Source organism: Lissotriton vulgaris, chromosome 3_1 (genome assembly GCF_964263255.1).
Source record: "Lissotriton vulgaris chromosome 3_1, aLisVul1.2, whole genome shotgun sequence".
NCBI lineage: Eukaryota > Metazoa > Chordata > Amphibia > Caudata > Salamandridae > Lissotriton > Lissotriton vulgaris.
This window is the reverse complement of record NC_141689.1, coordinates 2,061,266,810-2,061,338,898: the sequence shown is the minus strand read 5'-3', so window position 1 is coordinate 2,061,338,898 and position 72,089 is coordinate 2,061,266,810.

Sequence of the window (72,089 nt, the reverse complement as noted above, 5' to 3'; positions counted from 1 at the left end):
GTGATGTCATGAGTGATGTCACTGACCATGTCATGAGTGATGTAATATGTGATGTCATCAGCAGTGCATTACACGCGCAAGAGTATAGTGAGTCCAACTAACTATAACGTGGGAATTTCAATGGTTTTATGTCAGTAAAATTTCCAGCTAACTATAACTGGTGTGAAACCTCTGTTTTTTTCTGTGAATTTAATAGGTTTTTTAAATGCTAATTCCTAACTATAACTGGTGTGAAACCTATGGTTTTTTCAGTGAATTTCAAAGGTTTTTTAAATGCTAATTCCTAACTATAAGTCTCAGTTTATATGTAAGACTGTTAGCGCTCTAGTTGTTCTTTAGAACACTCTGGGACATTCTGTCATTGGGCTATATTTGGGCTACATCTGGCTGATATTTGGGCTACATTTGTTTTTTTTTGTCTCTGGAGGCCATCTTTGGGCTACATTGGGCTACATTTGGGCTCTAACATATATATAGCCCAATGTAGGCCAATATATATTTTTTTCAAAGTTAATTTTTGTAAAAACCACTTGTGCATATATCTTGAGACATAGCAAAGGCAGATCAAGCTACCAGTCCCTACAATTTTGCCCCAAATTTTTTTTGTATATATGTTTTTTTTTCATTTTTTTTTTGCCTTGGAGCCCTCCCGGTGCGCGCCCCGGGGAGCGTCCGTAAGCGCCAATCTCATGATCGTGACGTATCGCGGAGCCGCGTCCGCGTGATACGCACAGCGTAAGCGCACCCGGAAGCACTAGAGCGAATACAATCGCACAACACGCTTACGCGACGCGCCCCGGGGCGCGTAGCGTAAGCGCGTCGGGTCATGTGACCTGAAAATAACACTTTTCATTGGTTAATAACAGTTTTTTTTCACAACTAGGGAAACACCGAACCCATTTTACTCACAACCTGTTTGCTTTTGCTGAGACAACACCTCTTGTCTGTTCCTGCAAAAAAACCAGTTCTTTTTAGAACTACCTCCAATTTATAAAAAAATGCTAAATTTTTTGAAAACTCTGTCATTCTTTTTTTCCCATGGTACGCTCCCCGGTCCGCTCCCCGGTGCGCGTACCGGGCGATCCCCCCGCGCAAATTGAAAAAAAAAATGTATTTCCCCGTGGGGCCCTTTTATGGCCCCCACATCAAACTTAGGGGGTCAGGGGGGTCTACCCTGCCCCCTTATGGTCAATTCCCCCCTTTATTTTTGCCACCTCTTGTGTCTCGACTTTACCGAGAGACAAGATGGCGGCCTCTCCGGACTGTTTAGAATGTTTACAGACACCCGAGAGCCAATCAGCTTTCCGCGCGCAAGTCGCGTGTCGCGCCCGGTGTACTCCCCGGTGCGCGCACCGGGGCGCGCTTATAGATATATATATTTTTTTGAACCTAAATTACTCAAAATCCACTGAAGCACATATCTTGAGACATAGCAAAGGCACATCGGGCTACCAGTCCCTACAATTTTGCCAAGTTTGGTGGAAACCCATTCAGCCGTTCGGGCTAAAAGTGAGGTCAACCGCCCTATGGAAATTAACATGGAGAAAACACGTTTTGAGACCCCCCTTTTATCTTGGCCCCCGCTTGACGAATTCCCCCAAACTTTCAGGGAAGGACCGGGGCGCCGTAAGGCCATTTTGAGGAAATTTTCAGGCAGATTCGTCAACCGGCGCCAAAGTTATTCCAAATAAAATTTTGAGATTTAACCTTGAAAAAAATCCGTAACTATAACTACCTACTGGCAACTGCCAGTAGGTTATATATATATAGATGAATCTCCGCAAATTTCTCAAAGAAGATGGCTCGCTCCGCTCCGCTCCTTCCCTGAAAGTTTGGGGGGATTCGTCAAGTGGGGGCTGTGAAAAAAGGGGCGTCCCAAAACGTGTTTTCCCCATGTTAATTTCCATAGGACCTTTAGACACGGCTACAGCTTGAACCGCTGAAGGGAATTACACCAAACTTGTCAAAATGGTAGTGTCTGGTACGCAGATCACGCTTTTGGTAAAATAGTGTAAATCCCTGCAGTGGTTCCTGAGAAAAGTAAAAGAGAAACAAATTATATATCTATAAGCGTGCACCCGTGCTCGCACCCCGCAAATTTTCGGATTTATTATTTGGGGGGGGGGGAGCCTGGGGGGCTTCTCTCTTTTATTTTCATCTGTTTTATTTTAATTTCGAGGGTGCTCACCCCTCGTTTTACCCCCGAGATCACCGCCGCGGCCCGAGCCGCCTCAAGATGGCCGCCGCCTGGTTGTGGGCTGGGCCGGGACGAGGTGGTTTCCACTTCCCCCTGCCTGGGGGAAGCCTTTCATGTGCCCGCCATTCTCCCGTGCCGAGGGGGAGACCGGGTAATGATCAGCTGGTGCGGGGCTCCCGTGTGCTGAGGGAGCCCCGGGAAAAGAGGAGACGCCGTCCGCTTCCCCCTGCCTGGGGGAAGCCTTCACTATGTGACTACATCGTAAATACCAAGTCTCGTTGCAACAATCACACGTTTGCTTGGTTAAGTTAGTCCGTCTTCGGATATCGCTAGATGTAGCGAGTCCGTCATTTAGGATCGTTTGTTTACTTTCGTTCACGACCCGGAAGCACTTTCATTTCCCGGATGCTGAACGGGCTGCACAATTATGAATGCGCTTTAGTTTTGCGCGTAAATTGGGGGTATAAACAGAGGTCCTTACTCGCTTCATTGTCAGCGGAGTGAACAGGACACAGGAACCCACGTCGTAATCAAAGTCCGAACGAGCAGGTATGCGCTTTGGCTGAGGGGGTGGGTTGTACGGGAGGTCTTGGACTGATTAGCCTTTCCTGACCCCTTGCTCTCATGTATCCCTGTAGACTGCGGGCGGTCTGACTCAGAGGCGACCATTTGACTGGCTCTTCATTTGCCCAGTCCTTGTAGTATCCTTCTCACCTTCAATGGAAGGCATCCGAGAACTGGGTGCTAATTAGTTGCTAGGTGTCGTTAGTTGAATTTTTTGCTACGTGAGCTGGGTGACTTTGAAGCGTGCGACCTCAATTACCAGTTCTCAGGTGGAGAATTTCAAACCTACTCTTTAGGCAGAGACTGGGATGGGCGAAGAATCGTGGGAGCACGTAGATCTTCTTGTAGTGGGGGTGCCGCAAATTAAGGAGAGACAAAACTAAATAAAGGGGAGAAGACGGTAACTTTGAAATAATCTGACCGGCGATATTAGGGAGACCAGCATCCGTCGGGGTACGCGCCGACCTACGCCACCCATCGGGAAAACAATTTACGTAAACCAATAAACTTTGGGCCATACTTACTAAGTTGCATTTAGTTATCGTATAGTCAACTCCGAGTGCGGGACAAAACTGGTCTAGTGAACTCAGCGAAACAGGGACTGGGCGTGCTCCAACACTGCTCACCCCCATCCCTATGCACACCCCGCACCCAGTTCGCTTCCGCCTCATCCCCGCGTGAAGCCTGCCCGCATGCCCTGCCATTTGGAGTCTGGCACCTTACTTCAGGGCCCCCCGCCCTTTCCACTACAACCAATTCGCCCGCTTCAATGGCAGCCATTCCGAACGCCATCCCTTTCCTCCTGCGCCCCCCCTCCCCTTTCCTCCTGCGTTGTCCTCCTCCTGCACCAGCATAGGCGTCCCCACCTCTAGTTACGCCACACCCTCTGCCCCTGCGCTCCCCCTCCCGTATCCGCAACTCTCCACGAGCATCTAGCCATTCGTCATCTCCCCCCTACCCCCTCCTTGCCCCCCACCACAGGATTGCCGCGCATCTAGTGGTGTACCGTGCAACACATCCCGCCCATCCCACGCAATGAAGCACTTCATCCTACTCCCTATGACGCTCAGCCAGGTGCAGAAGCATTACCTAAGGCAGGCTCAGGCTCAGTGGCTCATTGCCGTTCTCATTTGACGGATAGTATGGAAGGAGGGAAGGATAGGATGAGCGGGAGTGACGATCTTTGCCCAAAGCACGAGAAAAGAGGGGGGGGGTCGACACTCTGCTTTCTCCTGACTTTTCTTAATGTTGTCTTCCTTGGCGCACTTCTGCAGAGACGTCCTCATCCAAAAACGCCACAAGCCACACTAATAACCTCAGCTCCACTCTCGGATCCAGCCTCCCCCTGCCGCCCCTATTTGTGCTGCTCCAGACACCCTAGCAGCTCTTCTCCATCTTGCGCAACGTCCTTTCCTGAGCCCTCCTTACGCATCATCCTATATCTATTTATTTATTTATCCACGTGCCTCTACACAGCGCGGACTCCACCTGAAGTCACCAGAGCGCCCCACCAACGAACAGAACTGTCACCCAAGGAGAACACCACCGGGAACAAACCACAAAAGCAGGCGCCAAGCCACCCGAGTCAAAAGCGACAAACCGCGAGCAAACAAACACACGAAGCAGCAAAGGTGCCATGAGGAAAAAATGACAAGTGTGCCCGTCACACGAGAAAACAAAGTACCAAAGAGGTATAAATACTTGCAAAATTAAGGTAGCCACTCAGGAACTCTGCCTGGACCCATCCCCCCTTTAGGCCTCCGAGGCCCCCATTCCCACCGTCATCCGTCTTTCACCCCTTATCCATTACTTTGTACCGTGGATGCCCGGAGCCTCGGCCTGTAAACCCACGTGTTGCCAGCCGCCCGCTCCCGCCCATTCCTACGACCAGACCAGGCAGCTCTTCACCCTGAGCCCCAATCCTCACTTGTGTGCCGCACAGGACCCTAGGGGAGCAATGGAGCGTTGATGCCGCCAACGGTGTGCCATGCTCGCCTATCCTCTCTCTACCCCCTCTTGTGTTCCCTTCAACTGCCGATCTGTGCACCCCTCCCCCCCGCACATTGCTCGTGCCATTGTCCTCGATGCCCTGACACCCTCTTCCTGGCAACAATGCTTTCGAGTTCAACTTTCGCTTATTGCGCTCACCCGGCAGATGCCAGGAGTGGGATCTTCACTCTATTGCGCGGCCGAGGTCTGTCCCTAACAATTCCCACATGAACCTCCTAACTATCCCCTTGTTCTGTAGCCATACGTATCCCTGCTGCGCTGACCCATGCCTTCTTACCGGGGGGGGGCAAACTCCTTGCCGACACTTCTCCCGCTCCCTGCACCATTCCCCCCCGCCTCCCTTCTCTGCCGCTCCCAGCCATGCCTGGTGGGGCAGGCTCCGCCCCCTCCTCCCCAATTTGCCTGCCCTTAGCACCATCGGCGGCCCTCCATGTTCTCATCTTACACATTCCTTTCCTTTGCTGATTCCCTCCCTCCTGTCACTACCCGCTACGCTGTGTCTTCCCTGGCTGCCTGCGTTAGTGCCCCACTACGCCCCCTACCTTTGGCGCCCTTACCGTCTCCCATCCCCCCTGTTCCGTTATTTGTGCCCTGCCACCCCCCTTCCCCCTTCCTCCCACCCAGCCCAAACCCACGTGAATTTCACAGGGACCGCGCCTGACATTCTAAGCATCCGTCATTCAATTTATCGTTCCCCCTTCATGGCAAAGTGACACTTGTTCTTGTTAGCTCCGCTAGGAGCCCCCTAATGGCCAGCAAGAGGCGACATCGCCCTCTTACTCGAATGACGCTACCTCTCCGTGTAGCCGCACTACGCCCTCTGCCAGCAGCACTTGCATACCCATCCGATCCCTTGAGACTGCACTCACCGTCTAGCCGTAGAGCCTTCGAGCCTTTTTCTCCTGTAAGCGTACACCCGCCACCCACTCCCCCCGTGCACCCCTTACCACCTAATGCACTTTTGGCCGCTCACAATTTTTACTACCTCACGTATTCCGTCCGCCCACAATTGTCACCATTACCTTTACTACCTCATGTATTTATTGCTTGCTCACAATTTCTACCACCTCCTGTGTTTTGCTTGCTCACAATTGTCACCACTACCTTACGTAACGTAACATATGCCTTCGCAATCTGCTCTTTTGCAATGTTTCTCACTATATTTCACCCCTGCCCCCTTTCGTGAAGCGCCCTGACACCCCGAGCAAAGTCCGCGCCACACAAAAATGCACAAACAAACACACAAATAAACCCCTGACTTTCGTCCATGCTCCGTCATTCCCTTCAGCCCTCCCGCATATCTTTCTTTTGACCCCCGCAGTCCCTGCCACCGCCCGCCCTGCGCCCATCCACCTTTTGTCATCTCCCGAGCCCTCCCTTCGAAAACAGAGCCCCCACTGCTTCGAGAGCTGCCCAGCCTGTCCCCGCCCCCCACCGACGAATGCGCACTTCATTTATTCATATATCCATCTATGCGACCCTATATAGCGCGAATCCCCACCCGAAGGTGCCAGAGCGCCCCACACAGGACCCACTTTCAGCCATAAGGACTGAAGGTTACAAGCGGAAAACAAATTTGTAAATTTTGACTTGCATAAGAACCAGTTGAAAACATACGGACTTGCAAACACCCTCCGTGTCTCGCATGCCCATCCGGCATTTACATTTTGCCCACCTGGCCTGCATCCCCAACCACCCCTTTCTTGTCCTTGAGCCCCAGCCCCGGGCGCAACCGTACTCACCCGCCTCGTGGCAGAGCACACTCCTACTCCTGCCCCCCCCTGACAACGAACCCTCCGCGCCGTTAATTATTTCCTTCCCCTTATTGTTGAGGGCCACAGTCTGCGCGGCACCCCGCGACCTCACCCCGTGTCGGCAGTTCTGCCCACAAGCCCCCGCCCGCCCCCCACCGAACACCCAACTCCCCTGCCCACTGTCCGGCCAAGCCACCTCCAGCACCCGACCCCAACCACGCACCCACGACGCGCCTCTGCGCCCCTAACGCTTACATGCAGGCGCTCCTCCGGCGCGCCCCTCACTGGCACCGGTCCCGAGGGCTCGCCTATCCCAAGGGTCACACCTACCCACATGTGCTCGGCCTCACCCCCTCTGCTGTCCTTGTTGTTGCCTGAGCACCATGGCAACCCTGCCCCATTCCGACGCGCGCCACTGCCCCGCCGGACACCACTTAGACCTTCTCTATGCGCGATGCCTTTGTTACTATTATTTGGAAACTCAGCGATGCCCTTGCCCGCGCGCGCCCCGAGCCCCTCAGACAGCCCGTATTCCAGCCGCCAACAGCCTTGCATTTACCCGACCAGAAACCAATCCCCATAATAGCCCCAGGTCTGCCCCACGCCGACCCGAGCCAGTAGGGTCAGCAAACCCATAACCCCGCTGGTGTTCAGTCCCCCCTGCGCCGTCGATGGTCAGCTAATTGCGGGACGTCTAACCGCTGTGCTCTACCTTCTGCCATAAGTATTTGCTATCTCACCCACTTCTAACCTTCACTTGCATTGCACCATCTACCCCCTCTCTTTCCGCCTCGCTCTCCTCCGCACTCCCAGCCCCCAGCCACCCACCGCCCCTGCTGCCCGTGCACGTCACCCCCCCATTCTCTCCTATGCCCACCATGCTGCTGCACCCCCTCCCCCCAAGCCCACCCCTCCTCCCCACCTCACCTCGCACTATGTCGACGCTGCAGCTCTTCTCCTGCCAAAATTCTCCGGAGAAAGAGGGCCTTGTGCCCGGTGCCCACCCTTAAATAGCCCTTATCTCCCTACCACATTCCTACCTTAAATTTATGGCTGAGCTGGCCCAGCCCCAATGCTTGGGGGGCCCGCTCTTTCTCTTTCCCTGTCTTTGCTCCCCTTATCTCCCGCCAATCATTGGGTGCTCGGGCTCTGCCTCCCGGGGGTGGCCTCCACTGAGACCCCCGGTCCAGCCACTGTCCCCCTCCCCCTGGGGAGTGGGGGGGCCGAACCAAGGGGCATTGGCTGAGGGGGTGGGTTGTATGGGAGGTCTTGGGCTGATTAGCCTTTCCTGACCCCTTGCTCTCATGTATCCCTGTAGACTGCGGGCGGTCTGACTCAGAGGCGACCAGAAGTATCTTTTCGGCGTTTCTTACTGAGGGACGCGACTGAGCCGTTACTTAAAGACTTAGTGCAGTATATTTCTATACGCACCTTGGATACTAATCTTTGAGGTACATTTTAATTTTTTTAACTTATGGCCTCTAGTAACATGAGTATTTTATTGTACTATCCGGCAAGGAAAAAATGTTTACTTAAGTGATTGCCATATTGGCCATTATTTTACCGCGTATACATTCTATCTCACCGTGTATGCTACTTGTTAAAATACGTGTTGGACAATGTGCTACTACGGGCGATTTTTACCTATGTAAGAAGCAGAACATTGCTGTTAATTATTACCAGGACAATACCTGTTAACAACCCTTAGTATAGTTACATCTTTTAGTTGTCTGTACATGTCACAACCTTTGTTGTGAAGACCCTGCATTGACTAGCAGCATATCAATGAATAACATTTCTGCTATAACCGAGATTCAATGCCCTATATTTTCATGGGTCTGTGTATATATTAGAATCCTCTCTACAAATAAGATCAATGAGGGTAATACTAATTACATTCGACCTTTGTAGGTACCTGCTGCAGGTAGATGAACCTAGCAGTACCGCTGAGAATATCAGATTGCTGATATGAGGTAAATACTGTATTGTATGTATACCTTCATGCTAAAATGTCTAAGGCTAATCTCGTATTTTGACCCATTAGCTCTTTTTAACTTCCAACTGACACAAGTTATGTCATAGGTTAGTTATACTTGGTACATTTAAATATGACCAACTTCAAATCTGACTCATATTACTAATGAGGAGTTGACTAATTTGCAACAAGGTTCTATTGATGTAATTGTTACTTACTTAAGTAAACAATGGAATTTAATTTGTTAATATCCACAGATTAAATGGAGTAAATGTTGTGTATATGTAGGAGCAGTATTGAATAACATGGTTTTATGGTCGTATTCCTTTCAGTCATGCTATGTATGTCTTATATTGTGTATATTTATTTGAGATATTATGTATTGTGGGATACTATTATTTTAATCCTGAAGAAGGTTTTTGGCTCTGAACATATATTTGCCTGAACCGAAACGCGTCGATGCAATTGTTTGGGTGGAGAAACACTAAGCTATTGAGATAAGATACTCCGAAAATTGTGAAATCGAATGTAGAATTTAGAGTAGTGATCAGCAATCAATTTATACTAGTGATTTCTTCCCCTTTTTAATTGGAATTATTTTCCTAAATGTGTTGTCCCATGCTTTGTATAATGAATTTTTGATGTATTACATTGTTTTTGTTTTTAATTTGCTGTTTTTAAATTTACCAAAATAAAATGTACATTTTTGTATGACTGTTTCATGTTGCTCATTAGCTGCTCTTAATTTATATGAGTGTATGTATTTTATGTATGCTTAGTGTTAAACTGTGGTTCATTTATAAGTTCACCCAAAGGGGAAAACTTTTTTTGACAGGAAGCCTTCATTGTGCCCGCTGGTCTCCTGTGCCGAGGGGGAGACCGGGTTATGCTGACGGCTGGTGCGGGGCTCCCGTTTGCTGAGGGAGCCCCGGGAAAATAGGAGACGCCGCCCGATCGGGAGTTCTGGATTCCTCAAAGAAACTTAACACAGACACAGCTAAGCAGTTTTTATTAATCATGTGATGGATTTTCCAGCAGAGATGTAGCTAGCCACTCAAATGACAGTAATGCCTGAAATATAATGGACAGAGTGCTTCATTTTATTGCCCTTTTAAGTTTGATTCTTCTCCATCCCCAATCAGTATAAGTGTCAAGAACTTATTCACAGCAAAGCAATCCTTGTCAGGATACATTAATGTGCCACAGTCTAAGCTTTGCAACTAGCAAAGCACACGATAGTCAGGACTGCTGTGAACTAAGAGGGCAGCACTGGCAGAGGCATTCAAAGATGAGTAATGTGAACTGCTTCACAGGTCACTGGTCTCTGAGGGTCTGTAGCCATTGAAGTGTAGAACAAGGGAATTGACAATCTTAGTACATGTAACAGAGGAGCGGATGAGCACTGTGAACAGCCATTGTGTATACTCCAGGACCTCATTTAATGTTGTGCCAGGCTGCAGCATCACAGAGAGAAAAACACTACTTGTTTGTTCAAGGAATATTGTTTTCTACAATCCTACAAAGGAAAACATATTGTATGCTGCAGTTGCAGGTTACTGTGGGCATTGCATGCACACATACATATTTGTGCTAAAGTAGAGAGAAATTGGCTATGACACAAAGGCAAGAGCAAGTAGCAGATATAAAGATTGGGTAGTAGAAATTCATCACTAGAGTACTACATTGCCTGGGGTAGGATGATACTACAAATGTGAAAAATACATTCTTTTGTTTGGGGCTATTTGTTAAGTGCTATGTACCTCTTTTTCACCACCTCCTACCACATGGCAGAGGGGAGCAAAACGACTAAGGAAGGAAAAAACATACTGAGAGAATGCAATTGTACAGAATACAGAACATGTTAAGCCTTAGGCATTAATGAAGTACAAAAAGGTATTCTTTAAATCACACCTTGAAGATCCATGAAAATATGGAGTAGCCTTGAGAGGTGGTGCCAGACTTTTAGGGCCAATACTAGGTGTACAACTAATTATTTTGAAAGTCATGAGGGTAAGTTTATCCGCTTCCCCCTGCCTGGGGGAAGCCTTCGTTGTGCCCGCCGGGAATTAGCATTTAAAAAACCTTTGAAATTCACTGAAAAAACCATAGGTTTTAGGCCTTATATAGTTAGGAATTAGCCTTTAAAAAACCTTGGAAATTCACTGAAAAAACCATAGGTTTTAGGCCTTATATAGTTAGGAATTAACATATAAAAAACCATTGAAATTCCTCCTATATAGTTAGTTGGTCTAACTATATATGGCGCACCCGCAATCCACTGCTGATGATGTCACATATTACATCATTCATGACATGGTCAGTGACATCGCTGATGACATCACTGATGACATCTCAAATGACATCGAGAAAGAGGGTATTCTGATAAGAATATCATCCAAGCAGTTGAGAGAGTCAACAAGGTAGCAAGAACTGACTTGTTAGTCCCCAAACAGAGATCATTGGAGGAGGAGGACGAGACAGTGAGGTTCATCACCACATACTCAGGTCAAGCATATAGGGTTCGCCAAATATTGACTAAGAACTGGCCAATCCTAACTACTGATACCTTTCTGAGTAAGTATGTGAAAGAATCCCCCCAGATAACTTTCAGAAAAGGTAAATCTCTGAAAGATGACTTGAGTAAAAACACAGTCACATCCAGAAAAGAAGTAAAAAATGTGAGCCCAGGAGGATTTGAATGCTGCATGAAATGTAAGGCCTACAAAGGTAGTAACAAAGGTAGTAACAACTGTACTAAAGTTAAAGTACCAAACAGCTCTAGATTGTTCACCATCAAAGGTCCCTTTGATTGCAATACGGAATACTGTGTATATTGTCTAATTTGCCCCTGTGGAAATTGTTATATTGGTAGTACCAAGCACAGGGCCAAGATCAGGATATTGGAGCACAAACGAGCAATTAGAAATAACAACGAACAATATCCTGTTGCTCGTCATTTTAAGACATATCACAATCAAAATGACATGTTGTGCTGGATGCAGTCAAGCAAACTGTAAGAGGGGGTGATAGACTGCATCAATTGAGAACCTTGGAATCCAAATTCATTATCGATTTCGAGACACTACATCGCATAGGGATGAATTGTAGTGAAGAACTAGCAGTCCATTTATGAAAATATTCCTATTGTAAATAAGAACATGTCTGAATACCTCGATTTTTTGGTTCATTGTGTAAATAATGATGTAATTTGTCATACTTGTTTTTAAAGTACACTTTTTGCTATTTTTCTTTCTTTTGCATAGGAATGTAGGACCGAGTGCAACATCCGAGGACATCATGGCAATAGTATATTGATTAAGTGTTGTCACTCAATGAGAGTTTATTCTAGCCCACTTGGGCGAGACTAGTATGATATGTTTTTTGGCGTAACATCGCTATTGATATTGTGTAAATAATTATGAAATCACCCCACTTGGGCGGGATTATGATCAGTGTATAAAGCATGTATGACGTGACAATACTTGTATATTAAAAACTTGTACCACTCCAAGATGGCTGACACAACTCTGTGAGGAGTGACTAGCAGCAGTCCTCTTTCTATGTAAATTAATTTGGTATGTAAATAGCACCCAGCAATAATCAACTTTACCGTGACCAAGCCTTAGTGGCGAAACGAGTCGGTAGGCAGCTACCTGATTTTGTGCCTTTAATAAAAGAACACTGAAGCATCCAGAAGCAGCCTGAGTTTTTCTTCTTGAAGGAAGAATTTTGTCTCACATATATATATATATATATATATATATATATATATATATATATATATATATATATATATATATATATATTCACTGAAAAAACCATAGGTTATAGACCATATATAGTTAGGAATTAGCATTTACAAAACCTTATTTTACTCGCACAAAACCATTGAAATTCCATATATAGTTAGTTGCACTAACTATATATCGCGCACCCGCAATCCACTGCTGATGATGTCACATATTACATCATTCATGACATGGTCAGTGACATCACTGATGACATCACTGATGACATCTCAAATGACATCACTGATGACATCACTGAAAACATCTCATTTGACATGACTGATAACATCACTGATGATATCATTCATGTGATAATACCATGAACCTCTTCAGACTCTAATATAACCTTAGATACAATCAGTGTAAACAGACAGTCACAGACTGTCACTCATCCATGGAGTTACTCACACACCTAGTCAGTTATGCCAAAAATCAATCACACCTCCATTTTCTCAACTATACAGTTATACACACCTTACTTATTCAAACATATACTAACACATATTTACTTTACTCTCTTATACAATCTCTGATACATGTTCACAATGATCCATACAGCCACTCACACATTCACTGGCTCTTATGCACAGTTATTTATAGATGTCAACTCTCACATGTACTGTGTTTTACATATGTACTTATTTTGACATGTAGCACTGAGATATCCATTCACTCACTAATACACTCATGCACAGTCAACCGCCCATACAGCTGTTTGCACATGCACTTTTGAATCTATACATATAGTGAATCAACTACTCACACATCTATGTACAGAGTCACACACCTTCCAGCCACCCATACACACACACTCAGTTTCCCATACAAATACTTGGACAACCAATCAACCCATACAGTTACTCATATAGCTACTGATCAACATATGCAGCAGTTTGTAGAACAACAGATATAATGATGCACAAATTAAAACAGTTTAGTCACTAACCCATGCACTCAGTGAGACACATTTAATCACTCACTCAATCAGTCAGTCATGCACCTACTAAATCCTTCATCCAGACACTTATACATCCACTCATTCTTCAAAATATAAGACATATTTTAACTTTACAGAAACATACAGTCACTGGATGTTGTCATCAGTGATGTCATCAGTGATGTCATTTGAGATGTCATCAGTGATGTCATCAGTGATGTCACTGACCATGTCATGAATGATGTAATATGTGACATCATCAGCAGTGGATTGCGGGTGCGCGATATATAGTTAGTGCAACTAACTATATATGGAATTTCAATGGTTTTGTGCGAGTAAAATAAGGTTTTGTAAATGCTAATTCCTAACTATATATGGTCTATAACCTATGGTTTTTTCAGTGAATTTTCAAGGTTTTGTAAATGCTAATTCCTAACTATATATAGTCTATAACCTGTGGTTTTTTCATTGAATTTCATTGGTTTTTTAAAAGCTAATATCTGTAGCTGTAAAATATACTCTTTATTACGTGACGTATCACGTAGCCACGTGAGACGCCTCATGACGCGTCGCCTCTGCAGCGCAAACCAAACCCGTAACGTAAGCGCGCCGGAGCACGCTTACAGATATATATATTTTTTTAACCTTAATTAGACAAAATCCACACATGCACATATCTTGAGGCCTTGCAAAGGCACATCAAACAAACAATCCCTACCGCTCTGGACTGTTTAGAATGTTGACAGACACCGGAGAGCCAATCAGCTCCGCTTCGCAAAGTTCCGATACGCGAAAAGTTCGCGAACCGGAGCGCTACCCGGAGCGCTGTTACAGATATAGCTGCCCGGTTAGCTGCCGGTTAGCTGCCTGGTTAGCTGCCCGGTTAGCTGCCCGGTTCGCGTACCAAGACGCGTCTCTACGGCGAAAAAATCGAATCTTTTTTTTTTTTTTTTTTAGCTTAGCTGCCGGTTAGCTGCCTGGTTAGCTGCCCGGTTAGCTGCCCGGTTAGCTGCCCGGTTAGCTGCCCGGTTCGCGTACCAAGACGCGTCTCTACGGCGAAAAAAAATCGATTTTTTTTTTTTTGCCCCGCGTGGCTCTATAATATCCCCCTCATCAATCCTAGGGGGTCAGGAGGGGTCTACCTTGCCCCCTTTCCTTCATTTCCCCCTTCGTTTTTCACCACATCTTGTCTCTCGAGAGACAAGATGGCAGCCGCTCCGGACTGTTTACAATGTTGACAGCCAATCAGCTACTCCTCCGACTCACGTTACGCTGCCGGTTAGCTGCCCGGTTAGCTGCCCGGTTAGCTGCCCGGTTCGCGAACCAAGACGCGTCTTTACGGCGAAAAAATCGGATTTTTTTTTTTTGCCCCGCGTGGCTCTATAATATCCCCCTCATCAATCCTAGGGGGTCAGGAGGGGTCTACCTTGCCCCCTTTCCTTCATTTCCCCCTTCGTTTTTCACCACATCTTGTCTCTCGAGAGACAAGATGGCAGCCGCTCCGGACTGTTTACAATGTTGACAGCCAATCAGCTACTCCTCCGACTCACGTTACGCTGCCGGTTAGCTGCCCGGTTAGCTGCCCGGTTAGCTGCCCGGTTCGCGAACCAAGACGCGTCTTTACGGCGAAAAAATCGGATTTTTTTTTTTTGCCCCGCGTGGCTCTATAATATCCCCCTCATCAATCCTAGGGGGTCAGAAGGGGTCTACATTGCCCCCTTTCCTACATTTCCCCCTTTGTTTTGGCCTCCTCTTGTCTCTCGATCCTACCGAGAGACAAGATGGCGGCCGCTACGGACTGTTTAGAATGTTGACAGACACCGGAGAGCCAATCAGCTTCGCATCGCAAAGTTCCGATACGCGAAAAGTTCGCGAACCGGATCGCTGCCCGGAGCGCTGTTACAGATATATATCTTGATTTAAACGTTAATTTCTCAAAATCCACTGAAGCACATATATTGAGACCTAGCAAAGGCACATCGGGCTAACAGTCCCTACAATTTTGCCAAGTTTCGTGTAAATCCATTCAGCCGTTCGGGCTAAAAGTGAGTCCAACCGCCCTATGGAAATTAACATGGGAAAATCGCGTTTTGGGACCCCCCTTTTTTCTCAGCCCCCCCTTGACGAACCCCCCCCAAATTTCCAGGAGCTGCTCAGAAACAAAATGTGCCATTTTCCTGAAAATTTCAGCCGATTCCGTCCACAAACGCCAAAGTTATTAGGCATAGAATTTTCAAAAGTCCCATAGAGAAAAAATCCTAACTATATATACCTACTGGCTATCGCCAGTAGGTAATATATATATATATATATATATTCAATGAAAAAACCATTGGTTTTAGGCCATATATAGTTAGGGATTTGCATTTACAAAACCTTATTTTACTCGCATAAAACCATTGAAATTCCATATATAGTTAGATGCGCTAACTATATATCGCGCACCCGCAATCCACTGCTGATGATGTCACATAGTACATCATTCATGACATGGTTAGTGACATCACTGATGACATCACTGATGACAACATCCAGTGACTGTATGTTTCTGTAAAGTTAAAATATGTTTTACATATTGAAGAATGAGTGGATATATAAGTGTCTGGATGAAGGATTTACTAGGTGCATGACTGACTGTATGAGTGAGTGATTAAATGTGTCTCACTGAGTGCATGGGTTAGTGACTAAACTGTTTTAATTTGTGCATCATTATATCTGTTGTTCTACAAACTGCTGCATATGTTGATCAGTAGCTATATGAGTAACTGTATGGGTTATTGATTGGTTGTCCAAGTATTTGTATGGGAAACTGAGTGTGTGTGTATGGGTGGCTGGGAGGTGTGTGACTCTGTACATAGATGTGTGAGTAGTTGATTCACTATATGTATGGATTCAAAAGTGCATGTGGAAACAGCTGTATGGGCGGTTGACTGTGCATGAGTGTATTAGTGAGTGAATGGATATCTCAGTGCTACATGTCAAAGTAAGTACATATGTAAAACACAGTACATGTGAGAGTTGACATCTATAAATAACTGTGCATAAGAGCCAGTGAATGTGTGAGTGGCTGTATGGATCATTGTGAACATGTATCAGAGATTGTATAAGAGAGTAAAGTAAATATGTGTTAGTATATGTTTGAATAAGTAAGGTGTGTATAACTGTATAGTTGAGAAAATGGAGGTGTGATTGATTTTTGGCATAACTGACTAGGTGTGTGAGTAACTCCATGGATGAGTGACAGTCTGTGACTGTCTGTTTACACTGATTGTATCTAAGGTTATATTAGAGTCTGAAGAGGTTCATGGTATTATCACATGAATGATATCATCAGTGACGTGATCAGTCATGTCAAATGAGATGTTATCAGTGATTTTATCAGTGATGTCATTTGAGATGTCATCAGTGATGTCATCAGTGATGTCACTAACCATGTCATGAATGATGTAATATGTGACATCATCAGCAGTGGATTGCAGGTGCGCGATATATAGTTAGCGCATCTAACTATATATGGAATTTCAATGGTTTTATGCGAGTAAAATAAGGTTTTGTAAATGCAAATCCCTAACTATATATGGCCTAAAACCAATGGTTTTTTCATTGAATTTTCAAGGTTTTGTAAATGCAAATTCCTAACTATATATCGACTATAACCTATGGTTTTTTCTGTGAATTTCAATGGTTTTTTAATAGCAAATATCAAAAGCTGTCAAATGTCAAGTACGTGATAGGTAAAAACGTTTTAGTGTTTATGCACGCTGATGTGCTTTGAACGCTGCCCCCCCCCCACTCCCCTCTTTTCTGTTAGTAGTACTCTCTCTTTGCAGATAGTGAAGGGTAGTTAACGCAGACCTTTACCCCCGTTGTAATCCGTCGTACCTGCTTGTCTCTCCATTTGATTGATTGTTATCCAAGCATTTACTGTTTTAGAATTGGTTCTCTTTGGATCATTCTCTATTTACAAACAAGCACAAAGTCGCAATACTCTGTTTAGTCTTTGCAGATAGTGAAAAATCGTGTAAAAAAATAAAAGTAATCGAGCAAAATCAGTAGACCACTAATTCGATCTCTTTTTGACCTCGGTAAAATACAAACATTAGGAACAACCCTTCATGAGAAATACGAAAATAGTGAAATGAACTGAGCTCCACACCATGAGGGCTGCAAGACAGCTCGACTCCGCCACCCACCCCGCCCAAAATAACGACAAACCCTATGCAAATATTATAAATATAGACAACACACCAGCAAAGAAACAGGGTAAAACATTTTATTAAATAACTATTTACATAACTATTTTATACTTTTTATTGCCCGATCCGGCTAGCTCAATCGATCGAGCATGAAACTCATGCACTGATAGCAAGCGTTGAGAGTTTGTAGAACGATGGCTTCAGATTTTCCACATACGGTGTAGTGGCGCAAACTGGGAGGCGGCGTATGGATTCTACCCCTTCCCCAAATAAGATTTTCATATGTGAATGTTCGTTCATGCTTTCTGTCCCTGAGTTGCTTCGATGTCACTGCCTTACACAAATGGCATAAGTCCTGGATGTTGAGTGCCATACTTCAGAGTTCTAAGCAGCGCTTGTAACAATGTTTAAACCTTATTTGCACCTGCTGCAGCTTCACTATTCAAAGTAAGTGGGGTCCGTTTGTGGACCTGACTGCATTGGAAAACAATGTGATACGGTGCCTCCCTAAACCGCTTGACGGAGGCCCCCGAGGGGCGGTGAGATGGCGCGGACTGAGAGGGGGCGCTTGGCTCCTGCCCCCTCCCCAAGTCGTGTTGCCCTGGTGTGGCCTGAGATCGCCCCCGGCATAGGCGGCCGGCTCCCGGGGTCCGGCGGATTTTTTTCCCTTTTGATGACTCTTCCATTCTGGACCTTGTCCCACAATCCGTTTGACCTGAAGACACGCTGTCGTGGGGCGCCCCTTTACCGTTTTAGTTGCCATTCCGCCCGCTTTTGGTACTCTGTGCCTCTTCCGCCATTCAACTGTTTACCGCCCGCTCTTGCGACTACAGCGTCTCGCTCACCATGTAGTTGAGTTGCTCCCGCTCTTAAGATTTAACCGAACTTTTTGGACTGCTGAAAGCGGTTGTATTCCGACCGCTGGTTGGTGGAGACATTTTGACTATATTCTGGACCTGCATTGTCGCGTAATGCGTCATATGACGCGACGCGTTAGCGCACCCGGAAGTGCTCCGGTGCGCAAGGCGCAGCTTCCCGGAAACGATCAAGAGCGCGCCGCGCAGCGCGTAACGTAAGCATAACAGGTCATGTGACTTGTTAATAAAACTTTTCATTGGTTCATTTTACTTTTGTTTTCCTAATGATGTAAGACTAGGTCATGTGACCTAAAAATAACACTTTTCATTGGATTAGAACATTTTTTTTTCCCAAACGATGAAAGCCCCACCTTGTTTCTGGATGTTTCAGACTGAAGCTGGCGTCACCATGAGAGCACCACCATCTCGTAGCTCCGTCGTGGCCATTCCGCAAGCAATCATGGCAGCCGCTCCCCACCGGAAGCCTGCGGGAGTCGACGGCCCCCAAGACTTTTGTACAATCTTCAAGGCTGAGGGGACGCTTTCGAGAATGGAACCCAAGCCCTGGCAGACAAGCGTCCGAGTTCCAAGGTGTCCCAGGGCCATTATACTGGACCAGGCCCAAATCCGAAGAGCCGGCCGCCATTTTAGGAGTCCTGTGGCAGCCGCCTATCGCTGCACCGCAAGAGTGGGAGCAACTCAACTACATGGTGAGCGAGACGCTGTAGCCGTAAGAGCGGGCGGTAAACAGCTGAATGGCGGAAAATGCACAGTGTAGCAAAAGCGGGCGGAATGGCGACTGAAACGATAAAGGGGCGCCCCACTACAGCAGACGAGCCTCTGCCATGTGCTTCAAAACTGCATATGTATCTCGTGATATCAAGGTTGGGCAACCAGTACACAACAAGCAGTTACGAGTCCCATTTACACCGGCGCCATTTTGGGCGCGGCCGGGCATGTCCAGGATCTAGTCAAACATAACAAATGAGGCTGACGTCTCTGAAGCAGTTGACGAACAGCAGGACATAGCAAATAAACATGAAGTCTCTAAAGCTGTTAACTCACTGCAGGACAAAACAAGTAAACCTGAAACCTCTGGAATAATTGTCGCTCAAAAGAACAACACACAAAACTCTGTAGAGCCTGAAGAAAGAAAAACAGAAGGGCACTGTAGTTTCAGACACACTTAACACTAATGACTAAACAAAGATATCGTCTGTTTATGAAGCAGTTATCATGTTCACAGAATTGACAAAGAAGTGTGCAGACACCAATGCTATTAAGAAACACAAGGAAATCCCTAACGCATCAGCATTCTCGGAAGAGGTTGACACAGATAACATCTTAAGGAACAAAGAAAGACAAAATAAGGATGAGGAAGTTATCACTTTAGTTTTTTCATCAGCTAGCGACAGCAAGAAACATATTGTAATGGAGATTAGAGAGGCTACGGATGAATTATCAAAAATATCAAAAGAAATGGCTACTCCCCCCTTTAGCAGATTAGCTAAATGTTTGCGTAATTTAGGCATAAAAGTTATATTATTGTTGTTGTTGTTATCGTTATAGTTCTGGTTAATTTCAAAAAATGTTTAAATATATTTACAGTTTTTGTTGCGTTCGTTATATTTAAAAGTTAATAAAGTTATATTATTGTTGTTGTTATCGTTATAGTAATAGTTTTCTTTGTAGATGTTTTTCCATCACCCGCCCAGGATATCACCACTGTTCCCCATGTCATAAAACCTTAGGATGTTCAATAACTGAAACAGCTAATATGGGTTTACTTACAGGGGACATCTTTTGTTCTATTTTGTAAAGTAAAACTATTGTGAACGCAAGTATTATACATAGTAAGTGTTTAATATAGCATTTGTCAGTCATTGGTTAAGCAGCTAGGACCTGTTCACTCTTGACACCCCAGGTGCTGTGTATGTTGCACTATAGTGCTGCATCGAGAAAACGGACAACCCTATTGATGTTAATTTTTCATTATTGATTATTGTAAAGAAATGGCGACTCCCCCCTTTAGCAGATTAGCTAAATGTTTGCGTAATTTAGGCATAAAAGTTATATTATTGTTGTTGTTGTTGTTATCGTTATAGTTCTGGTTAATTTCAAAAAATGTTTAAATATATTTACAGTTTTTGTTGCGTTCGTTATATTTAAAAGTTAATAAAGTTTTAAAATCTAACTTTGTTGGAGTGCTATATATTTTTAAAAAATCGGGTGAATGGGGCCTTGAATCGGGTTATTGTCATGTGTGGGCTTTGCAAGTGTACTGCTACAGGATCGGACATTTCAAACTCAAATGCACGTTCTTTTTCTTACCTTTCCGAAGCATAGAGCGCAATAGCAGGCAGAGAAAGGGTGATGCACGTGTTGAACACTGCCTGGCCTGGCAAGTTGCTGGCAGTGCCCCCCCGCCCGCTCCTGAAAGAGGGCACACACACACCGCCGCCCCGAGTACTTCACAAATCTTTAAAAGACCATGCGCTTGTTCATGAGGCTTAAATGGTTTATCACCCCTTCTAGAACCCCTGCATCGACCCTCTGACGTTTCCTGGAAGAATTAGCACGTAACACAATACCAAGCCCTGTCAGCTGAAACTCCTGAGAAATCATGGGGCATATTATCAAGGGGGTTTATTTCCGCTTTTTTGGCTTTAAAAGCCAAAAAAAAAGAGATAAAATTATCTCCCTATTACCAAGCTGTCGCTAACACCAGTTAGTGACAGCTAAAAGGAGATAGCGACCATCTTGGGCCCCGCTTTGCATGTCAGTGATATTTATCACTAATAACATGCAAAGTGGGCGTGCCAAGATTTTAGCGACTGGAAACAGTCCCTAACCATCGCTATCTCCTATTACCAACTTTTGGAGATATTCGCGCTAAGCGCGAATATCTCCAAAACCTAACACCTGCCCTGAGCAGTTTTTAGCCATGTTATCCAATGGGAAGTGGATAACATGGCTAAGAGCATTTGCTGGATAATGCATGAATATCGCTGACTTTTCAGTGATATTCATGCATTGCGGCCGTTTTTTATCGCATTTGCGATAAGCTTGCTAATAGCAAGGTTTATGTGCGATAAAATTCGCCGATGTGCGGCGATAATTTTTGTCTCTAAACAAGTTAGAGACAAAAATTATCGCTAGTTGTTGGTAATATGCCCCCGGATTTTTCCTTGCAGGAATCGGGAGGCGAAAGACTAGCACTGAAATCAGTAGTCTCACGCCTGAATCGGGAGGGTTGGCATGTCTGGATACTCTACAGCTGGGGCCATAAACTACATCCGCAGGGCTAGGTGATAGCCTGGGTCCGGCCTGGACAATCGGACACAGAGGAAGAGGAGTGTCAGAGGGTGCGGTAGTGAATAGGGTGAAAGGGAGGTGTCGGGCGGGCACAGGGTGTGATTCTCAGAGAAGAGCAGCGCAGATGGGGGGAAGTATATGGCCCATGCATGAGAGAGAGAGCGGGGGTGACCAGTGCGTGGGGGAGATGCTTGCGAGGGTGGGGAGCCATGCTGAGGATCGGCGGCGTGCAGAGAGTGGGCCTGGTCAAGGCATCTAAAATGGCTGCCGTGCACGACAAAATTGTGGCATTGGACAAAAAGGCAAGATGGCGCAGACAATGTTTATCAATAAGGATTCATTTATAACAAAATATTTACTCGCAGTGACAAAATGGAGGTCAACACTTCCTGATTTCCATCGAATCGAACGTTAACAAACGTCACGCAGCAAAAAAAAAAAAAAAAGCTCACGCACAGAACAGTTTTTAGCCATGTTATCCAATGGAAGGTGGATAACATGGCTAAGAGCATTTGCTGGATAATGCATGAATATCGCTGACTTTTCAGCGATATTCATGCATTGAGGCCGTTTTTTATCGCATTTGCAATAAACCTTGCTAATAGCAAGGTTTATGTGCGATAAAATTCGCCGATGTGCGGCGATAATTTTTGTCTCTAAACAAGTTAGAGACAAAACTTATCGCTAATTGTTGGTAATATGCCCCCGGATTTTTCTTTGCAGGAATCGGGAGGCGAAAGACTAGCACTGAAATCAGTAGTCTCACGCCTGAATCGGGAGGGTTGGCATGTCTGGATACTCTACAGCTGGGGCCATAAACTAAATCCGCAGGGCTAGGTGATAGCCTGGGTCCGGCCTGGACAATCGGACACAGAGGAAGAGGAGTGTCAGAGGGTGCGGTAGTGAATAGGGTGAAAGGGAGGTGTTGGGCGGGCACAGGGTGTGATTCTCAGGGAAGAGCAGCGCAGATTGGGGGAAGTATTTGGCCAATGCATGAGAGAGAGAGCGGGGGTGACCAGTGCGTGGGGGAGATGCTTGCGAGGGTGGGGAGCCGTGCTGAGAATCGACGGCGTGCAGAGAGTGGGCCTGGTCAAGGCATCTAAAATGGCTGCCGTGCACGACAAAATTGTGGCATTGGACAAAAAGGCAAGATGGCGCAGACAATGTTTATCAATAAGGATTCATTTATAACAAAATATTTTATCGCAGTGACAAATTGGCGGTCAACACTTCCTGATTTCCATCGAATCGAACGTTAACAGACGTCACGCAGCAAAAAAAAAAAAGCTCACGCACAGCCGCTGGAAGAGATGTATCAACATATATGAGCCTCCTCAGCCACCCTCAGAAAACATAAGGGGATTAAGATACGTCTCCCGCACCCCCTTATACCTAGTAATTTAATTAAAACGAAGCAAAAAATGGCGAATTCCCGTTTCGCTACCAGTTTGCGGCCCAGTTCGCGGCCCGTGAAGCGCTTCTACCGTGAAAAATCATTTTTTTTTTATTTTCCCCACGGGACCCTTTAATAACCCCAACAACATTCCTAGGGGGTCAAGAGGGGTATACCTTGCCCCCTTTCAATAAATTCCCCCTTCGTTTTTCACCTCTTCTTCTCTCTCGATCCTACCGAGAGATAAGATGGCGGCCGCTCCGGACTGTTTAGAATGTTGACAGACACCGGAGAGCCAATCAGCTTTCTGCGCGCAAAGTTCCGTTTCGCGAAAAGTAAGCGGACCGGAGCGCAGCCCGGAGCGCTGTTACAGATATATATCTTGTTTTGAACATTAATTTCTCAAAAACTACTGGAGCACATATATTGAGACCTAGCAAAGGCACATCGGGCTAACAGTCCCTACAATTTTGCCAAGTTTCGTGCAAATCCATTCAGCCGCTCGAGCTAAAAGTGAGTCCAACCGCCCTATGGAAATTAACATGGGAAAAACGCGTTTTGGGACCCCCCTTTTGTCTCGGCCCCCCCCTTTGACGAAACCCCACCAAATTTTCAGGGGCTGCTCAGAAACAAAATGTGCCATTTTCCTGAAAATTTCAGCCGATTCCGTCCACAAACGCCAAAGTTATTAGACATAGAATTTTCAAAAGTTCCATAGAGAAAAAATCCTAACTATATATACCTACTGGCTATCGCCAGTAGGTAATATATATATTACCTATTATATATTGCCAGTAGGTAGTTATATTTAGGATTTTTTTCAATGTTAAATCTCAAAATTCTATTTGGAATAACTTTGGCGCCGGTTGACGAATCTGCTTGAAAATTTCCTCAAAATGGCCTTGCGGCGCCTCGCTCCTGCCCTGAAAGTTTGGGGGGGATTCGTCAAGCGGGGGCCGAGATAAAAGGGGGTCCCAAAACATGTTTTCCCCATGTTAATTTCCATAGGGCGGTCGAACTCACTTTTAGCCCGAACGGAGGAACGGATTTCCACCAAACTTGGCAAAATTGTAGGGACTGGTAGCCCGATGTGCCTTTGCTATGTATCAAGATATGTGCTTCAGTGGATTTTGAGTAATTTAGGTGCAAAAAATATATATATCTATGGCAGCGCCCCGGTACGCGATCTCGGGCACGCAGAAAGCTGATTGGTTCTTGGGTGTCTGTAAACATTCGAAACAGTCCGGAGCGGCCGCCATCTTGGGTCTCGGTAGGATCGAGACACAAGAGGTGGCCAAAACAAAGGGGGAAATGACCATAAGGGGGCAGGGTAGACCCACCCGGATCCCCTAGGTTTGATGTGGGGGCTATAAAAGGGCCTCGCGGGGCAAACAAATTTTTTTTTTTTTTCGATTGTCACGGAGGGAGCGCCCGGTACGCGCACCGGGAAGCGCACCAGGAAGCACACAAAAGAGAAAAAAGAATGCCAGAGTTTAACATTTTTGGCAATATTTTATAAATGGGAGGTAGTTCTGAAAAGAACTTTTTTTTAAATTCTTTTTGTTGTTTTATATGTTTTTTATTATTTTTCTGAACATTTTTAGATTTTTTTGTATTTTTGAACAATTTTATATATATTTTTTTTTTAAGGGAACAAACAAAAAACAGGGAATTGGAAATGGCTCAACAGGAGCAAAAAAAAAGAAAATAATTACTGCTTCCTTTTCTTGCTGCATTGGTGGTTATCTATAGGATTTTGTGATATGTGACGTCATCAGCAGTGCATTGCAGGCGCGCAAGTTATAGTGAGTCCAACTAACTATAACGTGGAATTTCATTGGTTTTTGTGTCAGTAAAATTCCTGCTAACTATAACTGGTGTGAAACCTATGGTTTTTTCAGTGAATATATATATGTCTACATATCTATATATATGCAAAGGCAATCCCCGACTCCACAGCACCCAGCGGCACAAATCAGGACACGGACCATCACGGCAAGTAGTTTTAAGTTTCGTGATTTATTACCATCAAGCAGACATGGCGCGTTTAGTCCGGTGAGCCCGGACTTGATCAAATGAAATATATATACATACATACATACACACACACGTGTGTCTGCAAAACAAAGGTTTAAGTGATGATATAGTTAGGTGAAAATGACAGCTAAAATGTAACAATTTAAGCTAAAAGAAAACACTGAAATGTACCAGTTATAGTTTACTGAAGTAACTATAACTTGCGCATACACCATGCACAGTGATATCATAGAACATGTCTACAATGATTTTATATGTGAGGTGATAAGAAGTGCATGGCAGGTGCACCAGTGGGTGCAAAATTGGACACAAGGACGCATTATGCCTTGACAAATAGTGCAAAATTATGGGGGATATTATCAAGAACCGGTGTTAAAATTATCGCTGTTTTATCGACAGAAAACTGCAGATAAAACGGTGATAATGGGCTTGATAATACGCCCTTCTTAATTCCCATGGAAGCCCATGTTAACATCAGAACATGGGTGTTAGACCCGTCTGCTTCTGAGAGTCCCCTCACCACTATGATTTCTTTTGTTCCCCTGTACCTCCCAAAATTTGTTGCTTTTCTTTGTCTACCAGGACCTTTTGTGTGCTGTTTCATGGGGCTAGATGTTCCTTGACGCCCAGTTGTTCACAAGGTTTTTGGCACCTATTTACAAGACACCTGGTGAAACCTGTGACATTATAGACTGGGATTGGCAACCTGTATGAATGACCTCAAAATGGTGGCCATCCATTTCCCTCATGTGAGTGACTCCCCTTGGTGCCTCCATGAATTTTGACCTTTCAAGGTTTTTGACGCCCTTTTATTTGGCGCGCATTCCTGACAGGAATTACCTTATTTCCCTCAGGTACACAAAATGGCTGCTCTAGAACCCCAGTATAGTGGCTGTTAGGGTCCCAAATACCCAAAGAAGTGCCGTGTCATTGGCCTGGCCAAAAGAAGGTTCTAGAACCTACTGGCACGAGCCAGCGCCTCAGGGCATTGGCTATATAAGGTCCAGTCCCTGGCAGCCATTTTAGATGACCAGAAGACTAGATAGGATAATGATGTTCCAGATCTAGGTGAAGAAGGAGATTACAGACTTGACACCAGATTGACACCTGCCCTGTTGACCCCTGAGGCAGCTGGTAGCGCGGGCAGGAGAGCAAGCAAGAGTCACTGGCGTGGATCCTGACTGGCGTTCCAGTCAGCCGTGTGTGCGGTGACCTCGCGTCTACAGCGCCTGCCCAGCGAGTGCCTCGTCACCCCCAAAAGACTATGGCCGTTTTTCGTGTGCCTTCCCCGCCCCCCCCCCCCGGTGGTGAATTACGACCGACTCGGGTCGCAAGGCGAGAGCAAGTTCGCCGCGACCGCGAGGGTCTTCTGTGCCCCTTGTGCGACAGACGCCTCCAGCGAGGAGCTCGGACGTCTCCGAGCTCCACCGGCATAGAGTGCTTCCTGCGCAGACTGAGGTGAGGTGGTGCGCCGGGACGGGGAAAGGCCGGCCTTCATTGGGCGGGACTACTGTCTTCGCACCTCCCCAGTGAATCGGCGACTGTAGCTGTTGGCGGGAACCATCCCTGTTTGAGGAAGTCGGAGGGAGGTCCGTGGAGCCCCTGATACCCGTCGCTGGCGAGAGAAGTGCTGAACCCGACTGAATTGCTTTTCGATTGCAGCCGATGTGAAGTGGGCCCGTTTCTTCAGGTGGGAAGCGGTGATATAATGGAACTGTGAAACGGCATTTACTTGACTGAGCGCGAAGATTGTGTGACCTCTTCGGCAGCCCCGTTCGTCAGTCTAAAGACTTTGAACTGGTGCCGCCTGAGTGCTAGCGGTAACAAAAGCCCCTAGGTGGGCTTAGACCCCACCGGCAAACAGAGAACTCAACCCAGTGGCAGCCGAGTATAAATGAAGTGCTCACTGTGTTTCCTTGCTTTGTAGATATACGCACTTATCCCCCGAGTGATTCTTAAAGAGTCCCAACACTCTTTTGTGCCCAGAGAAGCCTGTATTCATTAGCAGTGAAGTCATCATAAACTGTAAGAGTAATCTTTCCATCCTGAAACGTATTGCAAGTTCAAGTTCCTGAAATATTTAATTGGTGGCAGCGATACCAGCATGAACATGTGGTTGATTATTTAAATGAACTAGTATTTATTCTGCTCAACAAAAAGTGATATTTATTCTATTTATTGATGATATTTATTCCTGATATTTATTCTATTTATTGATGATATTTATTCCTGAGATATCTACTGTATTCAACCCGAAATCAAAACCCAGCAAATTGTGGCCAAAAGAAATGTGTATGTGCTTTCCTAATTGATCCCCATTCACGACAGAGAATTTTTACATAAAGGAATTGTATTTTTCTACAACAGTGGTGTGGTGTCCTTCTTTTTGGTGGTTGTTCAAGGAGATATTATTGGGTCAAAGCCGGCTTAACACGACAGCCTTTACTTGCCTTGACACTTGAGCCAAGCTACCCCCTTTGTGCTGGGCTTGCCCATCGCAGGTCAAACATAAAATTGGTGCTCAGCGGGTGGGATTACGAGCCGTGCTTGTTTTGGACCCCATAATAATTCCATGTGCGCCACAGGTACACACCCGGAGTTTTCTCCCAGCGGCCCTCCAATTCAATATTTTGCTTTTTCCAAATTCTCTTCTGGAGGTGGTTGGAGGTGACCCTCAGAGTTCCTATCCTTGTAACCTACTTCGAGGTGGTTGTCCACACTTTTCACTGACAAGATGGAATTCGATATGTCAGAGCTGGAGACCTATACCGTGGCGCAGCTCGAAGAGTTCTGTCAGGAAAGGGGAGTGTTCGTTAGGCGAGGGGCCAAATGAGAGGAGCTCCGCATTAGTCTGCGAGCCTGGGTGGAAGCGCATCCGGAGGGTATGGTAGAGGAGGAGGAGTCAGACAGGGGTACTGTCATTGAGAGAGCTGCGGAATGTCCCCTGGGGGTGGGTGAGATGATAATCAGCCCCAAGGTAACCTCATGGGAGGGCAGCAGTGCATCAACAGGAGGGTTGTCAGAGACCGAGTTAGCTGATAGAAGAGAGGAAAGACAATTGAGGTGAGAGTTAGCTAAGCTGGAGATGGAAGGGAAGAGGATGGAACACGAGTTCAAGCTACGAGAATCGACCTCAGGGCCCATAACATCACTCCGGAGGGTGTCGAGTCTAAGGAATTTGCCATGGAGCTCAAGCCTCACTTGCCCAAGGACGTGGTCGCTAGCTATACCGTTGGAGATGACATAGCTAAGTGGCTGGCAGCCTATGAGGTCTCCTTAAGAGCCCATGGGATCCACGAGAAGCATTGGGGTGGTGGATTGTATCGCTACATGCCTCCAACAGGTAGGGATGCCCTATTGGCCCTAGACCGGGAGGATCAGGTAGACTACCCCACCATGAAGGTGGCACTCATCAGAAAGTTTGGGTTGACCCCCGAGAAATACCGGCAGAGGTTTAGGGGCAGCCATAAACTGAGCTCACAGAATTGGGTTGACTTCCTGGATTATGCCAAGAAAGCCCTGGATGGGTGGGTCCAAGGTAGTGAGGTGGAAGACTATCGAGGGTTGTACAATCTCATACTCAAGGAACAGCTACTCGAGAAATGTCTTCCTGAACTGAGGCAGCACCTGGTAGACAGCAAACTTACTTGCCCCCATAAGCTTGCTGAGGAGGCGGGCATTTGGGTAAGTACCCGAGTGTCCATGAAGGGGACGGGAGGAGATTCTCAGAAGTCCGGACAGGGCACCCCCCAGAAGAAAGAGGGGGGAGATAATAAGAAACAGGAGTTCTCCAAAGGCCCCCAAAATAACTTTAATGGGAAAAGTTTCTTCTCCAACTCTAAGGCTAGCCCGCAAAAGAACCCTAATCCTGGCCAGAGTCAGCAGCCAAGGGTTGTCCATTGCTTTGAGTGCGGTGGTGTTGGACATTATAAGGGAGACGCGAAATGCCCAAAGAGACCACCCCCTCCCACTGGAGGAAAGGCCCCGGGAGTTGCTAGTGTAGCGCTCGGGGAGGAGATGCCCTTAGTTAAGGGGAGGGAGTGGGCGGGTGTCACCTTAGTGTCCCTGGGTGATCGGGAGATGGTTCCAAAGATCCAGGTGCCCCCAAATACTATCAAGTATGGGCAATGGGTCACCATCAATGGCCATAGAGGGTAAGCTCTGAGAGATTCAGGAGCCAGTATGACTATAGTCAGGAGTCATCTGGTGTCCTCAGAGCAGGTGATTCCAGGTGTACTTCATCCAGCCGTGATGGCTGATAGCAGAATGAGCCACTATCCCGTGGCTGAGGTTCCCTTTGAGTGGGGAGGGGTTGCAGGTTCACTTCGAGTTGCCGAAAGCCCCGCCGTGCCAGTCGATTGTCTGCTGGGCAATGATATGGAGCACAATGCTTGGAAGGAGGTGGAATACCGGACTCATTCTGAGATGCTGGGTACACCTGATTGAGCCTGTGTCAGTACCAGGTCGGCTGCTGCTCGGGAGGAGAAGTCGCATGGGTTGGAGCCTGGAACAATGGCCCACCCAGCTGCCAATGAGGGAGCATCTCAAGGACAGGAGGAGCCTGCCTCGATGTCCGTGCCCCATGAGACGGATAGGCCATCGGAGGAGATGGACCCGGAGTCCGCGGCGGAGGACATGGTTCCGTTGGAGGATCTGCCTATCCCCGCTGAGTGGCGAGTGGAGGTAGGACCATCCAGGGAGGAACTGAGCAAGGGACAGAGGGAATGTCCCACCCTCGAGGGTCTGAGGCAACAGGCTGAAGCCCAGGCAGCAGGTAACGAGTCTGGGAACTATCGTGTTTACTGGGAGGATGGACTCCTCTACAGTGAGCCCAGGCACCAGTGCACGGACTGTCACGGGCCCTGGTAGTCCCACAGTGTTACCAAGCCTTCCTATTACAGTTGGCTCACGAGATTCCCTTGGCAGGACACCTGGGACAGGACAAGACCTTTGCACGGCTTGTCCCCCACTTTTATTGGCCTCGAATGAGGGTGGCATCCGATACATACTGTTGGTCGTGTGTGTCATGCCAAGCCAGTGGGAAAACAGGGATGAAGCTGAAGGCTCCCCTGGAACCACTTCCCGTCGATGGCACCCCCTTTGAAAGGGTGGGTATCGACATTGCTGGGCCCTTAGATCCACCGACATCATCCGGTCACAGGTTTATCCTGGTACTGGTGGATCATGCCACAAGGTATCCGGAGGCAATACCTCTGAGAACCATTACTTCACCGGTAGTGGCGAAGGCCCTGATGGGGATCTTTACCCGAGTGGGATTCCCCAAGGAAGTTGTGTCTGACAGGGTGACCAACTTCATGTCAGCGTACATGCGGGCTATGTGGAAGGAGTGTGGAGTGACCTACCGGTTTACCACTCCTTATCACCCACAGGCCAATGGCCTTGTGGAAAGGTTTAACACAACCTTGAAGGGTATGATCAGAAGTCTACCTGAAAGCCTGCGGAGGAAATGGGACGTCCTCCTACCCTGTTTGCTCTTTTCTTACATGGAAGTGCCGCAGAAGGGAGTGGGTTTCAGCCCCTTTGAGATTTTGTACGGGCACCCTGTACGTGGACCTCTCAGCCTGGTGAGGGACTCCTGGGAAAAGTCTCCTCAGAAAGTTCCCCAGGACGTGGTGAGCTACATGCTGGCCTTCCGGAGCCAAATGGCTAAGTTGTGGAAGCAAACTTCTGAAAACTTGGAAGCCAGCCAGTCTGTGATGAAAGCATGGTATGACCACAATGCTCACCCAGTGGAGCTGGAGCCTGGTCAGAAGGTGTGGGTGATGGAGCCTAGAGAGCTGAGTGCCCTCCAGGACCGTTGGACAGGCCCCTATGAGGTGTTGGAGAATATGGGCAAGGCTACCTACTTGGTGGACGTGAAAACCCCACGGCACCCACATCGGGTGTTACATGCCAACCGCCTCAAGCCCCACTACGAGAGGCCCAAAGTCATGTTGGTTATGGTGACTGATGGATCAGAGGAAGAGGACACAGAGCCTCTCCCTGACCTTTTTGCGTCTCAAGAAAAGGATGGGTCGGTGGAGGGAGTGAAACTCTCGCCATCCCTGACTCCTGAGCAGCAGGAGGAATGTCGCCAGGTCTTGGGGTCATTCGCTCCTCTGTTCTCCCTTGTCCCGGGTAAGACCCACCTGTGTACCCAGGATGTGGACACAGGAGACAGCCCACCTGTGAAGTCCAAGTCTTACCGGCTGTCTGACAAGGTGAAGGCCAGCATTCGAAGTGAAGTAGCTAAGATGCTGGAGCTAGGGGTCATTGAACCTTCAAGTAGCCCTTGGTCTAGCCCGGTGGTTTTGGTGCCCAAAGCTGCTCCACCTGGCGCCACACCAGAATTATGATTCTGTGTGGATTACCGAGGACTAAATTTGGTAACCAAAACGGATGCTCATCCGATCCCACGGGTGGATGAACTGATTGACCGGTTGGGAGCTGCCCAATATCTCAGTACCGTTGACCTCACTGCAGGGTACTGGCAGATTCCCATGACTGATGGAGCCAAGGAAAGGTCAGCCTTCTCCACACCTGATGGACACTACCAGTTCTGCGTCATGCCCTTTGGGCTCAAGAACGCTCCTGCCACTTTTCAGCGGTTGGTGAACACGATCCTCACCGGGATGGAGTCCTTCTCTGCTGCCTACTTGGATGACATAGCTGTCTTCAGTAGCAGTTGTGAGGATCACTTGCAGCACTTGCAGGCCGTTCTCTAAACCCTGGAAAGGGCTGGCCTGACGATCAAGGCCAGCAAATGTCAGATTGGACAGGGGTCGGTAGTGTACTTAGGTCACTTGGTGGGCAGGGGAAAGGTGCAGCCCCTTCAGGCGAAGATTGAGGCAATCATGGCCTGGAAACCTCCCAAGACCCAGACTGAGGTCCGAGCCTTCCTGGGCCTCACAGGTTACTACAGACGGTTTGTGAAGGGGTATGGCACTATCGTGGCACCCCTTACTGAACTCACGGCCAAGAAGCAACCCAGGAGAGTCATCTGGACGGAGGCTTGTCAGCGGGCCTTCGACACTCTGAAACAAGCATTGTGTAACGCTCCTATCTAGAAGGCTCCAGACTTCACGAAGGAATTCATTGTCCAGACAGATGCATCCGACATTGGCATTGGGGCGGTGTTATCGCAACTCAATGAAGAGGGTCTGGATCAACCCGTGGTCTTTCTGTCACGGAGACTGCTTCCCCGGGAACAGAGGTGGAGTACCATGGAACGGGAAGCCTTTGCGGTGGTCTGGGCACTGAAGAAGCTGCGACCATACTTGTTTGGTTCGCACTTCCTTGTTCAGACAGACCACCGACCCCTTCGTTGGCTCATGCAGATGAAGGGGGAAAACCCCAAACTGTTGAGATGGTCTATCTCCCTACAGGGAAAGGACTTTCGGGTGGAACACCGGCCCGGAGTTGACCACGCCAATGCAGACGGTCTCTCCAGGTATTTCCGCCTTAGTGTTGAGAACTCCCAAGGGGTTGGGTAGCTCTCCCCACTTTCAGCTGGGGGGACGCGTGTTAGACCCGTCTGCTTCTGAGAGTCCCCTCACCACTATGATTTCTTTTGTTCCCCTGTACCTCCCAAAATATGTCGCTTTTCTTTGTCTACCAGGACCTTTTGTGTGCTGTTTCATGGGGCTAGATGTTCCTTGACGCCCAGTTGCTCACAAGGTTTTTGGCACCTATTTACAAGACACCTGGTGAAACCTGTGACATTATAGACTGGGATTGGCAACCTGTATGAATGACCTCAAAATGGTGCCCATCCATTTCTCTCATGTGAGTGACTCCCCTTGGAGCCTCCATGAATTTTAACCTTTCAAGGTTTTGGCGCCCTTTTATTTGGCGCGCATTCCTGACAGGAATTACCTTATTTCCCTCAGTTACACAAAATGGCTGCTCTAGAACCCCAGTATAGTGTCTGTTAGGGTCCCAATTACCCAAAGATGTGCCATGTCATTGGCCTGGCCAAAAGAAGGTTCTAGAACCTACTGGCACGAGCCAGCACCTCAGGGCATTGGCTATATAAGGTCCAGTCCCTGGCGGTCATTTTAGATGACCAGAAGACTAGATAGGATAATGATGTTCCAGATCTAGGTGAAGAAGGAGATTCCAGACTTGACACCAGATTGACACCTGCCCTGTTGACCCCTGAGGCAGCTGGTAGCGCGGGCAGGAGAGCAAGCAAGAGTCACTGGCGTGGATCCTGACTGGCGTTCCAGTCAGCCGTGTGTGTGGTGACCTCGCGTCTACAGCGCCTGCCCAGCTAGTGCCTCGTCACCCCCAAAAGACTATGGCCGTTTTTCGTGTGCCTTCCCCGCCCCCCCCCCCCCGGTGGTGAATTACGACCGACTCGGGTTGCGAGGCGAGAGCAAGTTCGCCGCGACCAAGAGCGTCCTCTGTGCCCCTTGTGCAACAGACGCCTCCAGCGAGGAGCTCGGACGTCTCCGAGCTCCACCGGCGTAGAGTGCTTCCTGCGCAGACTGAGGTGAGGTGGTGCCCCGGGGCGGGGAAAGGCCGGCCTTCGTTCGGCGGGACTACTGTCTCTGCCCCTCCCCAGTGAATCGGCGACTGTAGCTGTGGGCAGGAACCATCCCTGTTTGAGGAAGTCGGAGGGAGGTCCGTGGAGCCCCTGAGAACCAGTCGCTGGCGAGAGAAGTGCTGAACCCGACTGAATCGCTTTTCGATTGCAGTCGATGTGAGATGGGCCCGTTTCTTCAGGTGGGAAGCGGTGATATAATGGAACTGTGAACCGGCATTTACTTGCCTGAGCGCGAAGATTGTGTGACCTCTTCGGCAGCCCCGTTCGTCAGTCTAAAGACTTTGAACTGGTGCCGCCTGAGTGCTAGCGGTAACAAAGCCCCTAGGCGCGCTTAGACCCCACCGGCAAACAGAGAACTCAACCCGGTGGCAGCCGAGTATAAATGAAGTGCTCACTGTGTTTCCTTGCTTTGTAGATATACGCACTTATCCCCCGAGTGATTCTTAAAGAGTCCCAACACTCTTTTGTGCCCAGAGAAGCCTGTATTCATTAGCAATGAAGTCATCATAAACTGTAAGAGTAATCTTTCCATCCTGAAACGTATTGCAAGTTCAAGTTCCTGAAATATTTAATTGGTGGCAGCGATACCAGCATAAACATGTGGTTGTTTATTTAAATGAACTAGTATTTATTCTGCTGAACAAAAAGTGATATTCATTCTATTTATTGATGATATTTATTCCTTATATTTATTCTATTTATTGATGATATTTATTCCTGAGATATCTACTGTATTCAACCCGAAATCAAAACCCAGCAAATTGTGGCCAAAAGAAATGTGTATGTGCTCTCCTAATTGATCCCCATTCACGACAGAGAATTTTTACATAAAGGAATCGTATTTTTCTACAACAGTGGTGTGGTGTCCTTCTTTTTGGTGGTTGTTCAAGGAGATATTAGTGGGTCAAAGCCGGCTTAACACGACAGCCTTCACTTGCCTTGACACTTGAGCCAAGCTACCCCCTTTGTGCTGGGCTTGCCCATCGCAGGTCCAACAATGGGCTTCTATGGGAATTAACAAGGGCGTATTATCAAGCCCATTATCGCCGTTTTATCGTCAGTTTCCTGCAGATAAAACAGCGATAATTTTAACACCGGTCCTTGATAATATGCCCCTATATTTCTTATAATAACACGTAATTTGGGGGCATTTCTGTAATTTCAACAAAGCAAATTTTGCTCATGCCTGGTTTTTATTCCTAGAAGTAACACCATATACCGAAATCTGTGAATGTTTTCCTTGTAACGTCAAACCCTAAACATCCTTGTTTTTTTTTACTTTTTATTATTATAATGTGCCACCAGGAAAGTATTGAAACATATTTAATGAGGAAGTTTTTATAACCGTCTGCAGAACATTGTCATGTTATTCAATGTATTGGGAAACTGTGCTGTAAAATGTGCCATTTGGAACAATTTTTCCAGATTTTTGTCGGATGAAAGGAAGATGGACTTATTAGCTTTTTCAGCGGTGATATTTAATTGTAAAATTACAATTTAGAATAATACGTTCAGCCATGTATTAAGGATTTAGGGCATCTCTTGAAAGGAGTAGAATAGAAATGTGTCCTCTTAAAATAACATTCATGTATAGAAATGGAAAAGAATAGAGTTGCTACTCTTGTGTCTCTGCTCCGAACTCATTTCTTACGTGTGATTGACTGGTGTTGCACGTTCCAAGCCCCCTGAACTTTAAACCCCCTTAAAAGCATTCCAGGTCTGACTGGGGCTGCGTTTGGTTTTGTGGGGCACCATTCCTCATTTTAACGCGGATTCTGTAATTCATACAGGCCATGTTTAATGGACTTTTAAAAATGACAAGGAAAGCAATATAAATGTTCCCCAAAGATTAACCGATAAGCAGACACCTTCTGCAATGTAATAGTTTAAAACCACTTGATCCTACACTATAAAATGAGCTCCGATGACAAAGAGCTTCGCTTTGATTCCAAGAGAAAGTCTTGATGGCATTGCTACATAGGAAGATTTCTATAATAAAACGTATCCCCTCTGGGCCTTTAAACACAAGCCGGTACTCTGCAGCAACACTCGTCATTACATCATTATCCTTGGCCATGCCAACTAGTATGTGTGATTCATGTCGAAGGGAAATTCTCGTTTTTTTAAGGTTTTTTTTAAACCCTTTAATTACTTTCCCGAAATACCGATTAAAAAACTGTGTTCTCTTCAAATTGTAACATTTTCGGGTAAATAAGAGAGATAAGCACAGGAAAATGCAACATATGTCTAAGCATCTTAAATATCCTCCAATTTGTATGTTCGAGATTGCTAAGTGCCTGGTACTAACTATCATGACGAGGGTAGTATTGCCACTACTTGAAATTCGTATGACCATATTTCACATGAGGTGTCTCTAATACAGGAACTGTGCAAGGATTTTCATCCCTCCTATAAAAATAGACTTTTTCCCTCTAGAGTGCTCCCCATACAACGAATCCGGTAATGTTATGGTCTTGTCAGGAATTTGGTGCCACTCCGAGGTTGCCACCTAAAGCTGCTCTCTCACCTCAACTTTAGGAAGCACCAGCCGTGCTCCAATCAGTGTTACAAATAGGAATAAAGGCAAGTAGATGAATCATGTATCCAAGGACACTTTCTCTCAGTCTAATAGTAAGTAGTCCCATCGGAAAAGTAAAGGTGAACAAGGACAACAATTTCCAGAATACATAGGATTATCAACTGAAAGCCCAGGATTAGAACTTGAAACCACATGAGATCCTAGTTGCCATGAAGACATCAGGTAAAATAATTGTAAAGACAAAACCTTGCAGCTGCTGGTGTAAGCTGCCCAGTCCCTCTCATTTCTCGTTGGCTCCTAAAGTGTCCCTGTTATTTTACCCTGTGGCCCACTTTTGGGCTAGTTCTCCTACCCCTCAGCCACTGAAAACTCCATCACTCCTTCTCAAGAACTCCGCGACACCCTGATGGACTTCTCCCACTGCAAGATCTCCGCCATCTCCAAAAACATCGAACTCCAACCCACTGCCGCCAACTTCTTCAGCCACCTTGCTCTCACAGATGTATGCCCCAAAAACCTGCTCACCACTTGGGACCTGCTCCGCCATCTCCAAAACATCGAACTCCAACCCACCGCCGCCAACTTCTTCAGCCACCTTGCTCTCACAGATGTATGCCCCAAAAACCTGCTCACCACTTGGGACCTGCTCACCACACAAAACACCATAACATCATGAACTCTGTCTACTCTGAAGCACCAACGGAACACTTTTTCCATCACTTCATCAACCATGGTAGCAAGATGATCAGCAATGAGCTCACCACCATTTTCAAAGAATCCACTACCACGGCCACCTTCCCATAAGTATAGAAACACACTAAAGTCAAATCCCATCCGCCGACCCCAGTGAGCTCAAAAACTGCCATCCCATCTCTATGCTTTCCTTTCACACCAAAGTCCTCGAAAAGGCCATCAACCACCAACTCACAAAACACCTGGAAAACAACAATCTACTGGACACATCACAATCCAGATTCCACACCAACCACAGTACCGAAACTGCCTTGATTGTTGCCACCGATGATATCAGAGCCCTCCTCGATGGGGGAGAAACAGCGGCCCTGATCCTCCTCTACCTCTCAGCAATGTTGGACACCGTATCCCACCACACCCTTATCAAGAGACTTCACAGCAGAATCCAAGGAGACACCCTCAAAGGCTCACCTACTTCCTCACTGGAAGAACCCAGAGAATCTGCCTATCGCTTTTACTTTGGAACCTAGGAATGTCATTGGCAGCACCCGTCAAGGCTCATCCCTCAGCCCTACAGTGTTCAACACCTGGCCTCCTTGGCAACACCTTTCCAGAGAACATTTCCTGGTGGCTTTCTGAACTAGCACCTACGTCCGCTCGGACAGACCATGCCCTTAACCTTGGCATCATCCTAGATAGCAAGCTCACCATGAAATGCCAGATCAGCATATTGTCCTCCACCTGCTTCCTCACTCTTCACATGCATGGTAAGATCTTCAACACCAGAAGAACCCTCACTAAAGGCCTAGTCACCAGCCGGCTGGACTACGGCACTGCATTCTACATAGAAATCATCTCACACCTCCTTAAAAGACTGTGGACCATGCAAAATTCAGCAGCCAAGCTCATCCTCTATAAGCAGATCCACATCACCCCACCTCAAGAAGCTCCACTGGTTCCCTCGTCCAGAAGAGATATCAGTTCAAGATGCTGATCCACACTTACAAATCCCTACACAACGAAGGGTAAGCACATATCAACCACTGCCTGAACTTCCATTAACCCTCCAGACACCTGAAATGAAATGAAATGAATGAAATGAAATGAAAAAAGAACTTTATTAAGCGCACTGCGGCCAAGCGGCTTCCTGGCGCTGAGGGTTTGACCAGATTCACAGAGGGGACTCGGGAAAACTAACAGTAGAAGGCCTGGGAAAACAGAAAAGTTTTAAGAGCTTTACGGAAGTGGGTATAGATGGGGATAGAACGGATGGACAGAGGAAGACTGTTCCAGATCCGGGGGGGCCAGAACCGAAAAACGGGTGCCTCCCATTCTGGATTTACGGAAGCGGGGGACATGGAGAAGGGAGAGGGAGGAGGAACAGAGAGTGCGACTGGGGATGTGAGGAGAAATGAGAGATCCGATAAAGAGGGAAGCTGAGTGGGCGTGAGCGTGAAAGGCCAGACAAGCCAATTTAAAGAAAGATCTAAGGTGCACAGGAAGCCAATGAAGGGACTTGAGAGCAGGGGTGATGTGGGAAGATTTGGGAAGGCGAAGGATGAGGCGGGCAGCCTGGTTTTGAATGGCCTGAAGACGGCGGGTTTCATAGGTGGGTATGCCCACGTGCAAGCCGTTCCCATAGTCAAGGCGTGAGGTGATCAGGGACATGACTATGGTTTTGAGGGTGTCCATAGAAAAATACCGAGAGATTTTCCGAATGAGGTGGAGGGACAGGAAACAAGAGGATACTACGGAGCTGACTTGGGCATGCATAGTAAGGTCATGGCTGACCTTGATGCCCAAGGTCCGAACAGAAGAAACCGGTGAAAGGGGGGAACCAAAGGAAGGGGGCCAGTGAACCGCGGACCAGGGGTTAGAGGGACCACCCGTGAGGACAAGCTCCATCTTGTCCGGATTGAGCTTCAAATGATTGATGCTCATCCATTCAGATATGAAGACTAAGGTGGAACAGAACTTAGGAAGAGAGACAGAAGGAGAAGAAAGATCAAAGATGAGCTGGAGGTCATCCGCGTAGTTGTACACAGAGACCCCCAGCTCGAGAAGAGAAATGATGAGGGGGTAGATATAAAGATTGAAGAGAAGAGGGGAAAGGGAGGAGCCTTGGAGGACCCCACAGGTAACCAAACGAGGAGGGGTGGAGAAGCCAGACAGTTGAACCGCTTGGGACCTGCCCTGAAGAAAGGACGCAAGCCAGGAAAAGGCAGTGCCCCGGATGCCCGCTGCGCGGACACGGTCGAGAAGGATGGAATGATCGACCGTGTCAAACGCAGCGGACAGATCGAGGAGGACCAGGGCCTGAGGGAGATTGATGTCAGCTTCCCCTTTGAGCTCGTCCAGGACCGCAATGACCACTGACTCCGTGGAATGTCCTGGACGAAAGCCCGCCTGATGGGAGGCCAGGAGGTGGTTCTCCTCGATGTAGTTGGACAGGCAAGATGTAACATAACTTTCAAGGATCTTGCCCAGATAGGGGAGAAGAGAGATAGGCCTAAAGTTAGAAGGAAGAGAGGGATCCAGACCAGTTTTTTTAAGAATGGGGAAAACTATAGCAGATTTGAAGGATGAATGAACAGAGCACAGAGCTAAGGAGGCGTTAAGAAGGGCACGAGGGGGGTAGAGCAGCTAGTGAAAAGAGTTTTGAGGATCCGTGCAGGGGCACAATCCCCCGGAGAGCCAGACTTAACTTTTATAAGCAGGTTAAGAAACCGGTCCATGGAAATGGGTGGGAAATGATCCAAAGAGGAGGGGGCGGAGGGAGGGAGCAGGAGAAGCTAGCTTGGAGCACCGTGGGGATGTTGGCCTTTATGTTAGTGATTTTATCAATGAAATAGTCATTGAGTGAAGAACAGAGGATCTGAGATGGAACAATACTGGTACTGGTGCGGTCGGAAGTAGCTAGGTTGTGAACCAGGGAGAAGATTTCTCGAGATTTGTTAGCAGAGAGGGCAACTCTCTCGGTAAAGTATTTGGTTTTGGCTGCAAGGATCGCTCTTTTATAGTCGTTCAGGAGAAGTTTGTATTTAGCGCGGAGATTAGGGCAATAGTTCCATCTCCAATGACGCTCCGACCGCCTAAGATCAAGTTTGAGATCTTTGAGCTCATTTGTGCGCATCATAAGGGCGGACGGATTTGACCTTCTTAAGCGGGGCGAACTGGTCGCGGGAAGAGGAGAGCCAGGTACTAATGGCATCTGACTGCGAATCCAAAGAAAGGTCAGTGAGATCCGGAGCTGAAGAGGCCAGGGAGAGCGAAAGAGAGTTGAGGTCAATTTGATTCCAACTGCGAGCCAGAATATTTTGGGTAGGGGCGGCTTATCGGCTGAGGCCGAGTAAATGAGGAATGAAATTATGGAGTGATCGGACCAGATGCAGGGGAGAATAGAAGGGCGTGAGACGTTGCAACGTGATGACCAGAGTTGGTCCAGGATATGACACTGGACATGGGTGGGGGTCAAGATGTGGGATGTAAAGTTCAAGCTCTGGAGGGTAGCAGAAAAGTCTTTAGAAGCCGAGTCTTGCCTGGGGTCACCTGGCCAGAAGTTAAAATCGCCAAGAAGGATAACAGAAGAGTTGTTGACCACCAGTGTTGCCAGAAGATCCTGTAGAGCCGCTACAAATAAAGGCATGGCTTGGGGGGGACGGTACATAAGAACGATGGTAAGAGGTGTGGAAAGATTGAGCGATCGGGCCACCAAGTAGTCCACGTTAGGTATAGGAGGTGAGCAAGAAGTTGGAATTTCAGGGTGGAGCAGATAATCATTGCCACACCACCCCCCGCCTTGCCGGCCGGGCGGTCTGCTCGAAGGGCATAGTAGGTGTCGGGGAGAATAGCCAAGAGGTCCGGAAGGGAATCAGTGGAGAACGAGGTTTCAGTGAGGAATAAAAAGTATGGGGAGTCTGTGTTCAGGAGATTAAAGAGTTCTGTCTGATGCTTGACTGCGGACCGGGTGTTAAGCAAATAGGCAGAAGCTGCCGGAGAGACAGATGAAGAGCAGGTGACGTGAGAATGATCATTAGAGGAAGGAATAGGACGACGGGTAAGAGAGAGTGGACAGGAAGGGTGAGGGGCAAGGATGCCAAGAGAGTCAAGACGATGCAATAAAGAGGGGGAAGGAGGAGAGACAGCAGGGTGTGCAAAGAGTTGGGCTGAGGAGAGTGGACAGGGTCTGTGGCCCCTGGTCGCGGACGGGCGCAGGCGGGCTTGCCTTAGGCGCACCCGCTGCGCGTCCTGAAGTTACACATTGAAGTATGATTCTGTAAGGGCGGGAGGGGGCGTGGCCTAAGAGTGGGCGTGGCCAGTGGCCTCGGCGACAGTGGTAGGAGCAGAGTCAAGGTGGGTCACGTGACAGCGCTAGCTCCGCTGCACGGCGCCCAAGTATGCACAGAACAAGGATTAATAACAAAGGTACAAAGCACAGATAAAATGCAATTTGCTACTTCTCCCAGCTTTCCGCCTCAGGAGATATGGTCTCTGCACTCTGCCTCTCTCTCTCTTTCTCATACCTCCTGTATACACCGAAGCAACAGTGGAGGATGCACTTTCTCCTAACTCGCAGAGAGGTCGTGGAACGACCTTCCTCTCCACCTCCAGACCTTATCCTCTCTGATGAAATTCAGGAAACGACCTAGCTGTTTAACTGATCCATCCCATAGCAGCAGGGTTCTCAGCAACTGGATACCCTCACAGGTAATAAGCTGTGCTACACAAGTCCTCCTTGATTGATTGTTTGATTGAGTTTGATGTGTTTCTAATTTCGACAAACCACACAAGTATCAAACAGTGCCTGCCATGCTGTACCTTTGGACAGGAAGGAGGAGACCCAAAACCACTTCCAACCACTTAACCAAGATTGTGTCTGATGTTTATATTTCTTTAATTTGAGGTGCAGTAGTTGCACCCAGGAGTGATGCCCACTAGTAAATTAAGTTCAGTAAAATCTAGTGACAGAAATCCTTTTATGGTCATGTTTTTATTTGCTAATAATATCTTAATACTGTTTGCAATAATAATTGCAAAGATTAGGATGAATGTGGATGGGGAGAGTGGTAACAGTCACATCTGTGCAGCTGTCTATAGGATTAAACTTCGATGACCACAAACATGTTTTTATGTGAAAGTGAAACGGTTGGTGCTGCCCACAAAGAAACAGCACGGTCATCTCACCCCTACTTCTCCCTCCCTCTTTTTCATTGGTTCCCATGACTGTCTCAATGAACTGCACAATATTTTCCACTAGTACTGACCTATGGGGAATGAACCCTGCCTTGTGTCTGTCCACACAATGCATACTGAGAAGAAGGGCGTGACTCCTTTTCCCAGGGTATTTTCTGCTTCAACATGACTGGTTGGATTTTTGTAATATCCGAATACACATGAACGGATTGAAAGAGAATTGTTGCACAACTGGAAATCACCATCTCTTAAAAAATCCACACCTATACTGACCTTATTGGACCTTTCCTATAGAGCTTTGTCACTGTGCAATTACATGCTTCTCATTTTGTCAACACTAGAACTATATCTGATTCTCTGCTGATGGTCTGGTCACATTGTTAATGTTTGGGTAAAGTTCAGGCATCAATAAGACAACTCATACAACTGTACTATTGCTTGCCTGAACTTTACCCAAAACATTTCACCAAAAGACAAGAACACATTACCACCAAGTATGAGACAGTCCCCTTCTTTCTGAAATGGCAACTACTAACCAAATATCCTGGTATAACAATCCCCTAATGAGCAAATATATAGAGTACATCTACTGCAACCAAAACCTGAATCACTGTAAAAGTTCTCTCATTGGACTGTGTGTGAACAATATTCAAAACATAAAAAGAACCAATAATCTTAATCAACTCCACCAGTTTGTAATCAAGGAGCCCACACCCAAACATCCACACCTTGTTTGATGAACGATTATGGTTTAACATTTTTATGCTCCAGACTTCCTTATCTCTAAATCTTTATTTATGTATTGTGATTCTTAAGATTTGGAATTACTCTCCCAAGAAATAATAGCTCTGATGATTAACAAACGTAACTTACAGAATGTCTTAACCATGCATGCCTTACAACGCAAGCGCTACAATGATCCTACTAGTACAACACAGTCTTTACCAATCATTTCACTACCACACACATGCATAGGGATACGTCATGAGTAGCTTAACAATGCATAACATTCCCAGGCATACTATTAACACACATACCGTTAGAGCCCATATACTCGAATATGGTAGAAATGTACTCTTTCAGTTAAAAATGTTTTCATTTTAATTCTTTTACTACATTAAAATAAAGCTTAGCAGCACATTAACATTCCCTAATACATATTTGAGAACTCTACATTTACAAAGTAATGGCCGAATAGACATCTTAGTTAAATAGATGGGTTTCCAGGTATCCTGTTTCCAAAGTAGTTCTTCCTTTATTTTAACTATATATTGCATGTTGTCCCAAAATTAAAATGGTTGACACTCTATGAGAGGGACCTGAAGAAACATCATTTTTAAACTGTATTAATTAAACATTCCTTCTGTTAGAATCACACGCTCATTTAAAAATGCAGCCCAAAACATATTTTTATTTTAATTATGAAATACCACACAAGAAACATATAGAAACAGCCGCCCACCATTTTGTGTTCAGTGGTACACTGACTTCGCTTGCGATCACGCACACAATTAGGAGCAGAAGACAGAGAGCGAGACCCACTTGGAAAGAGTGCCATCTAGCTACCCATGTAGGTAGAAAAGGGTTCTCACTTAATACTAACAATAAGTCATATACATATATTTAGTCAGAATGTTCTAAAAATGTTGCAGACATCCAAAATAATTTCTACACTGAACTCTTTGAGTTCATTACTTACTCTACAACTTCGTAAGGTAAAAAAAACACTAAATCTTTATAATGCTAATTTGTATTATTGTTTTTTTTTGTTGTTAAGACAAATTTAACTACTCGGATTTCAACCTGAACAAGACAGATGCTTGACAGTGATTTGTGGATCAACATTACTTTTGTACCACTGCCAGGAGAATACCACACGCAGGTGCTGAACAGTGTCAGAGGCAAAAGTACTATTCTAACTTTGCCAGGTACTTGCCTTGTTGTGTTTTATCTAGGACCCTAATTAAATATTTCATATTTAATATTAAACCACTGCAAACCAAATGCGGCAAGGCTACTTCCTTAGACTCCTAGAAAGCACAACGAGTTCTTACAACATACCAAACCTCCAGCAACCTGGGAATTCCCTGTGCTTTTGTTTTGATTTGTCTTAGAACTCCTGCAAGCACTGAAAGAATGGTCAGTTCTTAGTGACATCTTTAATTAACGTCTTATGTCCAACCTTACATCAAACACGGCACCTTCCAGGTATAAATATACCAATGTTTGCCTTAAGCAACACACAGTGGTGTGGAGCAGTGCGGCTATCTACTTTTCCGAAGCCCAGCTGATGCGACTGCCGAAGGAAGCCGTCCCTCCCATTTGACGCACTGAGAAAGACTCTGTCTTTTTCTCCTGCCGAGAAAATCCATCTCCGGTGTTTCCAGTCACCCTCGCGGGTTACTGGGAGATCGAGTCCTGAGAGCGAGATACAAGAAATCCTCCATTCTAAAAACCAAGGTACGGAGCTGATTAGATCCTTATAGAATTCTTGGGTCCGATACTTGGCAAAAAACTAACTTAACTCAAACTGCAGCCCGTCTACTCCTTCCCACGTACTAGGCTTAGGTTAGGTACACCGGGGTAGGCGTATTTAGAAGCACCAGTTGAGTATGTTTAGTCAAGCTTTTACCTTTGTATGTAACTGTATATATTGTATACCATTTAAGTACCATATGGCTCAGAAACCATATCAATTCTTTTACAGTATTATTTCATAATACTCCTTTTACTGTACGCACTTTACTTTATAACAAGTATTGCAATCATAGCAATTCATTTCTCTTGCATGAGAAAGAAGACTGTTCAATAAATAACACCTTTTTATTGAAAACGCCCATCTCTCTATTTCTCTGCACTCGGGTGAAACTAAGTATGCACAACTGACTGAGTGAAATAGCTATCTATTGTTTTCACACAACTCTGGAGATATACTCCTTATTCTGGGGGAGCAAAGTTGTCATGTTTATGCGGTTGTCAGAAGCTGAATCCCTTCTTGTCTAATCAGGGAAGTTCACTCCTCCCTTTTCATTCGAGAAAGTTTCTAGTGACCTCTGAGCTAGCTGGCAAACCTAAATTAAGTTGAACATATTCAATAGAGACCTAGTCGACCTCAGTCCTACGTCTAAGCTATCGTTTATGTTATTCCAATGCGCAGAGCCTATTGGGAAAATAGGAACTACACTACATCCTCAGGGCAGGTGCTGGACAGTGTCAAAGGTCAAAACTACTGTTCTAACTGTGCCGGGTACAAACAGCAGGGTAGGTAATTATTTCATATTAAAATGAGTATTCATTTAAAATATATTATAATACCTAATAAAGAATTCTCAGATTTAAAAATTAATAATAGAGTATTAGTACAGTTCTCCACCCAATACCCCTAAATACCTTGCATCCTGTCCCTAAAAGTTAATGTTACTTAAAAAAGCTTTTTTAATCAATTATCATTCTAATAAAAAGTTAATAATTAATATTTCCCAATATTTATACCATATACTTCCCTATACACTTACCTATCTACTTAGACATTTATGTCGGGTTAAGGCATGTGTGGCAACTGTACATACCTAAAATGCATGGTAAAGACATGCGTGCTGATGAGATTCGTTTTAAAGCCATATTAGTTGTATTGACATGCGTGGTTAACACTTGCCAATGATTAAGACTTTGTGGTTTAAGCAGTGCATGGTTAAGGCTTCATGGCATAGGTTGTTTTCCAAAAACAATGAGGCAGAAACTTGCTGCCAAATTGTAATGGGCCGATTATGACTTTGAGGGTCTCACTGCCAGCCCGCCATAGCAGTGGTCCAGAAAATGCCGCTAGGCTTTCGGCATTCCTGCCCACCGTATTATGACTTTACCATGTGGCTATCGATGTGTGGGCAATGGAGTCATGGTGGTGGCACACTTCAGCTCTAAAAATGAGCCAGAAGCCGTTGCCGGGAGTGCTACAGTGGCTCCAGTCAGTCAGGCGCACTGCTTCCTTGCATTATGTTGTGCAAGAGAAACAGTGCACGCACCCGATTCGAAGGCATTGAAGCTCAAAACATGAGCACCAGTTACATTTCAAAAGGGCACATTTGCAGGCAGTTTTTGTCCTCATTACCTGCCTTTCTGCCGACTCTCTCATGGCTGTGTCCCAACCAGGAAAGGGTCAGCGGAAAGGCAAGTTATACTTTCGCTGGCAGTGTGCTTAGCGGGATGGCCTCCATTGGCCGCCTTAGTCACTGCTGTAGCAGAAATGATGCCGGTGGTCTTGAGGCGGTGTTTGCATTTACACCTTAATTCGGCAGTAGGACTGCCAGGGATGCAGGTGGTTGGACAGCACTGGTTCCCTTGCCACTAAAGTCGTAATCAGGCCCCAAGTTACTACAAAAGTGCAATTTGCGAATACCAAAAAGTAGTAAACTTACTCAAAAGTGCAAGTAACTACTAAAGTATAGTTTGTGAATATTACCTTGTAGTACATTTTGCAGTACTACTTTGATACTACAAAACCTACTACAAAGTTTAGTTTGTGACCCAGGCCCTCAGTGCCTGTATAGTTTCTCTGAAAATGTACAATGACTTCCTGTGCCATCTCTATGTTATCAGCTTCATGGCTACGGGTTTCCATCAAGCAGATTTAGATTTCACAGTTGTGCTAGATGCTAGTATAACACAACTGATTTGAATTGGCCAAATGGAAGCACCTACATACCACATTTTATAAAACACTCTATTTAAGACCTGATCCTTTGCCATTCCACTGCACAATGACATTTTCTAGCAGAACGTTTGTCAGTTAGGTGAGGTTACTTTGTTGTTTTTCCCTGTTTCTTGTTCCTTTATCTTATTTCATTTATTTCCTTGTGGTCAATTAATTAGATTTAATCATATTTCATTGCACAATGCCAGGGCGATAAATCCCCATTTACTGTGTCAGTCATGGTGAATGAAATCATAAGAGTAGAGCTACAATTGTTTGGAGCTCAAGTCCAAAATACACTCCTATCTCAGAAAAGGCAAATGTGGGCCAGAATAGTTATTAGAGTGTATGCTGTAGCAAACTTGCCATCAGGGTTGCGAATTACTTTGGGTTCCCCCTGTTGAATGCCAGCCCGAAACAGGATTGCCACTCCAGCGACTTTAGAAGGGACAGCTCCCCAGAATTGGAGCGGATAGCGAGGGTGGGCCATGCGGGCTAAATATGCCTTGACCAAGTGAGTCTCCTGAAGAAAAACGTATATCAGGGTTCATCTGAAGGAGATAGCGCAATACCTGGCACCGCTGATTAGGGGAGTTAAGCTGCTTCACATTAAGTGACAGAAATTTCAAGCAGGGTGTGTTAGCCATGACTGAGGAGGGATGAGGCCAGGCGCACGCAGCAGTGGGAGAGACAACATGAGGCGGGAGGAGAAGGATGAAGAGGGAAGCCTCCCTAGTGCATAGAGGCATGGTCCCATGCCACAAAGTGCCACTCTCCCAACAGAGGGAGAAAAGAGAAAGGAAGAAAAAGACATAAGGAAGAGGCACAAAGAATCCAAAAAAATACAAATCCAACTCAGCCAACCCAGCCATAGAGTCCTGTTCCAGAAAGGGAGTAGGCTAGGCGCAAGCCATCCCAGAGGAGTCACTCTCCAAGGAGCAGGTAAGGGGTGGTTCTCCAGGCGAAGAGTCATCTCCTGGGGAGTACTCCGAGGCCACCACCAAAATGCTGGGGAGAGTCCATGGAAGAGCATGCAAGTCTGTTTCATCCAGCATTAGAGGCCATTGGAGAGATCAGGAAAGATTGGAGTGTCTCATGCAGGAGGCTGCTTGATAAGGAGTTGTGGGGCGAGAACTGGAGCTGGAGCGTGGAAGGGTATACTCAGATGTGAGTCTCTAGCTCATTGCACCATCAGGATTCAAGCAAGCTGGGCCGAAGACAGCTGAAATGCCGAAATCGGTCCCCGGTAGCTTGTTTCCTTCCCAGTTTAAGAATTGGCTTGGTAGTTTGGTCTGCCCTGTTCCCATGATGCACTGGGCCAGGGTCAGACTAATTTGCATATAGCCAAGTTCTGAGCTGGGATGGTGCAGTGAGCTAAAAAACGGTGATGGATCAAGCCCTGATCTTTGGACTGGGTAAGAGTGGTCTGCTTAATTCAGACACTCTGTTCATCACCATCCCCTTTTCTGAATAATTTTTGTCCACCATAAGCGTGGAAGGGTATACTCAGATGTGAGTCCCTAGCTCATTGCACCATCAGGATTCAAGCAAGTCGGGCCGAAGACGGCTGAAATGCCAGAAACCGGTCCCCGGTAGCTTGTTTCCCTCCCAGTATAAGAATTGGCTTGGTAGTTTGGTCTGCCCTGTTCCCATGATGCACTGGGCCAGGGTCAGACTAATTTGCATATAGCCAAGTTCTGAGCTGGGATGGTGCAGTGAGCTAAAAAACGGTGATGTATAAAGCCCTAATCTTTGGACTCGGTAAGAGTGGTCTGCTTAATTCAGACACTCTGTTCATCACCACCCCCTTTTCTGAATCATTTTTGTCCACCATAAGCATGGAAGGGTATACTCAGATGTGAGTCCCTAGCTCATTGCACCATCAGGATTCAAGCAAGCCGGTCCGAAGACGGCTGAAATGCCAGAAACCGGTCCCCGGTAGCTTGTTTCCTTCCCAGTATAAGAATTGGCTTGGTAGTTTGGTCTTCCCTGTTCCCATGATGCACTGGGCCAGGGTCAGACTAATTTGCATATAGTCAAGTTCTGAGCTGGGATGGTGCAGTGAGCTAAAAAACGGTGATGGATCAAGCCCTGATCTTTGGACTGGGTAAGAGTGGTCTGCTTAATTCAGACACTCGGTTCATCACCACCCCCTTTTCTGAATCATTTTTGTCCACCATAAGCGTGGAAGGGTATACTCAGATGTGAGTCCCTAGCTCATTGCACCATCAGGATTCAAGCAAGCCGGGCCGAAGACGGCTGAAATGCCAGAAACCGGTCCCCGGTAGCTTGTTTCCTTCCCAGTATAAGAATTGGCTTGGTAGTTTGGTCTGCCCTGTTCCCATGATGCACTGGGCCAGGGTCAGACTAATTTGCATATAGCCAAGTTCTGAGCTGGGATGGTGCAGTGAGCTAAAATACGAAGATGCATCAAGCCCTGATCTTTGGACTGGGTAAGAGTGGTCTGCTTAATTCAGACACACTGTTCATCACCACCCCCTTTTCTGAATCATTTTTGTCCACCATAAGCGTGGAAGGGTATACTCAGATGTGAGTCCCTAGCTCATTGCACCATCAGGATTCAAGCAAGCCGGGCCGAAGACAGCTGAAATGCCGAAATCGGTCCCCAGTAGCTTGTTTCCTTCCCAGTTTAAGAATTGGCTTGGTAGTTTGGTCTGCCCTGTTCCCATGATGCACTGGGCCAGGGTCAGACTAATTTGCATATAGCCAAGTTCTGAGCTGGGATGGTGCAGTGAGCTAAAAAACGGTGATGGATCAAGCCCTGATCTTTGGACTGGGTAAGAGTGGTCTGCTTAATTCAGACACTCTGTTCATCACCATCCCCTTTTCTGAATAATTTTTGTCCACCATAAGCGTGGAAGGGTATACTCAGATGTGAGTCCCTAGCTCATTGCACCATCAGGATTCAAGCAAGTCGGGCCGAAGACGGCTGAAATGCCAGAAACCGGTCCCCGGTAGCTTGTTTCCCTCCCAGTATAAGAATTGGCTTGGTAGTTTGGTCTGCCCTGTTCCCATGATGCACTGGGCCAGGGTCAGACTAATTTGCATATAGCCAAGTTCTGAGCTGGGATGGTGCAGTGAGCTAAAAAACGGTGATGTATAAAGCCCTAATCTTTGGACTCGGTAAGAGTGGTCTGCTTAATTCAGACACTCTGTTCATCACCACCCCCTTTTCTGAATCATTTTTGTCCACCATAAGCGTGGAAGGGTATACTCAGATGTGAGTCCCTAGCTCATTGCACCATCAGGATTCAAGCAAGCCGGTCCGAAGACGGCTGAAATGCCAGAAACCGGTCCCCGGTAGCTTGTTTCCTTCCCAGTATAAGAATTGGCTTGGTAGTTTGGTCTTCCCTGTTCCCATGATGCACTGAGCCAGGGTCAGACTAATTTGCATATAGTCAAGTTCTGAGCTGGGATGGTGCAGTGAGCTAAAAAACGGTGATGGATCAAGCCCTGATCTTTGGACTGGGTAAGAGTGGTCTGCTTAATTCAGACACTCGGTTCATCACCACCCCCTTTTCTGAATCATTTTTGTCCACCATAAGCGTGGAAGGGTATACTCAGATGTGAGTCCCTAGCTCATTGCACCATCAGGATTCAAGCAAGCCGGGCCGAAGACGGCTGAAATGCCAGAAACCGGTCCCCGGTAGCTTGTTTCCTTCCCAGTATAAGAATTGGCTTGGTAGTTTGGTCTGCCCTGTTCCCATGATGCACTGGGCCAGGGTCAGACTAATTTGCATATAGCCAAGTTCTGAGCTGGGATGGTGCAGTGAGCTAAAATACGAAGATGGATCAAGCCCTGATCTTTGGACTGGGTAAGAGTGGTCTGCTTAATTCAGACACACTGTTCATCACCACCCCCTTTTCTGAATCATTTTTGTCCACCATAAGCGTGGAAGGGTATACTCAGATGTGAGTCCCTAGCTCATTGCACCATCAGGATTCAAGCAAGCCGGGCCGAAGACGCTGAAATGCCAGAAACCGGTCCCCGGTAGCTTGTTTCCTTCCCAATATAAGAATTGGCTTGGTAGTTTGGTCTGCCCTGTTCCCATGATGCACTGGGCCAGGGTCAGACTAATTTGCATGTAGCCAAGTTCTGAGCTGGGATGGTGCAGTGAGCTAAAAAACGGTGATGGATCAAGCCCTGATCTTTGGACTGGGTATGAGTGGTCTGCTTAATTCAGACACTCTGTTCATCACCACCCCCTTTTCTGAATCATTTTTGTCCACCATAAGCGTGGAAGGGTATACTCAGATGTGAGTCCCTAGCTCATTGCACCATCAGGATTCAAGCAAGCCGGGCCGAAGACTGCTGAAATGCCAGAAACCGGTCCCCGGTAGCTTGTTTCCTTCCCAGTATAAGAATTGGCTTGGTAGTTTGGTCTGCCCTGTTCCCATGATGTACTGGGCCAGGGTCAGACTAATTTGCATATAGCCAAGTTCTGAGCTGGGATGGTGCAGTGAGCTAAAAAACGGTGATGTATCAAGCCCTGATCTTTGGACTGGGTAAGTGTGGTCTGCTTAATTCAGACACTCTGTTCATCACCACCCCCTTTTCTGAATCATTTTTGTCCACCATAAGCGTGGAAGGGTATACTCAGATGTGAGTCCCTAGCTCATTGCACCATCAGGATTCAAGCAAGCCGGGCCGAAGACGGCTGAAATGCCAGAAACCGGTCCCCGGTAGCTTGTTTCCTTCCCAGTATAAGAATTGGCTTGGTAGTTTGGTCTGCCCTGTTCCCATGATGCACTGGGCCAGGGTCAGACTAATTTGTATATAGCCAAGTTCTGAGCTGGGATGGTGCAGTGAGCTAAAAAACGGTGATGGATCAAGCCCTGATCTTTGGACTGGGTAAGAGTGGTCTGCTGAATTCAGACACTCTGTTCATCACCACCCCCTTTTCTGAATCATTTTTGTCCACCATAAGCGTGGAAGGGTATACTCAGATGTGAGTCCCTAGCTCATTGCACCATCAGGATTCAAGCAAGCCGGGCCGAAGACGGCTGAAATGCCAGAAACCGGTCCCCAGTAGCTTGTTTCCTTCCCAGTATAAGAATTGGCTTGGTAGTTTGGTCTGCCCTGTTCCCATGATGCACTGGGCCAGGGTCAGACTAATTTGCATATAGCCAAGTTCTGAGCTGGGATGGTGCAGTGAGCTAAAAAACGGTGATGGATAAAGCCCTGATCTTTGGACTGGGTAAGAGTGGTCTGCTTAATTCAGACACTCTGTTCATCACCACCCCCTTTTCTGAATCCCTAGTGCATAGAAGCATGGTCCCATGCCACAAAGTGCCACTCTCCCAACAGAGGGTGAAAAGAGAAAGGAAGAAAAAGACATAAGGAAGAGGCACAAAGAATCCAAAAAAATACAAATCCAACTCAGCCAACCCAGCCGTAGAGTCCTGTTCCAGAAAGGGAGTAGGCTAGGCGCAAGCCATCCCAGAGGAGTCACTCTCCAAGGAGCAGGTAAGGGGTGGTTCTCCAGGCGAAGAGTCATCTCCTGGGGAGTACTCCGAGGCCACCACCAAAATGCTGGGGAGAGTCCATGGAAGAGCACGCAAGTCTGTTTCATCCAGTATTAGAGGCCATTGGAGAGATCAGGAAAGATTGGAGTGTTACATGCAGGAGGCTGCTTGATAAGGAGTTGTGGGGCGAGAACTGGAGGTGAAGCACCCTTTTTACATCGAGCGGATGTATTGTATGATATCCTGTGAGGCCTGTGAGGAGGCCTGGTCATCAGGGCGAGACAAACGGTGGGGGCAACGTATCTGTGACCATTGTGATTTTACTGGTTCCCTTTTCAGGGGAGGCAACCTGGTAGGGCTACGTTGCAGCGTAAGGAATAGATAAAGCAGTTGCTCTGCCTCCTGGAGAGATCACACACCCTGCTTTTATTCCCATTGGAAAATAAGAGCAAAGGAATGACTCCACTGGTACTTGATGCCCAAAATTCTCAGCTTGTCCGTGACAGGCTTGAAGTCTCTGCGATGCCGTAGCGTAGTGGGTGTCAGGTCCTGAAAGTGCTGGATCGTGACATCATTGCATTTAAGCTCTGATTTGGAGTGTGCATCTTTAAGGATGGCCTCTTTTTCAGTAAAACAAAATTGACCTAGTCAGGATCCCAGGGACTAGATCAGGGCGACCAGGGGGGCCCGAGACGTGATGCACACAATCAAGTGCCAGGGGGAGAGGTCTTCATCTCCCCGTATGTCCTGGAGTAGGTCGGCGACAAAGGTCATGATGTTTGTTGCCTCAGCTCCTATTGGCACCCCTCGGAGGCGTAAGTTGTTGCAACGCCCCCGGTTTTCAAGGTCCTCTTGCTTGAGTTGGAGGACAATGTGTTGCTCCTCCAGGGTTGCCAGACATTGCCATAGGTGTTCTTGTTCTTCCGTGTGGGCATCTATCGTTTTCTCTAGGTCATCGACTCTCTCACCAATCGCTGTAACCTCCTTCCTGAGCTCCCGGACACAGGAATGAACTTCAGAGCGGGGCAAGCCAATTTCAGTACCTGCATAAAACTTGCCATGAAGGATTGAGTTACGGGTTCAGAGGCCCGCTGCCGTTTATGACATGTCGCTGGGCCTGTAGGACCAGGCTTGTTCCACAGTGCCGCAACAGGGTTATCCTTTGGGGGTATCACCATGTCCTTTACAGCTTTCGTGCGAGTCATGGCCTCACAGATCCCCTCGCCACAAGGCCCAGAGTTGGCAGTAAGCGAAGGAGGCAAGGAACGTCCAGAGATTTCACGAGCCTCTAGGGGGTGGCAGGAATGCCTTGGTGGAGATCCGCAAGATGTGACCACCTGAAGCAAGCAATAGAGGGGGTGATGGCTGGTGGGGTGTTATAAGGCTGATGGGGGTCCACTCAGCAAGTCGCCATGCCCCAGGTGTAGGAGCCATCCTCACAATGTCCAACTCCCCCACGGGCTCAGCAGGAACCCCCTCTCCAAGGAGAGAAGCCGATGTCCCCGGGTGAAGAAGCGGCAGGAAGTGATGTAGGCAAGATGGCCCCTATAGAGGACCAGACTTGCAGGCCAGAGAGCAGCTAGGCCCGTGTAGCAGTGAGCAAAAGTGGGTCAGGGACCCAAGTGAGGCTCAAGAGACTTCCACGGTGTAGGGTGCTGAGGTAGAAAGCAGACTCTGTTTGTGCCCCACTCCGCCGCTAGAAGAGCAGAGATGTGCAGGCCCTCCACGCACACCAACAACAGAACGGCACCAGCGTGCAGAGGATAGTGACCAGCAGAGAGATGGCATTGGGGATGATGATGAGGGGGCCTAGCGTCACAGGAAGCTTCACAGAAGGGTGTCGCAGCAATAAGGCAGCCGATTGCCCCACGCCCACAGGTCCCGGGCCGGAGGCCCAAGATGGCGGCTGCTTGGGTCAGGGCCGCAGAAGTCCTCTGTCAAGCAGCAACCCCCCAAGCATCGTGGTTGTCCGCTCCACGGACCGGAGCCCCGGGGGCAACAGCCAGCGAGCAGAGGCGACGATCAGGAGCCGTCAGTAGCCTCCAACAGCAAATGGAGATCGGGGCCTGGCGTGGACAAGATGGCGGCCGCCGGGACTCGCCCATGGTGGCAGAGGAAGGCCGGGACCAGCCCAACAGTGGAACAGCCCAGAAAGGTGTCGTCCAGCCAGAGAGTGCCCCGTTGGTTCTGTAGTCCAGGCAGGTGAGGCAGGTACGTCAATGCCACCCCAGCACTGCTATGAACTCTAAAGAAGGCAGCTGCCGGTCGGAGCACCCCGTGCGTGTGTCTCACCTCATCTGCAGTGAGACCACGCCCCATTTGTATGATTTTTAAAGAATATCTTTAGTTTTCAAAACTCCACACTAGGGGCCCGATGTAGGTAAATCCCATTTACCGATTTTGAAATACCGAATTTTACCGATTCGGTATTTCAAAATCGGTAAATGGGATGTAGGTCCCAACATCTGGATTTGTTACCGAATCCTTAACAATTCTTTAATTACCGATTCGGTAAATACCGAATCGGTAATGCCCATTCATTCCTATGGGCTTTGAAGCCCATAGGAATGATTAGGCATTACCGATTCGGTATTTACCGAATCGGTAATTAAAGAATTCACAAGGGTGCAGGGGGTGTCACTTTGGACACCCTCTAGCACCCCCAAAACGGGCATGTGTGCAATGTGGCACACAGACATGCCCTAAGGGCACGTCTGTCTGTCACATGGCACATGTGTACATGCACAGATGTGCATGTACACAGGAATCGGTATTTTACCATGGATTTGTATTCCATGGTAAAATACCGATTCTGTAAGCCATGTGCCAATAGAAAATTGGCTACCCACATAGCATTTTCGGTAATTTTACCGAATCGGTACTTATTACTGATTCGGTAATAATAACGATTCGGTAAAATTACCGAATATGTGCACCTACATCTCCCTAGCCCTTTACCGATCGGAAACGGCCGAAAATCGGTATTTTCGGCCAATTCCGATCGGTAAAGGGCTACCTACATCTGGCCCTTAGTCGTTTTTTTTAGGCAAAATTGGCAATATTACTAGGGCAGCTGGGTGCAGAGTGTTGAACTTAATGTTATCCTATGGGGGATAGGGGGTCTCCAGTTGGTGGCTGCTGCAAGCGGGCCACGAGGTTGTGGGAGCAAAGCTCTTAGGGGTTAGCTCAGGGCAAGTTGAGGACCAAAGTAGCACCAAAGGTGCACCTTCAGCTGCACTAGGGAGGCCCGGCTGCAGGGTGCTGTTTTAAGGTCGGGGGCACTGTTTTTTCCAATGGTGAACCTCCGGGACAAAGAAGCACTGCAGGCTCGGGGACGAGGATCTTCCAGGTGCAACCACCACTTTGAGGGGTAAGTTGAGATCTTGGAGGTTAGTTAGGCACCATTGATTTGGGCACACAAGGCTGTGGGGCATTGGGTCTTCTTACCCGCTCTGGTCGCAGTAGTGGGGGGTCCTCTGGATTGAGGCTGCAGGCATCGTCTGGAGGCTTGAGGCAGGACAGGGGTCACCGGATCTTGGGTCAGGATCGCCGGGGGGCCTCCTCATGGTGTTTTTCCACTCAAGCTCAGTACGGGTTCAGCGGGTGCAGAGTGGGCTGGATTCGCTGACTCTGGCTGGCACCAGAAGCTGCAGTTTGAACAAGTCCAGTGTTCATGGGAGTGAAGCAGGCAGGTCCTCCGGGATTTTTGAAGTTGCTGGCTGCAGGACGCACCTGGGATTTCGCAGGAGCGGTATCGAGGAGAGACAGGCCTGTAGGGCTGGGACCAAGTCAGTGGGCGTCGTCCTCTTGTTAGCTCTGCACGGCCTTCTTCTTATCTTCTTTTCCCGTGGTTTCTGGATGTGTGGAAGGAAGGTTCAGGCTGCCTCTAAATACTAACTTTAGGGGCGTTACAGGTAGGTAAAGGGCAGGGACCAATGGGTTACTTTCCTCAAGATGGTGGGATTTTGAGGTTATGCTTCACCTTGCCTCCCCCACCTTAGGGGTGGAGTTGGCAGAGGTGGGCACACCTCTCTTTCTCACTTGTTTTTCCCGTCAGTTCTCCTGCCCAAAGTGGGGTAGAACCAGTAGTGACCAGTTGCCGAAAGCAGCAAATGGTCTGGAGAGGCTCACAAAGGCGGCATGCCTTTGAAGCTTCTCCTTCATGAACCCTGCCCATCCTGGGCCAAATGTTGGAACAGTTTTGAATTTATGATCCAACTTCAGCTCTTTCATGCCCTCTTGGGCCAGGCCACTGACAGTGCAAAGGCACACTCTTCCAAATTCTAAATGTGTTTACATTTAATATTTAGGGACAGTGATGTGTATTTTGAATATTGTAACACATCAGCAGCCCACTAATATTACTGCAAACAGTCTTTGAGACAACTTCCCATTTCACATACGTAAGGTCCTGTTTGGATCTAAAATAAAAAAAATATGGATAATGCATGACACAAAAACAACATTCCTCTTCAAAATATCTGCAATAAACGCTCCCACGTTAAAATTAAATTGAAAGAAAACGGTATTTACAACAATGTGTTTAACAGTTATTCAAGGTCCTCAGGGCAAAAGTCTCTGCAGAACAGAGCTGGCTCTATCATAGGGCCCCCTAAAAAGCTGGGGCTCTGGGCCAGAGCCCACTTTGTCCTTGCTTTAAATTAAACGTCTCCGGCTGTGCAAGGGCAGACTAGGGACACATTACAGGCTGGGGCCAGATGCTGCAGGGATGGGGAAAGCTGCATAGACGCCCACTAAAGTGTGTGGGGGTTAGCTGGGCAAGGGCAGGCAGGGGATTAGTTTTAAGTGGCAAAGACAAGAGGGACGGAGAGAGGCCTGTATGACTAGGGCAGGCCAGGGACAGTCTGTACTCTGTGAGGACAGAGAGAGGTGGGGGGTGTAATAGGGCAACCCGCCCAGGTGCCCTCCTCCAGGTTATGGTGGAGGCACTGCAGAGACAGATGGCCCAAAACAGCAGGAGGCAGAGTCTGCACTGGCATGGAATGCTGCAGGGGTAAGAGTAAGGGAAAGCTTGGGGGCACTACCTGCAGGAGGAAGGGGCGAGACAATGGGCGGCACGGGGATAAATTACCAGGGGCACTGCAGAACCACTGGAGGTTTAGGAGACGCTCAAAGGGAGCGGGGGAGGGAGGGCAGGAATCTATAGGTAGGGCACTGGAATTAATTATGCGGCAGGAGAGGGCCCTGACTATAGGGGACATTGGCTGTTTTAGGAGACCATGAATTCCTAGGGGGCCACAGGCAGGCTAGACAACAGGGGGCACCATAGGCTTCTCAGAGCCCTCCCTCCCCCATATGCAGAATAGGTCGGCACGCTGGAGCAGGCTCACCTGAATGTTACCAAGAAGAGGCGGGATACTCCTGGTAGGACTCTGGGGGGTACAGGCAGGGGCGGGCTGCAGGGATGAGGATCAGTAGGCTACACCCTATGGGGGTCACTAAAAGGACAGAAGCGTGGTCTGAAGAAGACTCAAGCAAGGTGAACAGAAAGGGCAGGGAATAACGCAGACCCCAAACTGCCAGTGGGGCACTATTCGACCCTAGGCCAATGAATAACTGTGAGGTATGGGAGACTCGGGGTCCCCCTGGGCGGGAGGGGTGGCCATTATTTTGCATTATGCCACTGAAAGAGGCAAGCCAAAGTGCAAAGTCTGAGAACAGACCGAGGGCACGAGCGCTGGCATCATTTATTAACAAAGGTAATTTGCCACATGAACTGAAAAGTGCCCTCCTCTATGTGGATTCTCCTTTAGCACAAGGGACTTTAATGGAGAAAGGGGCCTGGAAAAAAGACAATTAGTTCTTATGCAGGGGCTGCATCTCCCCCGCCCCACCCACAGTGAAAGAGTTTGTGGGTGAAGTGGGAGTGAGCCCCGGTCCGAGTTGGCTGACGGGACGCCTTCTGGCTCCCTGCAGCTGGTGGCATTGATGGGGCTTCTGACAGGCCCCCATTGTGTTTAAATGCGTCTCTTCCGGTCGTCACGAGGTGGGGTGTGCGGCTTCAGCACCCCACTGGCTTGGATGTCCCAAGCAGGAGCGCACTGACACCCGACACGATTCCCATAGAAATGAGGCCACAGCTGACAGACTTTTTTTTAAAGAGAATCCCCCTAGAGCCATTCGCAGAAATCTGCCCGATACAAAAAGTATGAGCTTCACATGATGTGCTCTGTCGACCCCTACTTAGGTAGAAATGTGCTTATGTCATTGCTTCACACATTCAATCTCCGATAACGCCAATATACGACTAACTAATTATTTTATGTTAATATAAAATTTTAAGACACAATAGTCAGTGCCGAGAGGGCTGCTCGGTGGCTTACCAAAGAGACAACGAGCCCTAATCTATGCAAAGGAAATGGTACCGCTGTTTCTTGACTGGCTGGGAATTTATTTAATTATTTATTGTAAAGTGCTAACTCCCCCCAGCCGGGTTTCAGAGGGCTTCAATGGGGAAAAGTGTGAGAACACCTGCAAAGTCAAACAAGGTTTGTCTGATAGCATGATAAAGCAGTCTATTACAATACATTATATGTTCAGATTTATAGAGAAATACAATGCACGGAATTTATGCACTGATGACGAAGGATATATGAAGACATGATTTACAACAATCATAAACAGCGCTGTACAAATACCTCTGTTATCTCATGGCACTGCCTATAATGTAACAAGCAGGCTCCATGGAGCTGACGCGGGAGGGAAACTTAAGGCGCGCGAAGAGAGCGCTGACAGCCTCCGAGGGCAGGAGATGTGCACACGTATGGAGGGCACATCTCCTGCCCGCGCGTGCCATCTCCTGTCTCCCTTCCAGCACCAAAGCGGCAAAAAAGCACAATGGCAGAACATAGGCCAACTACCAAGTTGCAGACATTCACAATCTGCAAATTAAGTATTCACATTCAACATCTTTAATTTGGAAAGGGAGCCTACCCCGTATTGCAGCCGCCGTATTGAGGAACGCACCGCCGCAGCCCGGCTCGGACAGGATGCCAGGCAACCTGTGTTGGGACGGGGCGGGCCGCAAAAAGTTAGGAAGCAGATGGGAGCCTACCACGCGCTCCTGTGCCCGTGAAGCCAGCCGGAAGCAAGTGTGTGAGCCAGCGGGGCTCCCATGCTAGTGGAGGGCCCCGCCTGCTGCTGAGACTGACCCGCTGAAGAAGGAGAGAACCCGGTGAGCAGGGACTCCTCGAGGCCTCGCGGGTGTCAGGAGCACCACAGAGGAGACCAGCGAGTCCAAGGAAACTCCACTGGAAGGTGCAAGCAGAGCGGAGTTACCAGCAGACCTGAGGAGGAAAGACCTGCATGGACAGCAACGGGGGAGTCCCGAGTCAGCCCGGTGAGTGAGGGGGACGTTTAACCCCTCCCATGCTCATGACGAGCTCAGCTCGTCATGAGCCACAGTTCTCGTGTGCTCATGACGAGCTCAGCTCGTCCTTCCCTTTAGAACGCTTGCACGCTGGGCAAATTCCCCTGCAGTGCGAGCTTTCGAGCACTGTTCTGCATGACATGTGCCCTGAACCACAATGCTCAATGGACTTAAACGCCCAGGGCCCTGTTTGAGGCCACTTTCCGCTGACCTTTTAGTGGCGGGGAGTCCGCCATGTAAAGGCTGGGGGAAAGGCCGATTGGACTAGGCGTGGCGGTGCTGGCATCGGCACAGCCTCCATTCTAGGGGTGGGCAGAATTTGTATAGTAGCACTACGCAAAGCTCCGCGAAACGGTAAGAAATCTACGAGAACACGGAAAAATTCTGCGTACATGCGGAATTGTTTGTTCGCGATGCTTTTTTCCTGTTCACCATCGCTGTTTGCATGTTCAGGGGGAAATATCTGTTACAAACAGTCATTTTGAGAACACGAACAAGCAAAAAAGTTCTGTGAAGCCGCAGAATTTTGGGCAATTTTGCGTCCTCCGCGGAACGCCAAATTACCCAAATTCCGCGAATTCCACGAGCGGAATGGAATTTACCGCCTAGGCCACTCCATTCCCTGCTGCTTTCCCTACTGCTGCAGGATCCAGGTGGGGGTAGAGGTTTTCTGTCGGTCTGACTGCCAATGTTGTAATCGGGCTGTCGGATGGGTGAGGAGGCGGCGGTTGGACCACCACGACGGGTACAGCTGTTCTGGGATCGCCGTTACTCGGAATCAGGCCTTTAATCATCATAAAGCAAATAATGTAGCACAATATAACATAACATATCAATATATTAGTAAAACAGTGTATGAAAATCCAAACCCACACACTTGTGAGAAATACTACAATTAATACAGCAAACTGTACATAAAACCCACAAACAACACTATAACCAATCTCTGGACCACCCTGTTCATCTCCCAACCTTCAAAACCCCAAAGAAAACCTTACAAAAAGACTTACCTGTTTAGAAAAACAGCAGCACCTTACCATGACCTGTATCCCAGAAATAGAAGAGTACTGGTAGAGCACACTACTTACCCGTGAGGGTCTAAAGGCACTGAGGGAAGGGGGAGTGCTGCTACTGCTTCTTGGGTCTGCTGTATGTGGGTAGAGAGGGTGTTCCAGGTCTTGGCGGCGAGGTAGGAGAAGGATCTGCCGCCAGAGGTCGTTCGTTGGATGCGGGGGACAGCCGCGAGGGCGAGGCTGGTGGAGCTGAGCTGGCGGGTGGAGGGGTAGAAGCTGAGTTTGCTGTTAAGGTAGGCTGATCCGTTGTTGTGGAGTGCTTTGTGTTCATGGGTGAGGAGCTTGTAAGGTGATCCTCTTGTCGATGGGGAGCCAGTGTAGGTCTCTCGGGTGAGGGGTGATGTGGCTGCGGTGGGGGACGTTGACGATCAGTCGGGTGGAGGCGTTTTGGATGCGTTGTAGTCGTTGTAGGTGTTTGGCTGGGATTCCTGCGTAGACTGCATTGCAGTAGTCCAGTCTGCTGCTGACGAGGGCCTGTGTCACTGTTCTTCTTGTTTCAGTCGGGATCCACTTGTAGATCCTGCGGAGCATGCGGAGGGCGTTGTAGCAGGAGCAGGAGATGGCATTGACCTGTTCAGCCATGGAGAGGGAGGATGAATCCTAGGTTGTCTGCATGGTCAGTGGGTGTTGGTGCTGTTCCCAGTGTGGTCGGACACCAGGATTTGTCCCAGGCTGAGGTGGTGGGTCCGAGGATGAGTACCTCCGTCTTTCCGACTTCAGATGGTTGCTCCTCATCCAGTTGGTGACGGCCTTCATTCCCTCATGGATGTTGGTTTTGGCGGTGTGTGGGTCCTTGGTGAGGGAGAGGATGAGCTGGTTGGCGTCGGCGTAGGAGATGATGTTGAGGTCATACTGGTGGGCCACTTGTGCGAGGGGGGCCATGTAAATGTTGAACAGCGTCGGGCTGAGGGATGAGCCCTGGGGGACGACGCAGATGATGACGGTGACTTCAGATTAGAAGGGTGGGAGGCGGATGCTCTGGGTTCTGCCGGAGAGGAAGGATGTGGTCCAGTTGAGGACCTTCTCTTGGATTCCGGCTTCTAGGAGGCGTGTCTTTAGAGTGCGATGGCGGATCGTGTCGAAGGCGGCCGATAGGTCCTGGAGGATGATGGCTGATGTTTCTCCGTTGTCTAGTTGGCACCTGATGTTGTCTGTGGCGGCGATGAGGGCTGTCTCGGTGCTGTGGTTTCACCTGAATCCGGACTAGGACGGGTCCAAGAAATAAACTAAAAATGATACAAATAGACTACAAAATATAAGGTCATAGTAATAACAAATGGTCGCTAATTAAAACTAAGATAGAGACTGTCTTCCCATGGAAATGAATGGGAAAATAAGTAAAAAATATTGAATACATGTATTAAAAAAATGTTGTACAAAATGTTGCAAACATTTTTTAAAACTTGTAAAGTGTAAATTAAATAATAGTATCAAAATATACAAATATTTAACGTAGACTGAAAAAACATGATAAAATGATGTTGAAAATATGTATATGGAACAATTTAAGAAATGTTAAAAAAAATGCTGAACATTAGAAAAACTAACTGGAAAGAGTAACACATGCAAAATATTTGAATAGGATTTACATTGTTTATTTAATAATTAAAAAGTTTAGAAAATGTATTCCCAACAACAGAATTTATTCCAATATCAAACATAGTAAAAATGTAATTATTAAAAAAAATTCATAAATAAAAGTACTTTGTATAAACATACAACCTTCATATCTGCTGCCGGTAAGCCAGCCATGAAAATGGTGGGGACATGCAGGAAGAGGGTCCTAGTAGGGTATAATAGGGCCTCTGGCTTGGACCTGTGCTCTGGATTCCACTCAAAATACTTTGGACAGGCAAGCACATGGTAGACTTGGTGGTTCTCCTGTTGGGGCGGCTGTGGTAGGCTGACAGAAGGACCGCCAAACTCATAATAAGGTCCTACGTATTATCAGAAATAAGGATTTCTGACATAAATTTAGGAATGTGTGACAGATTATGAGCATCAAGGTATGCATCCCAGATGTTTCCTTATTAATATATAAAGCAAAAGAATGTCAATTCAGTCTACACTATTTTGATTATATGTCTGTATGTGTTGTTATTTAATCTTGACATGCTGAGGAGTAGACATTTGACCCAGATGAATGGCGCATTAGATATTGTATGTATGTCATTAATTGAAGAACTTGGCAATATCACAGTTCCTAGAAAGATAAGGTTGGAAACATCTGCATCTATAGGCAGGATTCTGCATAAATCAGGGAATATGATGGTGTTCATTGTTTAAGTTGAGAAAGAGGGTTACTTTCATTGACTACGATGGAGTCAGGCCACATAAAACGAAGTTGTAACTTAGGGACTTTTTGGGCATATGTACGAGTAAGTGGCGGAGTGACGCATTAGCAGTCATGAATTAACAACATCGATGCTCATGACGAGCTGAGCTCGTCATGAGGCACGGCGCTCTGGTGCTCATGACGAGCTCAGCTCGTCATGAGCCGTGGAACGCTCACACACAGGGATAATTCCCCTGCTGTGCTGAGCGTTCCACAGGAATGGCTGCACCTGTGACGAGCTCAGCTCGTCATGAGCACTGGAGCGCCGTGCCTCATGACGATGCTCATGACGAGCTCATGTGGGTGCTGTGCGCGCCCCCCCGCCCCCCCAGCACAGCTGGGGAATTACCCCCCGCAGCGAAAGGGTGAATGTCTCACTCTGCCACTTCAGAAATACAAGGTTGCACCATATTTACAAGGATATGGTGCGGACTTGTGTTTACCCCTTTGCTGGTGCTACACTTAGCAGTGTAGCGCCAATGTAGGCATTCTTGCACAATTGTGCAAGGGTGTCTGCGTGCAGGGGAGGATTGTTTATGTGTAGGAAGGTGTCCCTTCCTGCACATAAACAATCCTTAAATGCCATTTGTCACTTTTATATGTGCTGCTTCATGCACAAGGCAGTGTAAATCGCCCCTTGTGCAGCTTTGCAAATATTAGGCAAGGACAGAACAAAGGCTTAACAGATTAAGCCCCTAATGTCTAGACTAGCGCCAAAATCTTGAAGAAACAGAGCTTTCCAAGCCTTTGTCATCTTATGCTCTTTAAAACAATGGAACAGAACTTGGTGCACATGTGGTTAAAACCTAATACAAACTAAAACAACGGCCAGCTCAGAAAATTGGTAGCAGTTTTGTTAGCTTTGACACACAAGTAATTCTCTTTACTGCATGTGGTTCTAATTTAGACATTTCTCAAACATCCCTGATTCTACTGTCACTGTTTACCTACCATTAATAGTCATATCAGATGTTCCTGGCACACCTGTGACCTGCACACCATCAGTTTAAAAAGGAAAAGTAAGGCAGCAGGCCTATTCCATCTATGCACCCAGGATGTGGAACAAAATCCCTGTATGCACCTAATTTTGCTCCAATTGGGGAGAGTCGAAGACTCACCTCTTTAAAGAACACTACAGCACAATGCAGTAACTATCCAAAACTAAGTTACCTTTGTATGACTCGTTGAATTCTTGCTTATCTTTGACCCCGACAGATCCACACTGCCTTTTGGCTAGGTTCACACTACAGAAATACCATGTGCACACAGACATACAGATGCCTCTTTTGCACCTGCCTAAAACACTTTTACTAACATTGTAAATTGTGCTAAGCTGATTTTTCTTTCAATATCTATACTTCAAAATTAATACAGCTTTTTTAATGTTTAGGAAAACATTTTTCATGTGGACTTCCAGTGACTTCCATAGCCTGTTCTTTCAATTTAGTCAGGAAACCTAGAAATTCAGTAGCAACGTCTTTGGCATGTATAAAACCATAAAAAGCTGCCACAAAATGATTATCACAGTCAGCACCCACAAAGCCAGTTAATCAAAAGAGCAAATTATCTTCAGTAAACAGTGCTGGTAAGACCATAAACAGTGTCCACGTTTGGATGGGTCAGGTATTCCTATCTCTAAGAGTCATTGAGTGTTCATCTAAGCTGTCATTCTGCAACTAAGCAAGGTGAGATCGTTGTGGTACCCATATGTTTTGGGCCCCTTTTTGACAGGTAACATTGTGGCATATAGTACCCCGTTAGTATTGCAAGTCACTACATACTGGTACCACTTCCCATTCGTGTGGAGTGGGCCACTCTGCCAGTGGAAGGCCATTTATCTTTTAGCTAATAGTAGGAGGAATGCTACCAACTGTCAGATGGGTTCTGTAATTTAGCCACATGGTCCATCACCACAATGTCTGGGTGACAGGGATCTCGCACCCAACGATTCAGGAGATATTAGCCAACACCACAGACCAGTAAGCAACAATATGGTGATATTCCATTGCCCAAAGGAGAAAGATAGCATGAGGTTGGTGGCAAAGAGTTATTCATGCGGCCTAGTGGTATTTAAATGTTGCAGTTACACAGTAATGTAGTACTGTCTATGCAGGAACTTAAAGTGCAATAGTTTATTTCTATAAATAATATATGGACTTTCGAATTGAGCACATAAATATTCCCATTTATGAGTGCCCCATAGCCCCCTCAATGCTCTCTCCCACTGTTCCACTTGACCCAGTGGACATACACCTATTGTAAATTGGCAAATGTGTGAAATTCAGCCTTTCATGAGTGCTAGGTCTAACAACTATGGTGCCAGGGTGCCTGCATTAGCTCTAGGCAGCTGTATTTTGCACCAGCACTAGGGAAAACACAGGGGTGCACCATATTCTTGTAATGATGGCACATCCCTGCATTTTGAAAAAGTCAGAGCGCTGCACTGCAAATTTGGCACAGTGTCACACTCTGTCATTTACTCATAAATATGCCCCTACTTTTCCTAAGTGTTGATTTTACCATTGCCTTAACAGTAATAGATATTGCAGGGCTGGGGCCATGGAAGAGTATAGCAAACAGTGCTCAGCTTATGTCACGAGACAGCAGTCGCTGCAACTGTATCAACAGTCTCACTTGCATATGCTGGCTTTTGAAAAAGACAAGTACATAATGTGCTCAGGTCATAATCTCAGATTCAACAAGGATGTGCAGTAGAGAGAGGTGTGGCAAATACCAATAAACCACAAGAAAAGCTTGGTCAGTTGGTAATACAGCTGAGGTACAGGTACTGCCAGCCCAACCCTCGCCAGCTGCAATATCAATAGCTCCCACCTAAGTTGTGGTTGTGCCGCCGCTGTGAGAAGCCTGGTGAGCTCCGACTTTCATGTGGCAAAATATACATGATGGAGATATTCGTATGTTCAGAAATAGGTAAAGAAACATGAGCATCACAATCATTTTGATGTGTCACCCTTCCTGCATTTGATAAATGCAGTTTAATCCAATGATCAACCTGCATGCACAACTGGGATACAGCCATGCCATAGTTGTCAAGTAGAACAGCCTCTTTATCTCTATGGAGCCTAATGCTCAGGTGGTGTATGAAGTCGCTAGACTACTGAAGTGGACACCGCAAACACAAGTAGATGGTGGATGGAGCACAGAAACTGTTCAGACACTCACCACCAGTCACAGATCCGGGTTGAATCCATTATCGTTTTTTTAGCTCACTGCACGACTCCAGTTCAGACCCAGCTATATGGAATTCCTTCTTGACCCTGTACCTCATGGGAACAGTCCAGCCCGAACTACCAAGCCAGGTTTTCCCTGAACCAGAAACAAGCTTCTTAGGACTGGTTTCGGCGTAATACCCCTCATGAGCCAGGCTAGCTTGAATCAGATGGCAAAGTGAGCAAGGGAACCACCTCAGGGCATATTCTGCCAACTTAGGGCAAAAAAAGCCAACAAAAGGAGGTGATGGACGGAGCGCTGAAACTTTTTAGACACTTACATACAGTCACAGATCTGGGTTGAATCCATAATCGTTCGTTAGCTCACTTTGCCACCCCCGTTCAGACCCAGCTATAAGCAAATCAGTCTTGACCCTGTGCCTCATAGTAATAGTCCAGCCCGAACTGCCAAGTTCCCAGACTGGAAACAAGCATACTGGGACCGGTTTCAGAGTAACACCCCTCATCAGCCAGACAAGCTCGAATCCAGTGGCAAAGTTAGCGGACACTCTAGGACAATCTATAGACAGATTCTCCTCTGGATGTTTGATAAACAACATATTATCATCTACATACATGACATTATTAAGCGTTCATCCATGAATGTCCCACAGCATTCCCGTGTGTGCACAGTGTTGCCTCAGCTTGCAAGCCAGGCGTTTAATAACTATGGGCCTGATTTAAATATCAGCAGAATGGGTCCTGCAGTCTCTTTTTTGGCGGTCTTTCCACCCTCTGACTTGGGGGTCCGCCTGCCCTATTTAGATGTTGGCTATTGCATAGATGAAAGACCAGTACAATCCCGCTGTCACCGCCAGGAAATCTGAACCACGTGGACGGTGGGAAAAGGGGCTGTCAGAGGTATTAACACCAGTTCCTCTACCAGGCCAATCATGATAGGCCTTCCTGCTGATGCAACAGTGGCAGGGAAACCGTCACACTGAATGGAACGCATATAAGGCACAAACTCACTTTTTTTCACCTTCCCACTTCCTGTACCTCCATGGACCCGATCCTACATGTGCAGCCTCTGCTGCTACTGGCTGATCACGGTGAAAATCAACACCGTTTTCGCCGAAATTGATGGTAGCTCGCCCATTACCTATGATCTCTTTCACTTGGCTGTATGCATATGTTTAATACTTGAGTGTTATTAAATTACTCACAAAAGTAATAGCATACCAATGTGCAATGTGCCTCTAATATTGACGTTTAAGAACTTTAAATGAACAAACCTCCATAACCGCATTGTGTTAATAAATTTAGTGCTAGCAGCCTTCCAAAGATAGAACACTTGCACAAAAAAGGATATCAAATAAAGAATAAAAAAACTTACCATACAGGTGTGTGTACATAAAGACCAAAAATTGTCACAATAAAAACATATGCATCACACATCATTGGAATAAGTGCAATGTAACCTCACGTAGAAATTGCATTAGACATGCTGTAACCCTCCCCTCATACATTACCTGGAAAATCAATGGCAGTTCCAAATTTGAAGCACTCTACATATTCATCCTTGTAACATTTCCCCCAGTGTAGTGAGTAGCATAATACTCGTAAGCCATAACGTTTGCATCCTAGGATAGGGCATACTTCACCACAGAACACGGAAGAATTTTGTAAAGTTCCCAAAAACACAGAGCCCACTTGGTTAAAGACAGGAATGCATTTTTGGAACCTGAGTCTTTCATTCATGGGGGTTGAGTGACCCACATTTAGATGATGTAGGCTTATTTGCTGGCATGAAATGCCAGGTTTCCTGGACCGATCCTATAGACCAGTGGTGGGCCTCCAAAACAATATATTGACAAGTAGAAGTTACACCAGCATCTTTATTTGAGTGAGAACCTGATGCAGCTTAAAAGGGCTATGGGTGTGTCCCAGTGTGCCTTTGAAGTGATTGAGAGAGACACAAGCACTCCTTAATAGACAGTGGAGGTACAAGCTGTTTTACTAACTTTCCGTGGTCCTGGGAGGGTGTAGCACAGCAAATGCACATTGTCAGAGACATCATGTTAGTTCCTTCCTGGTCTCCACATGTCATTCACGGCTCCTAGTATTGAGGCAGTCACTATATACCAGAGGGATGCATTTTTTCTTTCTCCTGATTATGGAACATAGCTATAAGCAGTGCAGCCACCAGCAAGCCACAGTTTTATATTAACTTTGGTGAAACGGCTCCTAACTGCTAGGGCTGTATAGAAGACCCACCACTCAGGCTCAATGCACTTTAACGGGAGTGAGAGATCTGAAATCCATGGCTCTATCCTGCCCCTGGCCACATTCTCCACATCGCTATCACTAGTCTTTGTAATAAAATAGTACTTGTGACTAATAGGAACCTGCAGACTAGTCATCGATAAAGAAGTTACAGTCTCTCATATTTAATATTGTACTTAGAATATAACCAGAAGTCATATTCTGGGATCACAGTTGTGTGTCTGCTTTGAAGCGAACCTCAAAGGTTGGTATAAAAATGAATGTTTGCAAATCCGTAGTTTTAACATGTTTTGTTATTATAATTGCTATTAATATTATTACTGTTAGAAGCTTTTCCTGCACGTTGCCGTTCTGTTTTTAACACTTGCAATCCTGTCTAGTCCCACTTAGGCATATTATGGCACCAGGCCACAGGCAGTGAAAGGATTTCCCTTTAAACCCCTGAAGTTATCTCTAGTATCACAGGGCCTCCATGGCTTCCATCCAGCTGTCGTGGGTCGTCCATTATTCATTCCGGTAATGCTAGCCAGCTGCCAGCTTAACATGTTGCAGTGCACGAGCCCGCTTCTTATGAAGTAATCAGAACAATTTGACGATTGTTCCACATTTCCTAAAGATGCAGCTACGGTGCCAGGATGAGACAGGAATGAAAAGGCGCTCTGTGTGCACACTTGACAAAGCGGCTTTTAAACTCCAAAATGTTGCTCCTCGTGAAATGTGATTTTCATATTTTCATTGGTTTTGTAAAATGTGGAAGGTACATTTAATAATACCTGTTCGCCATCTGCTCATTAAGAAGCAATGATAGTACGGTGCTAACAGTGCTAAATGAAAGTATGACGTTTTGTTGTATTTGGAAACAAAGCATCCACAAGAGAATGTTTCCGTGTGGAATATATGTTACACAAGTTGGGAACACTACAGGCCAGATGTACTTGTCGGTTCACAGAAAGTGGTCGCAAATTGTGCAGAGTCTTCTTGCAAACGTCCTCTGATTTTGCAAAGCTAATGGATTGTATCGCATAATTAACACTCTCATGGTCTGCCAAACGAATATTTATTAGGTCGCAATTTTCGACCCCTTGAGTTTGGCTACATGCACAGGGATGGTATGCTGCAAGGGACAACGGACCACAATCCCTGTGTTTATATTTCTAAATGGAAAACGTATTTTTAAGCAACCTGTGTTCCTTTGCTTTAAAAAAAAATTGATATATATATATATATATATATATATATTTTATTTTTTTTTTGTCCTAGAATGCACTACAGTGCAACATGACAAGCATAGTGTTACATTCTCAAGTTTCACTGCAGAAAAATGCTCGCTCCCCGCCCACATTGGGACAATCTTAATCATACACTTCACACCAATGGGGTTCTGGCTATGTTTGACTGTATCTTATCCCTCATCCATCACCTAGAGTTTAAAAAAAGTATTATACACCGGGTGCCTATTTTATTCTATGTGGGGTAGTTCCCAGTGTAGTGCCTAACCAAGGCAACATCAGTAGGGATGTTTGTGGGATTGTCCCTCCAAGGATCTGTTGCCCCCCACCATCGCTTGTGTCTGGTGGGTCTGCCAATACTGAATTGTGATGAATTGCAAAAGAGAGACGTATCATCCATGTTGTGTGCAAAGACATTCAGGAGTCACACCTCCCATCCATCTAGAAGGCCAACTATCAGGAACTATCTCCTTCGACATCCATGTGCGCCTCTGGGAACCAGAATGGGACCCAGAAGCTACCCAAATGGAGACCTCCTCTAGCAAATGTGGAATAGGTTGAAGAGTAAAACTGGAATTTCCAGTTTTTTCCTGAGTTTGCCTCAGGGTCTATGAGTCGACTTTCTTGTAAAAAGGCACCTTGTGGTGGCACAAGTATGTATGTATTCTGTAACACATAGGGCCCTTTTATGATGTCAGTTGGAAAGCCTGTGATCTGCGGTCTGAGGCTTTCCAACCGAGGTGCATAGGTTTTAATTTTGACCACCGTATGATAATGACAGCGGTTGGAAGTAGAACCAGCCGGTCACTCCGGCTGGCTTTTTTTTGACGGGCTCAAGGAGTCCATCGGCCAGTCGGAACCGGCACATAGTCCCTTCAAGACGGCGTTTCTGCTATCAGAAATTATGATGTTGGTTTCCCATAAGCTTTCCATGTTGAGCTTTACGACATGAAAAGCCTGTCGGAAAGTGACTTTGGGGGCCACTGGCAGGGCCCCCTTCTCGCAGCGGCCTCCATTTGGGGGATAGTTGCTCCCTGGTAATCCCTGCACCATGTGCAGGCACCATGAAGTGCCTTCTACGCTGTGCAGGAATTAACAGGAACTCCCATTTCTCTATAGGAGTTTGTGCTGCAGCCGGTTTACAGCCACAGCACACAGCCCTAGAGGGAAATGGGAATGTGCGACTGCACCATGTGCTGTGGCATTGTAATAGCGGTGTCGGGCAGACGTGAGTCCACCGACATCATAATGAGGCCCTTATTGTAATCTTGTAAGACCTAGACAGTCAAAGGTTAAAATTCTTGTGTCTCCTACCATGTCAGAGAAGATAGTCAAGGTGCTGCAATCTGCGCTGCTTCTTACCTCTGAATTACTGATACTCATCACTGATGGGGGGGGGAAACTGCATTGATAATGCTGGACTTCAGTGCAGCCATCAACACAGTATCCCATGGCCTTCTTGAACGTCTCTGGAGATTCAGTGTTGGGCACCTAGCTCTGAAGTGGCTGCCTAGTTTTCTGTAGGACCGCATCTTTCCAGTGACTCAAAGGCATTGTACATCTGAGGTCTTCTCACCGTTTCAGGGGGTACCAAAAGGTTGTGCCCTTAGCCCGACCTTGTTCAATCTATACATGCGTCACTTGCTGATGTGATCGAGTGGGATGGCATTAAAATTCTGTCATATGCCAATGACACACAGCTAATGATTACCTTGACACAAAATATAGTCAAGTCTGCGGACAATTTCCAATCTTGTCTCCTTGGATTAGCAGAATAGATGGACCACAGCTGCTTTAAGCTGACTGTAGAGAAGAGTGAGGTCCTGGTCTAGGGAAGCTACCGACAAACTGGTCCACTGCATGGTGGCATGATGCTCTGGGACTGGTCCCAAAGCATAAAAAGAAAGTAAAAAATGTAAGCATTTTGGTTTTAACTGCACCCTAACTTTTGATAACCAGATAGCCTGTTTTGTGGGGGTGTTCGTCCTGGCATCTTTTGGCATGTTTCTGCTGTCTTTTTGCTTTCTGGCCTTCTGTTTTTATGGTATGTTGGACTTCATAATGCTGATTTAGTGTCTCTGCCCACTTTCTCACTACAGTTCATTGTTAAAGTGCAAGTTCTCCTACTATAAATTGTGTTTATGAATTGGAATTTCCATGGTTGGCTTATTTGATTTACCACTAAGTCCCCAGTACAGTGCCATGTGTGTGCCCGCACTAACCTTCCCTTTTTTCACAAATTAGGCACCCATTAGGTAGGCCCAAGGTACCCCAATGGGCAGGGTGCAGTGTATGTGGAAGGTAGGACATGTCCTTGTGTCTGTGACATGTCCGGATAGTGAAATACTGGCAATTTCATTTTTTACTATTGCAAGGCTACCTGTCCCATAGGATAACATGGGAGTTGTTTTGTAACATCTTACAAGCCTACAT